This window comes from Schistocerca piceifrons, chromosome 11, assembly GCF_021461385.2.
Source record: "Schistocerca piceifrons isolate TAMUIC-IGC-003096 chromosome 11, iqSchPice1.1, whole genome shotgun sequence".
Lineage (NCBI taxonomy): Eukaryota > Metazoa > Arthropoda > Insecta > Orthoptera > Acrididae > Schistocerca > Schistocerca piceifrons.
In genome coordinates this window covers 51388471-51457936 of record NC_060148.1, presented here as the reverse complement: position 1 = coordinate 51457936, position 69466 = coordinate 51388471, and the positions used below count along the sequence as shown (strand labels likewise).

Here is a 69466-nt window from a genome sequence, read left to right as displayed (position 1 = left end):
ATCAGAATTTCTAAAATCATTGCGGAAAGCGGCAACAAAACGACTATTCACGTTGGTGTGTAGAATATATGAGTATGGCGATATACCATCTGACTTTCGGAAAAGCATCATCCACACAATTCCGAAGACGGCAAGAGCTGACAAGTGCGAGAATTACCGCACAATCAGCTTAACAGCTCATGCATCGAAGCTGCTTACAAGAATAATATACAGAAGAATGGAAAAGAAAATTGAGAATGCGCTAGGTGACGATAAGTTTGGCTTTAGGAAAAGTAAAGGGACGAGAGAGGCAATACTGACGTTACGCCTAACAATGGAAGCAAGGCTAAAGAAAAATCAAGACACTTTCATAGGATTTGTCGTCCTGGAAAAAGCGTTCGACAATATAAAATGGTGCAAGCTGTTCGAGATTCTGAAAAAAGTAGGGGTAAGCTATAGGGAGAGACGGGTCATATACAATATGTACAACAACGAAGAGGGAATAATAAGAGTGGACGATCAAGAACGAAGTGCTCGTATTAAGAAGGGTGTAAGATAAGGCTGTAGCCTTTCGCCCCTACTCTTCAATCTGTACATCGAGGAAGCAATGATGGAAATAAAAGAAAGGTTCAGGAGTGGAATTAAAATACAAGGTGAAAGGATATCAGTGATACGATTCTCTGATGACATTGCTATCCTGAGTGAAAGAGAAGAAGAATTAAATGATGTGCTGAACAGAATGAACAGTCTAATGAGTACACAGTATGGTTTGAGAGTAAATCGGAGAAAGACGAAGGTAATGAGAAGTAGTAGAAATGAGAACAGCGAGATACTTAACATCAGGATTGATGGTCCCGAAGTCAATGAAGTTAAGGAATTCTGCTACCTAGGCAGTAAAATAACCAATGACGGACGGAGCAAGGAGGACATCAAAAGCAGACTCGCTTATGCAAAAAAGGCATTTCTGGCCAAGAGGAGTCTACTAATATCAAATACCGGCCTTAATTTAAGGAAGAAATTTCTGAGGATGTACGTCTGGAGTACAGCATTGTGGTGAAACATGGACTGTGGGAAAACCGGAACAGAAGAGAATCGAAGCATTTGAGATGTGGTGCTATAGACGAATGTTGAAAATTAGGTGGACTGATAAGGTAAGGAATGAGGAGGTTCTACGCAGAATCGGAGAGGAAAGGAATATGTGGAAAGCACTGATAAGGAGAAGGGACAGGATGATAGGACATCTGCTAAGACGTGAGGGAATGACTTCCATGGTACTAGAGGGAGCTGTAGAGGGCAAAAACTGTAGAGGAAGACAGAGATTGGAACACGTCAAGCAAATAATCGAGGACGTAGGTTGCAAGTGCTACTCTGAGATGAAGAGGTCAGCACAGGAAAGGAATTCGTGGCGGGCCGCATCAGACCAGTCAGTAGGCTGATGAAAAAAAAAAAAGTTCGAGATGGGATAACAGAGAACTAATGTCAAGGTGGTTCGATGAGCCCTGTGCCGAGCACTTAAGCGTGGTTTGCAGAGTAGCCGTGTAGACGTGGATGTAGGCGTGGTGTGCCAAAATCAGTTTCATCAAACGTATTTGGACGTTATTGGAACCTGTTTTACAGGGAATGTGAATGAACTTATTGCTGCCACCCAAATTCAGAATCTCTTGGAGGAAATAGTTATTTTTGTACGATAGGAAGCATGTAGTCATAGAGCCGGAGATCTTCGCCCAATAACTCTCCTAAATTCCGATTACAAACATGTTGTGAAAATCCTAGTATCGAAATTAAAACCACCATGCGTGAATGTATTAGCCAATGACCGTAAACGCGGACCTGCACAGAGGAGCAGCTCCCAAGCCGCCTGTGCGTACACACGCGTGGTACCACGCACAGCAGGGGCGCGTGACCCAGCCGCTGTTCTTGCGCTAGACTTCCTTATGTTTACCGATTGTGTCAGATAAAAACAGCTACGTGAAACCTCGCGCACACACTGGGGTTTTGCGATCGATTTACTCGAGAGCAGCACAAGAGACAAGAGGCAGGGAACTGCTTCAGAAAATTAACAGTTGGTGCAAAGAAAACAAATTAAAAATAGCTCCCAGCAAAACTGTATGTTTGCTGCCCAGAGGGACGCTGCAGAGGAATCCAAATCTAAAATTACACAATACAAGCAAGCCACACGTTATCTCGAACTGCATCTAGACGAAAAACAGACTTTCAACCACCACACAAAATTGACAACTGACAAAGCCTGCAAAATTACGCAAGACTCAACATAACTCAGTACAAATTACCTATTAAGACGATGAGGACCAACCACATTGCGATATTTGAATCCATACCATGCTTCGCTGCAAGTGCTTGGGCTCACAGACTGACCATGCAGACTAACAACACAACTGCGAGACGAGGTCAGCGTAGTGTACTCCTGAGAATGAACGGAGCCTCCAACACTACGTCACTAGGGGCACTTTGCGATGTGATGGGGACTTGCCCTGTAGACATAACAATACGCCACAGACCTGCACTTTGTTGGCGTAAGAGGGACAGGGTCGATAAAGTTATCGAAATTACGGGAACCGATATTACGAACAAAACACAAATGAAACAATGGCGGATTCAGGCATGGAAGAGAGGGTGGGATGCATCCGATAAGGGTCGCTGAGTACACTCTTTTTTTCCTGATGTACGAGAAAGACTACAACTGAACCTCGTCGACCCAAGCTGGGGGATGGTCCATTTCCTGACACGCCACGGGCCGTATCCGGTACATTTAAGCCGTATGGGACCAACTAACGACGAAGAATGCGTATGCGGAGAAACTGGGACACCAGAGCATGTCGCACTGCTGTGCAACACGCTAGCACAAGCGAGACCCGTACAGAACGACAATGACATCGCCGGAATGATACGTAATCGCGACGGCTGGAACACAATAAATAGCGTAGCCTATATTGTATCGAAAACTCTGCACGAAGAATACAAGCGCCAAAACCCATACGAAAGGAGGCGTAGACAAGCACGAACAACACAACGAAACGTACTGGAGGACACGAACACGACCACAGATTCCGAAACCGACGAAGGAACACTAAGCGAACATGACTGAGAAGGGATCAACATGTGAGGGACCAAAGCCAATAGTCTATCGCACTGCGTGCCACAACACAGTCACAAGCAACACAAAAATCATGAAACAAATGAACACCAGCGCCACATACTAAGACCGTAGTAATGAGGTGATGTCGCTTGGGAGGAGAAGGATCGAAGAACTTTTATTCCGAGGCTCCTCCTCGCCAATCACATCCTGCATAGCGTTTAGAGTATACTGCAGACAAGCAGTAATGTACTGCTGGTCTTAATGTGTGCAGGCAGAAGTATATTCTCTTCTCTATTCAAAGCTATAATCAATGAATTTCATGTATCATAAATGTATTAAGTTATTTAAGGAATAATACATTCAAGTAGCAATGAACTATATTCTGTTTCAACTAACAAGCTACAAACATAAGTGTATTTCTCATGCGAATCTAAGATTCATGTATTCCACGTATGAAGTGCTCAGTCAGCATTTAATCTGTGTAAACATACATTAGCGCAAAATATTTCATACGAGAATAGCTCGGGGTTGTACTGAGACCTTCTCATATCAAATAGATAGAAATAGGCCGTAACTAACCAACATGCTACTTAGACTGTATTACTCATCTACATGCAGCATACAATTTCACTCTATATATTACAGCTGGCCAGAGTGGCCGAGCGGTTCTAGGCGCTACAGTCTGGAGCCGAGCGACCGCTACGGTCGCAGGTTCGAATCCTGCCTCGGGCATGGATGTGCGTGATGTCCTTAGGTTAGTTAGGTTTAAGTAGTTCTAAGTTCTAGCGGATTCATGACCTCAGTAGTTAAGTCCCATAGTGCTCAGAGCCATTTGAACCATTTTTTATACATTACAAATTATTCTTAACGACGCTCATTGTGTTACATTTTCTATTTTCTTTTTCTTTGACATTTGCATTGTATAAATGTCCGCCCCAGTAGCTGAGTGGTCAGCGTGACGGATTACCGTCCTCTGGGCCCGGGTTCGATTCCCGGCTGGGTCGGAGATTTTCTCCGCTCCGGGACTGGGTGTTGTGTTGTGTTCATCATCATTTCATCCCCATCCGGCGTGCGGGTCGCCCAATGTGGCGCCGAATGTAATAAGACCTGCGATATGGCGGCCGGACCTGCCCCGCGAGGGGCCTCCCGGCCAATGACGCCAAACGCTCACTTCCATTTCCATTGTATAAATTACATCCTCATCAACGTGGTAGTAACAAATTGTATGAAACCATTTTAACAATTGATTAGCATTCAATTCACTGTAACCTCAAAGAAATCTTTATATATTATGATCTTTATATTATTTAAGAAAAAAGCATTAACAACTGTATACCAATAAGACTGTTGTTGTTGTTGTTATTGTCCTATTCAGGCCTGAGACTGGTTTGATGCAGCTCTCCATGCTACTCTATCCTGTGCAAGCTGCTTCATCTCCCAGTACCTACTACAACCTACATCCTTCTGAATCTGCTTAGTGTATTCACCTCTTGGTCTCCCTCTGCGGTTTTTACCCTCCACGCTGCCCTTCAGTACTAAGTTGGTGATCCCTTGATGCTTCAGAACATGTCCTACCAACCGATCCCTTCTTCTGGTCAAGTTGTGCCACAAGCTCCTCCCCAGTTCTGTTCAATACCTCCTCATTAGTTATGTGATCTATCCATTTAATCTTCAGCATTCTTCTGTAGCACCACATTTCGAAAGCTTCTATTCTTTCTTGTCTAAACTATTTATCGTCCATGTTTCACTTCCATACATGGCTACACTCCATACAAATACTTTGAGAAACGAGTTCCTGACACTTAAATCAATACTCGATGTTAACAAATTTCTCTTCTCCAGAAACGCTCTCCTTGCCATTGCCAGTCTACATTTTATATCCTCTCTACTTCGACCATCATCAGTTATTTTGCTCCCCAAATAGCAAAACTCCTTCACTACTTTAAGTGTCTCATTTCCTAATCTAATTCCCTCAGCATCACCCGACTTAATTCGACTACATTCCATTATCCTCGTTTTGCTTTTGTTGATGTTCATCTTTTATCCTCCCTTCGAGACACTGTCCATTCCGTCCAACTGCTCTTCCAAGTCCTTTGCTGTCTCTGACAGAATTACAATGACATCGGCGAACCTCAAAGTTTATATTTCTTGTCCACGGATTTTAATGCCTATTCCGAACTTTTCTTTTGTTTCCTTTACTGCTTGCTCAATATACAGATTGAATAACATCGGGGAGAGGCTACAACCCTGTATCACTCCCTTCCCAACCACTGCTTCCCTTTCATGTCACTCGACTCTTATAACTGCCATCTGGTTTCTGTACAAATTGTAAATAGACTTTCGCTCCCTGTATTTTAACCCTGCCACCTTGAGAATTTGAAAGAGTGTATTCCAGACAACATTGTCAAAAGCTTTCTCTAAGTCTACAAATGCTAGAAACGTAGGTTTGCCTTTCCTTAATCTTTCTTCTAAGATAAGTCTGTAACAATATAAGACTGTAACAATGAAAAGACTTTGCTATTAGATTCAGACGCATCCGACCCACCTTACATTTCAAGGCGGTGGGTTACTCTGTACTGTTAATGAAATGAAATAGAATGAAATGATCGATTTACTAAGCAATGCGAGTAGTATAATGTATATCAACTGTTGAGGAACAGGTAATGTGACAGCTCGTAGGCCTGTCAGGCAGGGCTGTCTGCTTTGAGTGCTCGTGTATGTCTCAGCCTCGTTCGTCTTCTTCATATTGGTTGAAAAAACAATAAATGGAATTTCAGTAGAAACAAGGAAAGTAACGTGCACAGCATTCGCTGATGATGTGGGCCTCTCTCTAAAAGACGAATCTGACTTTCGCGCAGTGCAACCTTTATTCTCTACTGCAACAGGCGACAGGCGCGACGACAAACTACAGCCACGAGTCTCCGCTGGCCACTGTGTGCTGCACTCCGTACCGCCAGTCGCCTCGGGGCTGCGCCGCCAACACATTCAGACTGCTCGCTGTGCAGATGCCACACACGGTGGCCCTAAACTGGCTGTGAATTCTGACTACTGTCAGGGCTGTAACCAACAGACACGCAATACGCAAGCTGAACCTAATTCAGAAATCAGAGCTACCCAGCGTCTTTCTGGTGTCGAGGGCCTGGTACGTCGCCCACATGTTGAACGTGTCGAAACAAATGGACAGGGCGCTTAATCAGGCTGTAGTCTGAGTTTTGCGATGGCTGAATTTCGGTGCTGTTCGACCACTCAAGTCTGACTTTCGATTGCTTTCAGCAGCCTGCCATTTATCCAGCACTCGCTTTGACTTATTGCCTCCACAACAGTTCGTCCGTAAGCTCCAGGAGTTAGACATTAACTACAACTTTCGTTGTTTATATCGAAGCACTGGTCTGAAGGAAACAGTCGATCCACAGACCTGCCGTCGTGTGTCGCTAAGCAACTGGGGGCCACTTATTTAGCCGGGTGTCTGTCTTAACCTGTGTCGAAGTTTTCTCGCATAGTGGAAACGGGGAACGTGCGGTACCGGTGTCTCCGTCTGTACCGAAACTGACAGCGCCACGTCTCGTATCGTCTCGCCTCAGAAACGTCCAGACACGGAGGTAGAAAATGCGTTGAGCACTTCGTACCGTTTCACGTGCAATCTCACACACCGTCGCCGTGATAAGACAGCGCCATCTTACACGCTGTCGCCGTAGATTCGACACGCTCCTCACACCCTTGTTCTGTTGTTGTCTGCCGTTGCGGCGCTTTGGGACGATACAGCGGTCATCAGCAGAGCGAAAACATCCCAGTTCCGCATCTCCGTTACTGCCATCGTCAAACACGCTGATGTTCACCGTAGACACTTCCTCACGAAGGAGACGTCACATACTCCCTGCATTTCAATTGTGGACACCGAATATTTCTGCATTATCGGCATCTAACAGCGCGTGTATGGCATTTGGCGACAATATCCTGAATCCAATCGAAGTAGTAAGAGAGCAGCGTACAATACAAACAAAGCCACATTTCATCGTCTCTCACACACGTAATTTCGTTTTCGCATTGGAAACGGTGGAGGAAGGCCATAATTGCATCAGTTATGGTCCGATTTCGGCCGAAACTTGTGACTGTATGTGTCTGGAGATATGCCGAAGGCTACTGGTGTTGTCCGATCTGTTTACACCGGCGCCACAGACCGCGCGCTGGCTCACTTCGACCACTGAAGTGAAGGAATGCTCCGCCTCTCCAGTACTTGCTCCAGTGGGCAGCAGAAACGTATTGGTTACTCTTGTCCCTTTTACCTGTTGAGTCAGAAACATTAGAGGCCAGACTAGATTAAGGTCAGATTCGTCTTTTAGAGAGACGCCCACATCTCGGGCATATGCTGTTACATTACGTTTGGTTTTTTCGATTGAAACGTCATTTAGTGTTTCGTGGACAGTACTGAGAAAATGATCCAAGGCTAAGACATACGGAGGCACTGACAGCGGATGGCCTTGCCTGACAGGCATAGGAATTGTCACAGGATGGGTTTTCGAGTCACTGACGGGTATTATACAACTGTACTGATTAATAGTTTCCGCATGGAGTTTGTAAAACGTTCACTAAAAGCGAGTTTGTGCAAAGTTGTGCCATATGTCTTCATGGTTGACACAATCGTAAGCCTTAAGGAAGTCGACCGGAAGAACTGCTGACGTCACACGTGTTCTTTACTGCGTGTGCTGCCACACACCTGTACGCACAAGCGACTCGGCAAATGTTCTCTTGTGCATCTCCGCAATTTCGGTAAAGACTAATGCATTTGTGGTTTTTAGTTGTGACACGAAGCGTTTCATAAAGAGTTTGTAGTCTACAGTTAGGTGAGAGCTTCGGTGAACATCTCCCACCGTGTGACCACAAGTTTTCTTTGGTGGAAGCGCAATGATCCCTCCGAGGAGTACGGCAGGAATTTGGAAGGCAGCGGAAACTTCAATCCAGTCTCTGTAACAGTGGGTCCAGTTATGTCCAGATATGTGTGAAAAAATCCGATGGGCATGTCATCGAGACCTGTTGATTCATTTTTGGCACATTGGGAATCTGCCTCAGGTCATCCCTGACAACTGTGTCTCGTGGGCATTGGCTGTGCTCCGAGGTGACTGGGGTTCGAACCTGCAGCAACAGGGACGACATCGCAGGCTGCCTGTGTGTGAAGCGGTCTGCGAAGTATGGGTGCACGTGTTCAGTTACGGCGGTTTCAATTGTTAAACGATCGCCATTGTCATGTTGACTACAAGCAAGGAACTACTACTGGTACCTGTGCTTGTCACGTCGAAAGTGGTACGATGCGAGTCTTTCATCTGCAAAATTCGCTGCCGGCGTTTCCCGAATAACTGGCCCTCTAATTTGCTGTTCTTTCGTGCACATTAATTCTGCTTTAACCGATTTTACCTGAAAGTGTGAGTTCCCATTATGACTATCAGAAGGACTGGACGCCTCATTGAAACACTGAGTGTCATATTCGAGTTTCCAATAAGCTGCCCCGGGACAGTGGCGGATGGGGGCCTTTCTTTCACGTACCGAGCCCTGTGTGACTCGCCCGCCCGTCGACAACTGAACTGAAATGTCGCCGTTTCTGTTGGCACATTTCGCTCTCGGAACTGAGGTGATGAACACGAGGATAACTTGTACCGAATTTTCAAAAGAGATGGATGTCTATTTGTGACGATATTCGGTAACTTGTTGCCCACTCGAAGCCGCGGGCCGCGCGGAGTTGCCTCGCGGTTAGAGGAGCTATGTCTGGGATTGCGCGGCCGCTCCGGCCGGAGGTTCGAGTCCTCCCTCAGGCTCGGTGTGTGTGTTGCTCTTAGAATAAGATAGTTGAGTAGTTCTGTAAGTCTAGGGAGCGATGACCTCAGCAGTTCGGTCCCTTAGGAATTTGGACATTTCAGCATATGAAGCCCCTATGCTCCGTAAAATAAACAGGCGGATATTTGTTTTGTAAATAAAAACGCCTTCCCTTGCTGCACTGTATTTAATTCTCAGAAACTCGTTTCGGTTTTTTCCAGTTTAAGGCATCATCAGAATCGATAATGGAGTTACGTTACACTTTTGGTTTGATATGTATTATTCATAAACAACAAAATTAAAAGTAAAATAAAATCAGAAAAACCACTGAAAACATCAGAAAACAACCAAACACAATCAGTACCACAACAACTGCAGACTACACTGGACAATCAAGAAAGTATATGAGAGAACACAAATTGGCTTACAGACACAAATTCACACATAAAATCACCAACATTATAAAAAGTCAGGGAATAAACATCACATATATAACAGATAATTCTACCAAAAAATACACTTCCAAACTGACAAAAAAAAAAGATATATATATACCAGAAAGCAGTGCAGTGATTCTAGAATTTCTGTGTAAATTCTAGAACCACTCAGTCTTCTACCGTCTCGAACACACGATATTCTGGATATGAGTGTGGGATGGTAGAATACTATCTACTGCACGTCACATGTTTGTGTGTGCAGGTTTAAAATCAGTCGCGGGAAGAAAGTAGACGTGGCGGTCGGACGGAACTGAAAAGTGCCTGTCGAGCAATCCATAGATGTTTAAGTGTGTGTGTAAGGAAGAACCATGTGCCATTGACTATTGTTATTAAAACAAGAACATTTGAAAAAGTACTCTTGCATACTCTTGACGCAACCTTGTTAGAGGCAAGACTCATTTTTATAAGTTCAGAAAGGTCATGGTATCCAAGCCAACTTTCTTTTAACTGCAACTCTATGTGTTTCTAACGTCCGACTGTACGAGAGACTTGCAGGAAGTTACATATTCATGCGGAAAGTGAGATTTTTATTGTATACGGAAGTCAAATACATCGTTAGTTGACGAAAAGTAAAGTTTGTATGTCTACTAATTTGATAAGTAGAAAGAGTCTAAAAATTCCTGTAGGTAGCGTTATTCTACGGAGAAGAAGTCTAGAGGGTTTCCAGCAGCCGGCTATTCAGTAAAGAACGGTGGCTGCAAATTCCGAGTAAGCCACCTCGTAAAGAAGTGGAAGGTGGTTTGGGGGATATAACCCACATCCACACTCAGACTTTAAGTCTTCACAACGTTAGAGCAGGTATACATCAATCACAGTGAAACACTTGTGCTGGGAGATACAGAGAATAAACAGGCAGAACAGTTGGCGTCAGATACAAAGAAGACATGAGATTCTGGAAGTATGGGACACGTCACTCCACATTTGCAGTATACATAAGAGAACACAATCATAGACCAACCAATGGAAAAGAATACGTGAAAATAATTAGAATCAACAACAAGAGCAGACATCCTAACCTTGCAAGAAAATTACGACAGACAGAAAATCAAAGAGGAAAAGAAAGCCCTGTTGATCGATCAAGTACATATGCCAAACATTGTTTACACTTACAAATAAAATAATAGAGTAACACCACAACATTGGACTATAATAACAACGATAATAGTAATAACAATGCAATACATTGACGCAAAACTCAGTCCAGCTGAACACAAAAACTTTAAACTACTATTTGACAGGTATTACATTCATATTAAAAATTCCACAGAAAGAAAAATCATAGCATGTATTCTCTCTCTCTCTCTCTCTCGCACACACACACATACCAGAAATGAAATGAGCGTGCGGCATTGTGGGCCGGGAGTCCCCCATTCGGGGAAGTTCGGCCGCCGAGGGCAAGTACTTACTGCATTCGACGCCACACTGGGCGACTTGCGCGTCGGAAATGGAGACGAAATGATGATGAAGACAACACAGCACCCAGTCCCTGAGTGGAGAAAATCCCCTGCCCCAGCCGGGAATCGAACCCGGGGCCCTTGGCGTGGCATTGCGACGCGCTGACCACTCAGCTAACGGGGGCGGACACATACCAGAAATCGATACACGATAGTTTTCAGTATACACTTCGTTAGGTTGGCAACATGTACGTAAACAAACCAAACTCCGAGATGCGCAATGAATTCAAAGTACTTACGTCTTGAAGTCAAAGTTTGGCATCAAATGTCTATATTAGTAACTGAGGACTGACACTACATGACAACAACAAGGGCAAACAAAATGAAAAGTCTGAAGAGAAATGATCGAAACATAAAAACATGTTCCTCTTTCGCAAAACAGAGTAGTAGTGCGACCTCCAGCTTGTGAGCAGATGAGAGGAGACGCTGATGCCAACTAAAAATACTCAGAACTGCACTTATTACATTAAAAACCAGAAGTAAGTCTGTTTTATAATCTACCAATAGTAAAGAGCAAAACAAACATGTATGGTAACTTCATCATTATAGATTCCACTGACGATGCCTCTGGTCTGGGAGAATAAAAGACAGTGCAGCAAGAGAAGTCGTTTTTTACTTACAAATCAAATATATCTGTGCTTGCTGAGAAGGATGGCCTTGCAAACAAACTCGTTGAACAGGCAGTATTTTGACACGAATAATATAGCCGTTCAGACAAAACGTAGATGCAGTGTATTCTGCCCTCCGGCTTAAACTGGAACGCTCACACAGATAGCGTTGTGGGGACAGCAAAGCAAAGCCCGCGCTGTGCCGGCACAGCACTTGCGAGGCGCAGCAGGCCGGCCGCACAGACTGCCCACGCTGCGCCCGCCTGCGCTCTGGCCGAGTGTGGCTGCCCGGTGTGCCGTCCTCACCAGGCGGCGCTGGCAGAGGACACTGGAAAGCTCCAGGGGGCGGCGGCTCGTTCTGTGTTACCGGGAAACAGGGGAGGGGGCGCCGCAGGTGCGCTGCGAGAGCTGCAGTCACTGAAACAAAGACGTTTTCGTTGCGGCGAGATCTTTTCTTGAAATTTCAATTACCAACCGTTTCCTCAGAATGTCAAAAGGTTTAACTGTCGCCAACGTACACAGGGAGAAATAATAAAATAAGGGGAATCAGAGGACGTTGAAGTATTCACCTTTCCCGTGCGCCGTTAGAGTATGGGACGGCAGAGAAATAGTTTGTAGGTGCTTTGAAGCACCCTCTGCCGTGCAATTAACTGTGAATTGCAGAGCAGTCATGCAGATATAGATGAAAAATCTACGAGATCTTCAATTGACACATTCTGACTAAATAAGTACAATAACAAGGAACAGATACACGAGAAGAACTCTACACATCGTTTGCAAAAGCAAAACAACAAAGTATAAACAGTCAATAAAACACAGGAACAAAGATATATCGGAAATGATAATTTTAAGGCAGCCTGGTAAATGATTTGTTTTGTTGCTTCTTATACGTAAACAAGAAGCTGTGTGTTATGAAACTGATATGCCTCGTTGAAAATAGTACATAATAGAACGGAACAAGGAAACGGGGGAACAAATTTCACACAGTAGATGCAGTCACTATTTGCCGCAGGCATGACACACGTGTGGGGTGTCGCGGTCTTTTAAACTGCAGCACTTTTCCGCTCTTGACAATGCGCTGGCAGCTGCTTCCAGTTGTTTGTGGGTAGCGTGTTTGGCTGGTTATCAAAACGTCCTCCGACGCGGTCTGGTCGATGGCGAATCATGCAACAGTACCACGTAAACTTTTATTTGTGAATCTGGAAAAGTCATACTCCTGCAAAATTATGGTATTTCACAAAGTAGCTGCCCATACGTACGGTTTTCTTAATTACAAAGTCTTTTTCCAACGTTTCGCTCACACATTTTTCCTCGCATTCAATTTATTAATGCTGTTTTTGATGATTGCTACAGTAATTGAAACTGCTTACGGAGGCGTCGTTACCACGTCAGCACAGTACCATGAAGATGGGGGAGGGACAGTGACAGGAAAAATGAAGGGAGCCAAAAGCACCTCCATTTTTAAGCAATACATATATTTATTACTTAAAATTCATAAAGATATCTCAGTTCTGAAGTGTAATTGGCAAAAGATCGAATTTTTTACCGCAATGTTTTTTTAATACGACTTCGTATGTCAACTTTCGCATTATTTAGTATTTCGTACCGTTCATATTATACAGTTCCGTGCCCGTAGCCAGTTTCCTCGTGTTGTAAAACAGTCAACACGTGACAAGCAATGAATTCAGTTTCTAGTTTCTGTTTAAACGTAAGGAATACATTTACACACGAAATGCAGAAGATATTGTCGGCATAGAGGAGAACGAGTAGGTATACAATTAATGAAACTCCACTTAATTATAAAAGGGCAGTTCTAAAATGCAGGTAGAGGCATGATTTCAGTTGCTTTTCATTATACAGAAAGATAAAGCTGCTTGGAGTATTAGTGGAATCTACACTAAAAGCTGAGCAGGATAAAAAATCAAACCAAGAGACGAGTAAACTACACGGTGGTTGCAGTTAAGGTTTCTGCTGCTTGGGCGGGCCGCCACGGAAAAGGAAAGGAGTGACCGCAGGACAACGACACCATGCAGAAACACTTGTCAGGATAGACGGAAGAGAAATTCGACAGAAAGTGCAAGGGGATTCAGTCGCATGTGAAGTACACCAGCTGCAAGACACAATCCGTACCTACTCTGCACGATAACAACCGTAATGTTGCCGACAATGGTGACACAAAATCGGAGACATTAAAAACAGTTTCCCGAAATACCTCCAGCAAAGAAGACCAAGCAAATATTCCACCATTCGAGTCAAAAAAATTGGCACCCAGTGTAACTTAGAAGTACATACCTTCGGTGTAACAAAGCAGCTTAAATTCGTCAACAAAGGCAAGTCTTCTGGTCCAGATAGCATGTTGATCAGGTTCAAAAAATGTGTGTAAAATCTTATGGGACTTAACTGCTAAGGTCATCAGTCCCTAAGCTTATACACTACTTAACCTAAATTGTCCCAAGGAAAAACACACACACACACACACACACACACACACACACACTGCATGGGGGCTTAATTAAATATTTAATGCAAATAATTTTAATTTTCAGTAGCTGTATGTCCGATTACGAAGTCTCGTAAACGGCTGGCCCTGACTAGTATTATTACGCAATCTGACTGCATAGAACAACAACAAACAATGAAGGAAAATTTCCTTTAACACACTTAATTAATTAAGTCCCCAGCAACTATAAAACCTACGAAATAACAAAGCACAAGTATAACTGTTCTGTGTGTGGAAGTATGACTCAACGTAGACATCTGGCACGGTTCTTCTTGAAAAAGACAAGAAATTTTAAGTACCATTATATTGACGTAATTAAAAAAAATAGAAATACCATAATTGCGCAAGGAAACTAGAATTACACTCTAATACAAGAACACAAGCCAGATGCTTTGTTGACTGAACCTGTGATGACGCATTATTTAAGACACTGAAATAATGAAAACAAAGCAAAATTTTTTTACCTCCATATATATTGACGAAAATCACTCTGATCATTACAATATCTCCATTAGAACAACATCTGGTGTCTCTCCCATCAAACAACTGCATAAAACATGGAACAGGCACTCACTACTACGACATCTCAACAACTCTCCACTCCGATTTCACGACAAGCACTCCCTACCACTTCTCGGCAAGAACTCCCACTACGAGCTCTCAATAATCACTGCCAGTGGAGGCGGCGGAACAAAACTCTCTGGCGCGATCTCTGGCGCTGTGGCTCAGTGTAGCCACCTTGCATATTCCCTTCCTCCACGGGCTAGAATTTGATGGTATTTTTGCCAGCATTGGTGGTGAAAATACCACCAAATTCGTCCAAAAAAACAAAAAAAATACAGACAAAAATAAAAGATAATATTAATACGTAAATATCACATAACTAGATAAATTTTTGGCTTTGCACTGACCTTTCAATAACCTAATATATAAAATACAGTAAGGAATACATATTCTTTCATACATGTGACTTTACATAATAATTTACACAAATATCATGTGGTTAAACAATTCAATCGAATAGGTACAGGTAAGAGTCTCATAACATTTCATAAACAGTAAATACACAAAAAAAATCAGTTTATACAATATTCACATAAAATGCTTTCACAACAAGTAGTTGACAGTTACAGCAGTAGCACCCAACAATGGTCAACAGGTGCAAATACCAACAAGTGACATTATTTCAATAGATGCAGTCCATCAATTGCACCCAGCAGTGTTGAACAGGTGCTACAGCAACAAGTGACACCATTTCAGTAGAAACAGTCCATCAGTGGCACCCAGCAATGTTGAACAGGTGCAGACACCAAGAAGTGACTTCATTTCAGTAGAAGCAGTTCCATCAGTGGCACCCAGTAATGTTGAGCAGGTGCAGACGGCATAAAGTGACATCATCTCAGTAGAAACAGTTCCATTAGTGGCACCCAGCAATGTTGAACAGGTGCAGACGGCATAAAGTGACATCATCTCAGTAGAAACACTTCATCAGTTGCACCGAGCAATGTTGAGCAGGTGCAGACAGCATAAAGTGACATCATCTCAGTAGAAACAGTTCATCAGTTGCACCCAGCAATGTTGAGCAGGTGCAGACAGCACAAAGTGACATCATCTCAGTAGAAACAGTTCCATTAGTGGCACCCAGCAATGTTGAACAGGTGCAGACACCAACAAGTGACATCATTTCAGCAGAAGCAGTCCATCAGTGGCACCCAGCAATGTTGAACAGGTGCAGACACTAAGAAGTGACTTCATTTCAGTAGAAGCAGTTCCATCAGTGGCACCCAGTAATGTTGAGCAGGTTCAGACGGCATAAAGTGACATCATCTCAGTAGAAGCAGTCCATCAGTGGCACCCAGTAATGTTGAACAGGTGCAGACACCAACAAGTAACATCATTTCAGCAGAAGCAGTTCCATCAGTGGCACCTAGCGATGTTGAACTGGTGCAGACATCAACACGTGACATCATCTCAGTAGAAGCAGTCCATCAGTGGCACCCAGCAATGTTGAACAGGTGCAGACACCAACAAGTAACATCATTCAGCAGAAACAGTTCCATTAGTGGCACCCAGCAATATTCAGCAGGTACAGACACCAACAAGTGACATTATTTCAGTAAAAGCAGTTCCATTAGTGGCACCCAGCAATGTTGAGCAGGTGCAGACAGCAACAAGTGACATCATTTCAGTAAAAGCAGTCCATCAGTGGCACCCAGTAATGTTAAGCAGGTGCAGACACCAACAAGTGACAACATTTCAGTAGAAGCAATCCATCAGTGGCACCCAGCAATGTTGAGCAGGTGCAGACACCAACAAGTGACATTATTTCAATATTTCAATAGATGCAGTCCATCAGTGGCACCCAGTAATGTTGAACAGGTGCAGACAGCAACAAGTGACATCATCTCAGTAGAAGCAGTGCCATCAGTGGCACCCAGTAATGTTGAACAGGTGCAGACACCAACAAGTGACATCATTTCAGTAGAAGCAGTCCATCAGTGGCACCCAGTAATGTTAAGCAGGTGCAGACACCAACAAGTGACATCTTTTCAGTAGAAGCAGTTCATCAGTGGCACCCAGCCATGTTGAGCAGGTGCAGACAGCAACAAGTGACATCATTTCAGTAAAAGCAGTTCCATGAATGGCACCCAGCAATGTTGAACAGGTGCTACAGCAACAAGTGACACCATTTCAGCAGAAGCAGTCCATCAGTGGCACCCAGTAATGTTGAACAAGTGCAGGTAACAGTCCATAATATTCACTATCACTAATCACACTATTAATCAGAGTTTATCAGCAGAAATTAAACATGTCCTAGTGGCACCAGTCATGTAGAAAAAGTGCAAGTAACAGTCCATAATATTCACTATCACTAATCACACAGTTCATCAGCAGTAATTAAACATTTCTAAGTGTCCCACATCAATGTTGAACAGGTGCAGGTGTGAACAACAGTTTGAATGCACATTATTATCAATGCTCTTACACTAAACATACAAATTATAATAAACACACAAATGATATCAGATAATTGTCATATTAACTATTACAATACACCAATGTCAGTAAACCTATAATATTTATGGGTGTCAGTGCAAGCCACAACAAACAAGTAAAATAATATTTAGGAGATAGGAAAAGAAAACACACAAAACACACTCACTCATCTTTCATCCACATTAGTGCTACTGTGTAATTGAATAGTGTTAACTGTGTAAATGCAATTCTGTCAATATTTGATGTTCATCATGTGTATCAAGTAGTAGTGACAGCAATGTATAACAGTCAATAATAGTTAGTCAACGTCATAGTCACCATGTCAGGACCAATGTTTGCCAAGCCAGATCAAATGTACGGTTGCTGAACAACTGTCAGTGTGCCAAGATATGCAATTACTTCATCTCTCCAAAAAAAAGGTGTATACTGCTTAGTGATTTTAACAAAGTGTGTGTGTAGACAATCTTCCTTCTACTTGAGTGTTCTAGTCTGCCATCTTCATCCTCCTTGTTCCATATAAACCAACAAAAAAAAAATATGCTCCTCACTTACTTTACCTCTTATCCACCAAAACTCCAATAATCATCAGCATCACCTAATCTCAATACTTCAATAATACCTCTTACGTCGATACATATAAACCTTATCATCAATATCATTTACCTTACCTCTTGTCCACTAAAGCTCCAATAATCATCAACTTCACACAATCTCAATACCTCAACAATACCTCAATAATACCTCTTCAATACGTCGATACATATAAACCTCAGCACCAATATCATTTCACTTCCATAACAACTCTTCCTTCTAGTCAGTCTCCTCGAACAAGTACAGATAAAATCCTAGTGCAAACTTCAATTCATCATCGCATGCAATCCGAAGACACAATGTCCACACACAACCTCTGTGTAATCCATCTGACCCAAATCTTCTACTCATTATGAATTATAAAATACATGTTGGTTACCTTGTCCATCATAAAATAAAAGAAATGCATACATGACCTCTAACAGCCTTTAGTTCGAAGAACTCTCAGTAATTAAGTACGATTACGGAGTGTGAATGATCATAATATTTCACAGTGTGTACACCACTTCAAAAATTATGGCAGAAGCAAACATATGGAGTATTTCTTGTGTCAAGTGTCACTTGCAATTTCAATTGCTCACGAAAAATGCAGTGTAATAGCTGTCAATGGTCTAAACCTAGTGTTGGTATGTCATGTCGTTAGCTTCCTTCCTATCAGCATAAATTTATACAGCTTCCATAAAACCTCCAGCTCATGTGACTTCTATGAAGTTTCTTGTACCAATGTCGTTCGTCGAATTACTGCAGTTCATTTTCTTATGTTAAAATATAAAGCACTGAGCGTAAGCAAAACATGCATTAGCGAGTAAATATACCGGTGGAGAACAGAATGTCAACAAGTGGATGCAGAACAGTTCCTACAACGAGGCTCTGCCAAGCGAACAATCTGTAATTAATACCATAGTGTGACCTAAACTCCATGTTCGTACACAGTATATCAGCATTTCTATACACTAAATTAAAGAGTAGTTATGACAACAAACAGAAATGTGTAAATATGCAATCCATACGCAAAGCAGCAAATATATACCTTACACAATAAACAGGTCATTATCATCACATCGACATAAGCAAATAAATGTTCATATGTAATCTTAATAAGTAAACATGAAGGCGCAAGCAGATAAATCACAAAGTATAACCTACATACATAACCACAGTCAGCACAATTAATCAGGTGACAATTATAATTTAAATAAATAAGCACAGCAGGCACATAATTAAAAAAATAACATCAGTGAAAAAGCAGTGCAGCCAAGCGATGCATATATATACAAATAACAACCCTGTTCATTAATCAATCATTGTCAAAATCAGTAAATGTGCGCAAGCACGTCGATTCACAAGTACATTCATAGAACATGAAATTTAGCACAAAGTATGAATCACGTAATCGCGAGCAGCAAATTACGTCTAAAGTACGTACCTAAGTGGAAATATGTTGCCTGAAAAATAAACTCAATTAATCGTTACCTTTTTACTTTATTAGTTTCATCTTCGAAATTACATTCTTCCTGAAATTTTCTCCATAGCAAGTCGTCTAAACGTCGGACACACGCAGAATCTACCTGAAGGTCTTAAACATTTTATACAACTGTATCCTGAAAAATACTGAACGTTAATAACATAATTTATAAAGTCACCATAGCTTTATACAGAATTTATTCGGAGAAATTAGATTGTGTATTTGTTTACGGCTGTCAGTGTACTCGCACTGAGCGCTCGATCAGCTGTAGGAACGCGTGACGTAGGAAGTAATTGTTTGCGGTCAACGACTGCCCTGTACGGTGCGCAGACTTCACTGTTGCTTTGAGTATGTGCCGCCGCCGAAACACAGCGCGGTATCCTTGTACTCTCCGCATGTTTACATATAGCTGTTCGTTTCTCAAAAGTATGTCATTCCACAAAAATTTTAACGTTGGATATGTGATGTATTCCTTTAGAGCGCCGAGATTTAAGAGTTTCTACTTCAACAGTGTTATCATGAATAATTTTGCGAATCCTATATGGACCGTTATAAAGCAGAAAAAATTTGCGACACAAGCCTTTTCCTTTGTGAGACAAACGATGAGATTTAATTAACACCTTTTGACCAACTGAAAAAGTTTTTAAACGACCAGGATGCTTAGCTGATTTCTCTCTTCTAGCAGCCGCAGATGCAATATTTTGCAGAGCCAGATTCACAACTTCACAATGCCGCAGTTTTCGTGAAGGCGGAAAAGGAACGATTTCAGAGATGCGATTTGTTGGTACTTTATTTTTTAATATCAGTATAGGCGGTAAAGAAGTTGAATCATTAGGGAGTTCATTCAGAATGTTTTGAAAAATATGAAGATACTTATCCCAAGTTCAGTGATTTTGATGACAATAAAGACGGCACAATTTATTGATTTCCTTCATCCATCTCTCTGAAGCATTAGATTGAGGGTGAAAAAGTGAAATGAAAATTGGTTTAATCTTACGACGCCGTAGAGTACAAAGCCAAATTTTAGAGCGAAACTGTGATCCATTATCTGATATAACCTTATCAACATGACCCACTTCTTTAAGAAAATGTTTGGTGAAGGTATTAGATACTGAACGAGCTGTTGCTTTGCGTAAAAGTGTAAAACACACATATTTTGATGTCAACTCCACTGCTACGAAAATGTACGCAAAACCATTAGTAGAACGAACCACTGGACCGAACAAATCGACTGCAGCCATGTCCTTTAATTTCGCTGGAATGACAGGAAACAACGGTGCTCTGTGAGAAACAGTTGGCGGCTTAGCCTTTTGACATAATTTGCATTTCGCAAGAACAGATCGAATATGTTTTTCCATATTACTGAAGTAGCAATTTTCTCGTAATTTATGAAAGCATTTTCTGGGACCAAAGTGAGCATAACTGAAATGTGTGTACCAAATCAATTTATTGACCCACTCATCAGGAATACAAACTAACCAAACAGAGTCGTCGACCGATTTTAGTTTAAAAAGAATATCATTGCGAACTAAATAATGCTGTCTAATCGCTACGCTTTCCTTTCTCCTCCACTTCTCCTTAATGTCCTTCCAGATTGGGTCCTTATTTTGCTCCTTAGCGATGTCCTGGAGCGAAGAAGAAATAAAATTCTCAAACGCAACACCTTGAATATACATCAAACAATAATTGTTTCCTTTGCAGTCCTCTTCGGCACTTTGTTTCAAACCCATAGGTGCACGTGATAAAGCATCAGCAATAATATTTGAAGAACCTTGTATGTAAACAATACTAAAATCAAATTCCTGTAGGTACAGCGCCCATCGTGACAATCTACCATGAGTTAATTTTGTTGACATAAGAAATTCCAGAGCTCGATGATCGGTGTAAACCTTAGTATGTCTGCCAAACAAAAATGTGCGAAATTTTGTGAAAGCCCAAACAACAGCCAAAGCTTCAAGTTCCGTAATCGAATAATTCTTTTCTGATTTAGAGAGGACACTACTTCCAAATGCAATAGTCTTCTGTACTACAACGCCGTTTTCTTCTATCTCTTGAAATAAATGTGCACCTAGGCCTTTGTATGATGAGTCCGTTGCCAAACAAAAATCTTTGGATAAATCCGGATGTGAAAGAAGTGGAGCAGCAACTAAAGCATCACGGAGTTGTTCAAATTCTGACTGAGCGTCCTCATCCCAACACAAATTAGATTTCTTTCCAGATAGTTCACATAAACGAGGTGTGGCCAAATCATCTAATTTAACAAAGCGTCTAAGAAAATTACAGACACCAAGGAAACTACGAACATCACGTTTTGTAGTAGGAACAGCATAATTATGAATAGCATCTAGTTTCTCTGGATCAGGAAGAATACCTTCTGTAGAAATAATGTGACCGAGAAATTTCACCTGAGAACGACCAAATTCAGATTTTTCCAAGTTCACTGTAATGCCAACTCTTGCAAAAATACGTAATAATGAATCCAAAATTTTGTTATGCTCACTCCAAGAACGTTTAGCAATAAGAATGTCGTCAACATATGAAGTAATATTGTCACGAAGATAAACAGGTAAAATTTCGTTTAAACTACGAATGAATGCTGCAGAAGATACAGTAAGTCCAAACGGTAATTTCCGAACACTGGTAACAATTACCAAAGGCTAAAAAGGCAGTGTATTTTCTACAATCAGGGTGGAGTTCTATTTGCCAAAAACTTGCGCGCATATCAATCGTGGATAAAACTTTAATTCCATGGAAATGTTGAGGAAGTTCATCTAAATTTTGTGGGCGGTCAGTTTCAGGAATAATAATATTATTTACCTGTCTGGAATCCAGAACCAAACGAATCGACCCATCCTTTTTACGAACGACATGCAATGGGCTGGTATAAGGACTGACTGCTGGCTCAATAATGCCCTGATCTAACATATATTGAAGTTCATTCTTAACCTTGTCTCTGTAAGCCAAAGGAATAGCGTACGTTTTCCCGCGAAATGGTGTGTGTTCTTTTACTTTAAATAAATATTGTAAGCCTTGTATAGTTCCTGTATGATGACTAAACACTGTAGCATGTGACGTCAAAATGTGGTGCAGCTCTTCTCTTGCAACGTCATCTGGCACTTCAGCTTTCTTAACCTTTTCATTAATTAATTCTTCGCTATTAATTATATCATCCATCGCGTCTCTGTATCTATTGTCATTGTCATGAATAAACACACTGTCGTCATAATGCTCAACGAAAACATCAGAAGTAAGAAACCTTAAACATTTTGTATCTGATTCAGATCTTGCTAAACACTCAAAAAATTTCAAACATTTCGGCATTCCGGCAACAGTCAAATTCACACTTCCTTCTTTAAAGTTCAAAATCGCTTTATGTGCGTTAAGAAACTCCATTCCTAATATAATTTGTGTACTGAGTAATGGAACAATAATAAAATTAACAGAAAATTCGTATCCTTGACAAATGAAATTTAGGTTAGTCTGTTGTTTAACTTCCACACTTTTTCCAGAAATAGCGCCTCGAATTGTAGTTTTAGAAACAGGTAACACAGGACAAGCAATAGTTCTTACACATATACGAAAAACTGATTCACTAATGACATTCAGTGGGCTCCCAGAATCTAAAACTGCAGTGAACTTATTCTTACCCACACATACTTCAATAACAGGATGTAAAAATGCGTCTACATTATTTTCCTTTTCGTCTAGCAAAATGTCTCTCATGTCTTCCAGGCGTACGTAGTGTAAAGTCGTAGTGTCATTACTTTCTGAACCGTCTATATTGCTGCCAGAAGCCGAAGCTACAAGTCATTGTCGATTGTTTGCGTCACGTCTTTGATTATTCCCGTCATTTAGCGGATCAATTTCTACGATTTGCACTTGTCTCTCTGAAGTTCTGTCACGTGGAGGATGCCAATTAGGTCCTTCCTGTCTGTTAGATGCAAATTCTTGGTTGTGTCTGTTATTAAAATTTCTGTTTTCCTGTCTGTCTGCATAACTACTTCTTGTGTAATTTCGACTATCACTTCTGAAATTATTGTTGTATCTACTACCCTGGTTATTTCTGTAGAAAGAATTTCTATTGCTGTATGAATAATTTCTGTCTTGATGATACCGATTACTGTTTCCGTATGATTGATCATTCCGGTAGGAATTACCGTTATTATAATTGTTTGTGTAACTTCTGTTAGAACGTCTGTTATTGTCATAAGGCTGGTATCTATTGTCCTGTCTGTTACGTCTGTCATTCTCAACATTACCCATATAACGCCCGTTCCGATCACTATCCCTTTTCTCTGAAAATCTATTGTAATTACTGTTACTGAAAAAATTACAAGAAGTCCCGTCGTCGTTGTCATACTCAAGTTCTTGTAGCAAAGTCTTAAAAGTCTCAATGTCGTCTTTACATCTTCCGGCTAAAGCAATTTGTCTTATAGATTGTGGCAGCTTAGTTAAACAAATGCGAATTATTTCAGTCGGGCTATAAGGGTTGGAAAGGAACTGATTCTTTCGAATCATGTCTTCAAAATATTCCGCTGGCGTGCGGAACTCAGACTGTTTGAAATTACGCTGCGCTGCATGATAAGCCTGTGTTTGACTCTGTCTTGCGTGTTTTCGGACCAATATGCCGATAGAAATGCATGATAAAAATCATTCAGATTATTACAATCTCTAATGAGTGCGCGCATCCGCGTCGCCGGTTCGTTTTCTAAATATCCACACATAAATTCCAATTTGTGACTTAGTGGCTAATTTGGTGGAAGTGCGTACATAAATTGATCTAACCATGAACATGGATGTATGTCATTCTTAGAATTGCGGAAGATCTTAAATTTCCGAACAGTCAAAAAGTGTTTATAGTCAAAGTTTTCGCCTCGTGGCGACAAAGACCTACCGCGTCTGTCCCAGTCCGAATGTCGATTATTGTCAAGGTCGCGCGCCTGGCGCTCTCTTGTTGCATCCCGTAAATGAAACAAATTACTTTCTTCAAACCCTTCTGCTATCTGTGATTCTAAATTTCTCCTGCTATCTTTTCCCATGATCTCGCCTTCAATTTGTTTGACTTGCTTTCGTAATGCCTCCACTTCCCTTTTAACGCGTTCATTAAATTTTCCCTGAATTTCAACATGTTTATTTATGCTCTGGTACTCTTCAGTTTCTGCGAATGGTAATGGAGCTGTATCATCTGAATCTCTATCCCCATTTAAGCTAAGACTTGTCAATTTATCTGAAATCTCCTCAACTCTTTCCGATAAATCACCTATTTGTTCTTTCTGTTTATTTACGTCTTCTGTAAGTGTCGCGACTCACGTTTCAGTATTGACGCATTTAGTAGTTAACTGTTCATATTGTTGTGTTAGATTATTTATTCTGTCATTTGGTACGGATTCCTCGATTCTCTCAAATATTTGTTCCTTATCGTGTGCACGTTGTAAATTTAAATCTGAAAATTTTTGTACTATCACGCGATCTCTTTCTTCCTGTTCTCTATCCTGTTCCTTTTGTCTAATTTCTACTGCAAATAATCTATTATTGTGAGAATTCAAAATCGGTTGTACTTCTTCTCTAATTTCTTTCTTTAATTCATCTTTCATGTTTTTGAAACATGTCCCTATTCGTGAATCTAACCGTGTTTCCATTGTTTCCATCTCTGTTTTAATTGTTCCTATTTGTGATCCCACTGTTTTTAATTCAGATCCCAACAGTGATCCCAGTGAGTCTAACCGTGTTTCCATTGTTCCCCTATCTGTTTTTAATTCAGATCTAGACTGTGTTTCCATTATTCCCATATCAGTTTTTAATTCAGATCTCAAAGTTCCCATCTCGGTTTTAATTGTTTCCATCTGTGTTTTTAATTCAGATCTAAACTGTGTTTCCATGCATGCTCCCAAATTTAATATAGCACCCATCAACTGCTGCATATCTTCTGTCGTTAATCTCTTATTCTGTGAATTTTCTGATTGAGAAAAATTTTGAAATGGTTCCGGACTATTTTACCGACTTATTAAATTGTTTTCCACTTCATTATTCATCATACCGTTCTCCTGTGTTCGCGAATTCGCCATGTCAACAATTTCGTCATTCTGACTATCCATCATTTTTGCCTTCTTCATCGATCGCGTAATCATTTACAAAACATACAAAACTCGTCACTATATGAAAATTACACACAATGACACTTTAGCACCAACAATATCATTCACACGGAATGCTTCCCTCAAATACGATTAACGAACAATAGAAGAATGACAATTACCAATCTACACATGCAATATAGACTACTATTACTAAACTACAAATTACTACAACAATACAACTGTCTGCTATTTGTACAATCAGAAGAATTCCAAGGGACGATCCTGGCAGCGGTCGCCACGTGCATGGGGGCTTAATTAAAAAAAATGAAAATGATTTTTAATTTTCGTCACTGTAGCTGTATGTCCGATTACGAAGTCTCGTAAACGGCTGGCCCTGACTAGTATTATTACGCAATCTGACTGCATAGAACAACAACAAAGAATGAAGGAAAATTTCCTTTAACACACTTAATTAATTAAGTCCCCAGCAACTATAAAACCTACGAAATAACAAAGCACAAGTATAACTGTTCTGTGTGTGGAAGTATGACTCAACGTACACATCTGGCACGGTTCTTCTTGAAAAAGACAAGAAATTTTAAGTACCATTATATTGAAGTAATTAAAAAAATAGAAATACCATAATTGCGTAAGGAAACTAGAATTACACTCTAATACAAGAACACAAGCCAGATGCTTTGTTGACTGAACCTGTGATGACGCATTATTTAAGACACTGAAATAATGAAAACAAAGCAAAATTTTTTTACCTCCATATATATTGACGAAAATCACTCTGATCATTACAATATCTCCATTAGAACAACATCTGGTGTCTCTCCCATCAAACAACTGCATAAAACATGGAACAGGCACTCACTACTACGACATCTCAACAACTCTCCACTCCGATTTCACGACAAGCACTCCCTACCACTTCTCGGCAAGAACTCCCACTACGAGCTCTCAATAATCACTGCCAGTGGAGGCGGCGGAACAAAACTCTCTGGCGCGATCTCTGGCGCTGTGGCTCAGTGTAGCCACCTTTCAACACATGCCCCCTGGCAGGACTCGAACCTCCGCCGGGATCAGCAGCAGTCCATGACTGCAGCGCCTGAGACCGCTTGGCCAGTCAGGTTCCTTTCGAGAGGTTGCTCATACAATAGCTCCGCACGTAACAGTCATATAAAACCGCTCGCTCGACGAATGACCCGTACCAAAAACTCTTTACAAACGCTCTATGCCTCTACACATCCAGAAATACTTCAAACTGATGGATACGTCCATCGTTAACTCGCACACTGATTTCTGCTGTTACTTCACGCAGTATTGCCTGTCTGTCAGCACTGACAACTCTACACAAGTACTGCTGCTCTCGGTCGTTAAGTGAAGGCCGGCGGCTCCTGCGCTGTCCGTGGTTGAGAGGGAGGCGACGCCTGGAACGTGGCACCCTCGGCACACTGTTGACACCGTGGGTCCTGGCACATTGAATTCCCTGACGACTTCGAGAACGGAATGTCGCACGTGTCAGGCTCCAACTACCAACCCGCGTTCGAAGCCTATTAATCCCCGCCGTGCAGCCACAATCACGTCGGAAACCTTTCCACACGATTCACCTGGGTATAGGGGTGCGATGTGTAGACAACCTCCGAGATGGCGCACCCTGGGCAACGGACTGCGATAGCAGCACGGCAGAAAGTCTACACAAATGGCGGGCGAACTAGATCATTGATCTCTCACGGCCGCACACAGCGACAAAACAAGAAAAAGAAGAATGCTACCATCGAGAAAGGCTCTTCTAAGAGCCAACAGACTAAAGATATTGGACCCATCGTCCATGTTCTGCAAATTAATGTAGAAAGCCTGACAAGGGATAAATGTGACTACATAAGCAAGCTGGCTAACGATCATAAAATCGAGATCATAGCACTCCAAGAAACTCATCAAGTGCAGGAGCGCATAACAGCATGCACCATTCCAGGCTACAGGATGGTCGCAGCACTGCCATCGAACATTCATGGATCCGCTCTGTATCTTGGTAACAACATTTCTGGGTACAAAGAGGTGATATGCCAAGAAATTAATGACATAGAAATAATTCCTATTGAACTTAATGGAATGACCATAGCAGCCGTTTATAAGCACCCACAAAGTAACTGGCCAACACCAGCTTCACCAGTACTGCCCAACCCCTGCGTGTATGTGGGGGATTTTAATAGCCGTCACACTCTCTGGGGGTATGGCAACGTCGACGAAAACGGAGAAACTCTGTCTGAGTGGATTGAAGCACAAGACATGTACGTCATATACGATGCCAAGGACCCTAAGACATTCCAATCGGCCTGATGGCAAACAGATATCAATCCTGATCTCTGCATTGTGTCCACTGATCAGGATAGAGTCCCACTACACCGTACAAAAAGAGTCCTGAAACATTTTCCAAAGAGCCAACATCGTCCCACCCTGGATTCCAGCGCCTATCTGATTTGGTGAAGGTTGCCGGTCTTCCTTACGCGATGAAGGCAGAGCTCACCACCTGCAGCATCGTTAACAGAACCGACTGCGGACCTTTGGTGCAGAGCCGGGTGGAGGGTCTGAATCAGAGGCTCAGCAATTTGCGACCATGTTGGCTGCAGATTCCTCGACTTGCGCCATAGCGTGGTGGGGTTTCGGGTTCCGCTGAATAGGTCAGAAGTTCACTACACTCAGCTGGCGGCTACACGGGTAGCGGAGGCTGTGTGGCGTGGACTGGGCGGTTTTTTAGGTTAGAAGGCCTCGGGAAAGTACGGGGTGGGCTGCAATCTCAAAGGGTGCATGGCAAATACAGGACGTGCTTGGATCAACAGTCGGAATTGTAGTTGTAAATTGTTGTACTTGTGCTGGGAAACCCCCTGAGCTTCAAGCACTAATAGAAAGCACAGAAGCTGAAATCGTTATAGGTACAGAAAGCTGGCTAAATCCTGAAATAAGTTCTGCAGAAATTTTTACGAAGTCTCAGACGGTGTACAGGAAAGATAGATTAGGCAGAATTGGTGGTGGAGTGTTTGTGCTGTCAGTAGTGGTTTATCTTGTAGTGAAGTCGAAGTAGATACTCCGTGCGAATTGGTATGGGGGAGGTTATACTTAACAGTCGAACTAAGTTAATGATAGGCTCCTTCTTCCGATCCCCAGACTCCGATGATACAGTTGCTGAACAGTTCAGAGAAAATTTGAGTCACGTAACAAATAAATACCCCACTCATTCGGTTATAGTTGGTGGGGACTTCAACCTTCCCTCGATATGTTGGCAAAAATACTTGTTCAAAACCGGTGGTAGGCATAAAACATCTTCCGAGATTGTCCTAAATGCTTTCTCCGAAAATTATTTCGAGCAGTTAGTCCACGAACCCACGCGAATTGTAAACGGTTGCGAAAACACACTTGACCTCTTACCCACAAACAATCCAGAGCTAATAGAGAGCGTCATGACTGATACAGGGATTAGTGATCACAAGGTCGTTGTAGCTAGGCTCAATACCGTTTCTTCCAAATCCACCAGAAACAAACGCAAAATAATTTTATTTAAAAAAGCGGATAAAGTGTCACTAGAAGCCCTCCTAAGAGACAATCTCCATTCCTTCCGAACTGACTATGCAAATGTAGACGAGATGTGGCTCAAATTCAAAGATATAGTAGCAACAGCAATTGAGAGATTCATACCTCATAAATTGGTAATAGATGGAATTGATCCCCCATGGTACACAAAACAGGTCCGAACGCTGTTGCAGAGGCAACGGAAGAAGCATGCAAAGTTCAGAAGAACGCGAAATCCCGAAGATTGGCTAAAATTTACAGACGCGCGAAATTTGGCACGGACTTCAATGCGAGATGCCTTTAATAGGTTCCACAACGAAACATTGTCTCGAAATTTGGTAGAATATCCGAAGAAATTCTGGTCGTATGTAAAGTACACAAGCGGAAAGACGCAGTCAATATCTTCGCTGCGCAGTGCCGATGGTACTGTTACCGACGACTGTGCCGCTAAAGCGGAGTTATTGAACGCAGTTTTCCGAAATTCCTTCACGAGGGAAGACGAATGGAATATTCCAGAATTTGAAACACGAACAGCTGCTAGCATGAGTTTCTTAGAAGTAGATACCTTAGGGGATGCGAAGCAACTCAAATCGCTTGATACGGGCAAGTCTTCAGGTCCAGATTGTATACCAATTAGGTTCCTTTCAGATTACGCTGATACAATAGCTCCCTACTTAGCAATCATATACAACCGCTCGCTCACCGATAGATCTGTACCTGCAGATTGGAAAATTGCGCAGGTCGCACCAGTGTTTAAGAAGGGTAGTAGGAGTAATCCATCGAACTACAGACCTATATCATTGACGTCGGTTTGCAGTGGGGTTCTGGAGCATATACTGTATTCAGCCATTATGAATTACCTCGAAGGGAACGATCTATTGATACGTAATCAGCACGGTTTCAGAAAATATCGTTCTTGTGCAACGCAGCTAGCTCTTTATTCGCACGAAGTAATGGCCGCTATCGACAGGGGATCTCAAGTTGATTCCGTGTTTCTAAATTTCCGGAAAGCTTTTGATACCGTTCCTCACAAGCGACTTCTAATCAAGCTGCGGGCCTATGGGGTATCGTCTCAGTTGTGCGACTGGATTCATGATTCGGAGACCAGTACCAGTTGCAAAGCGATTTAGAAAAGATTGCTGTATGGTGTGGCAGGTGGCAGTTGACGCTAAATAACGAAAAGTGTGAGGTGATCCACACGAGTTCCAAAAGAAATCCGTTGGAATTCGATTACTCGATAAATAGTACAATTCTCAAGGCTGTCAATTCAGCTAAGTACCTGGGTGTTAAAATTACGAACAACTTCAGTTGGAAAGACCACATAGATAACATTGTGGGGAAGGCGAGCCAAAGGCTGCGTTTCATTGGCAGGACACTTAGAAGATGCAACAAGTCCACTAAAGAGACAGCTTACACTACACTCGTTCGTCCTCTGTTAGAATATTGCTGCTCGGTGTGGGATGCCTACCAGGTAGGATTGACGGAGGACATCAAAAGAGTGCAAAAAAGGGCAGCTCGTTTTGTATTATCACGTAGTAGGGGAGAGAGTGTGGCAGATATGATACGCGAGTTGGGATGGAAGTCATTAAAGGAAAGACGTTTTTCGTCGCGGCGAGATCTATTTACGAAATTTCGATCACCAACTTTCTCTTCTGAATGCGAAAATATTTTGTTGAGCCCAACCTACATAGGTAGGAATGATCATCAAAATAAAATAAGAAAAATCAGAGCTCGAACAGAAAGGTTTAGGTTTTCGTTTTTCCCGCGCGCTGTTCGGGAGTGGAATGGTAGGGAGGTAGTATGATTGTGGTTCGATGAACCCTCTGCCAAGCACTTAAATGTGCAGAGTAATCATGTAGATGTAGATGTACTTAACATAGGCCTCCAAATCCCAGTAGTAAAATGTATCAATAAACCGCGATGGAACTTTAAGAAAGCTAATTGGGCAAAATATGCTCAAGAAGTTGATCAAAATTTGCGCTGGATTACCCCACAGCAAGAAAACTATAAACGATTTACTGGAGTCGTCATCGCTGCAGCCAAAAGGAACATACCACACGGAGTTAGACAACAGTATATTCCTTGCTGGGACAATAATATTTATAAACTTTATGATAAATACCAATAAACAGTAAACCCTGAAATCGGTGGACAAATATTAGAGGGACTAAACACACACAGAAAACACAAGTGGCAGGAACTCACGTCCCAGTTGAATTTTACACATTCCAGCAGAAAAGCCTAGTCATTATTGAGGAAACTTTGTAACTCCTCTTCAGCACGCCACTAGGAACCTAAAATGAAACCAAGGAGATGGCATTGCACATAAAGGCGCGTGCTGAGAAAAACCCTCTTGATCCAACAACTGAAGCAGAAACTAAAGAAGAACTACAAGAACCTGATAAAACTCCGAATGACGATACATCGCTTTCGTCACCATTTAACGAAGAGGAAATCAAGGGTGCGATAAAGACCTTAAAAGCGGCGGGATTGGACGGTATATTCCCAGAATTTATAAAACACCTAGGACCTAATGGAAAAGTGTGGTTAAGAAACTTTTACGGCAACATTTTAAACACTGGAATAGTCCCACCACAATTTAAAATAGCCCGCACGCTAGCAATCATTAAACCTGGAAAGCTACCAGAAGATCCAACTAGCTACCGCCCCATCACCCTCTTGAGTGTATGCTTTAAGTTGTTGGAACGCCTGATACTTAGTAGAAATCAGGACATCGTGGATGGAATAACCCCTCCATATCAGGCAGGTTTCAGAAACAAGCGCAGCTGCTGCGAACTGGTTTTAGCCCTAACATCATATATAGAAAGCGGATTCATGAACAGGATGAAGTCAAGGGTAGCTTTTGTTGATCTGTCGTCGGCATACGACACTGTGTGGCTGCAGGGTCTTATGCTTAAGTTCAAGAGACTCATACCTAGTTTAAAACTGGCAACCTTAATGAACAACATGCTGACGAACAGGTCTTTCGAAGTGAGCATCGGCCACAACACCAGCAGATCGTATAAAATAAAAAATGGCATTCCTTAAGGATCTGTGTTGGCTCCAACCCTTTTTAATTTGTATATTAGCGACTTGCCAAATACAGCCAGCAGGAAATTTTGCTACGCCGATGATTTGGCACTAGTTGTACAAACTAAAACACTTGAGGAACGAGCGAACGTACTCACAGAAGATCTGGAGTCCTTGAATTCCTATTATAAAAAATGGCGACTCTGCCCTAATCCAACTGAGGTGTGTGCTTTCCTCTTGAACAATAAAATGGCCCACCAGGAAGTGAATGTGAACTCCTGTCAACAAAGAGTCAAACACAACTTCAACCTCAAATACCTTGACATAACATTAGACCACTCCCTGACTTACAAAAAACATCTAGAAAACGTAAGCCAAAAGCTAAAGAGTCGCAACAACATCATGAGAAAATTGGCTGGCTCGACTTGGGGAGCTCAAGCATCCACCTCACGTACTGCCGCAATGGCCCTGGTATATCATGTTGCCGAATATTGCTCTGCTGTCTGACATTCGAGCACTCATACTGAGAAAATCGACGTCCAGTTGAACGAGTGTATGAGGATAATAACGGGTACTATTAAATCCACTCCAATCCCTTGGCTGCATACTCTAAGCAATATCCCACCTCCACAATTGAGAAGGCAAGAAGCAGCAGCAAGAGAGTGGTCAAAAATTCATGACTCAGATTACCCACAGAATCTACCAATCCATGATGTTTTGAACGAAATACCATGGACCCGCTTGAAGTCACGGAAGCCTATATGGATTAATACACAAGAACATCAACCTGACATCAAGGATCAATGGCGGCACTTTTGGAATGATTCTGGAATTAATAAACAACAAGATCCTACTCTGGAATTACTGGGCTTTGACCCGAAGAGATGTACCTGGACTAAATTAAACCGTATCAGAACGGGCCATGCAAGATGCAATGCATATAAGTACAAGTGGGGTCTATGCGGCTCACCAGCCTGTGACTGTGGAGCACCAGAACCGAACGTCCGCCGTATTACTGAGGAATGTCTCTTAAGAAGATACGCCGGACCTGTCTCTGAGGTTATATATGCGGAACCCTCTGCTTTGGATTGGCTGAGCAATCTAGATATTGAGCTTTAAATATATGAATGAGTTTCTAGTCAGGCTTGCCAAGCTTTTAACGTGTAGTTATTTTGTCTTGAGTGTTTGTACTTTATCCTTTTGTACTATTGCTTGTTTTTTACACATGTACTATTTACACATTGTTTTGTTTTATACATTTCGTTTACATATTGTTGTACTTATATAAAATATTGTCGCTGTATTGTCATACGCAAAATAATAATTTAATAAATAAACCTGGGTATAAACGACAGCTCCGACAACGCATCGCCCTTTTGCACCTTGCGTACGCGATACTACCGCTATGCGTGTAACTGGATGTCGCTATCGCATGACTTTGGCCCTGAGCACTATGGGACTTAACATCTACGGTCATCAGTCCCCTAGAACTTAGAACTACTTAAACCTAACTAACCTAAGGACAGCACACAACACCCAGTCATCACGAGGCAGAGAAAATCCCTGACCCCGCCGGGAATCGAATCCGGGAACTCGCATGACTTTCCTCACCTTTGTGTAACTCCGGCTTACTCCAGTAAAAACAACATAACACAGTTAGTTCATCATGCATGAGAACCATACATTTGTGCTGCTGTTTTATCTTATTATGGCAGCCATTCTTCTTGGAGTCTATCGTAACAATTTACTGTGGTGTCTAGGGATTAACACTTTCTTACACTGCGACAGACATGTTAATACGCGAATATTACTCGAATGAAATTACTTTTTCTCCAGTAGGCAGCTGTGTTGAAAAGTCTTGCTATCCGTGGCTCAGAGGAGGTAACAACTGCAGCCCTGGTTTCTTCCATGGCGGAAAACTCTTTTGTTCTTTTGACGTTTTCTTGTCACGTCTGTGTGGTTTTCTCTTCAGTCAGAGTTGTGGTGGCTTATTTGGTGCGTTAAAAAATGTAGATATTGCATTTCACACACGTTTCCTATGTTCCCCATTGACTGATTTGTCTGGAAGTTGATCCGTAGCGCTTCATATCGCGCCTATATTTTACGTACTATAAGACGCTATGCACTATAAGACGCACCTGCGGTTTTAAGCAGTTTTTAAGAAAAAGTACAGTTTTAACATTTTGTTATCAGACTGCTAACCCAGACTAAAAATATGTCTTAGTGTATAAAACCGAACTGACCATTAAAGTCCCTGAAAATCGAAATCTGAGCTTCCTTCTTCTTCACATTCTTCTTCGTCTTCTTTTTCTTCTCCTTTGTCATCCTCTTCATATAAGATGGTCTTCACTGTCATCGAGAGTGTTACTCACGCCGCACTTCTTGAAAGATTTAAGAGTAATGTCTTCTCTCACTATTTTATCCACTGACACTCGTTTGATTGTAGGTCGTTTCCAAGATCCCTTCGCCGTGAATGTATGTTGGGTTTCATCCATCATTGATTTGTTTCATTCCTCTCTCACATACACTTTAAATGGTTTACTTATCGAGACGCCAAGAGGTTGCAATTTTTAAGTACATCCTCCCAGAATAACAGTAAACTCTGTATTTTCCCATCTCTGTTTCTGTTTTACAGAATTTTTCGAATGGCTGCTAATCTGATATGGCATTATTTTGCGCTTGCAAATGGTCACTGGATTAAGTTTAGTACCGCCAGCACAACTTGAAAGTGCAGTGCATTTTTTCATGTCCACTCGTTTTTATACTTCGCTGACTTAATTCCTCACTGGGTTTCGTTCGATGTTGAATAATAAAGCGATGGAAAGATAATGATTTCTCTTCATACTCTTGTGCTATTTTCTGACATATTTTGCTTTTATTTCGCATTCAGAGCCCACGATGCTTCATAAACCTGCAGCGACGCCCAGTTCCACCCTGAAAGTCTGTCAAGCCCCACTCAAGAGCTAGCTTACGACCGTGTATTTAATTCCAGTGCCATTTTGACGGGGTCCTGGAATCGATATCAAGAAGTCATCTTACAGTTTTGGCCATATTGCATTCAGTCCTCTATTTGCGCATTTAGTCTTCCTTCATTTTTTTCAGTTCTTCTCTACTAGCCCACCAATCGCGAATAGCTTTTTCTCTGTTGGTGGAGGGCCGAAATGCCATTCGGCTGCTCTGTTTCCATGTTCTTCTGCATGTGCTGTTACTTTCAATTTACAGCCCACGTAACGTGAATATCTTTTACTATTTTTTTCCATTACCAAACTAGCTACTAACAAAAATATTGTGCTGATGTCGATAGCAAAAGTCGTCTCCACTTAAAGTTCACTGGCACCGTAGACTGCAGTGACGCGCCACAGGTCAGATGGAGGGCCGGCAGGGAGGCGGTGTTAGCGAGTTCGAGAATCCCCGCAGCTCGTGTTGGTCGCACCGGTGCACCGCTGCTGCTAGTTGAATCTGGTGTTGCCACATAGAGATAGCTTTCCCGCCATGTCGAATATATGGCCATTTTTAAGACTGGCGGGAACTTTAAATCAAACACCAGACTGTCTATATTAATTTCGTGTACAAGACGCACCCGAATCTTGGAGAAAAAAGTGCGTCTTCTAGCCCGTAAAGTAAGGTAAGGAAGACACGGTGATGTGCATAGAGTTTCAGACAGTAAGCCGTGATTATCGCATGACAAGTGCACTCTGATCGAGTAACTGGTTGCAAGTAGTTACAGCTGCGGCCGAAAGGTGTTAGAGCTTCTTACGGACGATGAAATCATCAATTAGTGAGAACATATTTTCAGAACAAAACTGCAGTTATTGTGATTATTGAGACTGTTATTAATTATTGTTAATTCGTTTATTAATGTGAATGGTACTGCGAACGGAAAGTAAGATAGTAAATGAATGTTGTTATATCCATTACGTAAGTACACATTAGCGTGACAACTCTGGTTCTACACTGGAAGTGAATTATACTCTCAGATGAATTTTGTACTGTAGAATAAGGTCACTCTATGGGACTGGGAAACAAGAAACAATTTACGACAATTCCGTTATTTAAAGGGGGAGTTATTTTGATACTTGTGGAGTTTGTAAAATTGTTCATTTATTAAATTGTTCATAAAAGCTTTCAACTTTTTACTGGTCATATATGAAATACGCGTGCCTGCGCAGTTCGATACCAGTACCAAAGTGGCTACGATGTGTATCATCCAATTAGAGGATAGTACGTTCACGGTTATTTTGTGAGCTAAATAAAGGCTCTGTGAAGTCAAGAGAATTCAGTTGGGAGCTTAGCTATCATCATTTTCGGATGCCGATATAAGGAGGTCTGAATACCTCTGGTAATTTTGTAGAATAACGATTTAAACTTCACCGAGGAGTGCCGCAAAGTGCATGCGAACTTGTCACAAAAACGAGAACGCGAAATTTCGATTTTAATATGTAAACAGCGACTTTTTTACAACCAAGATCCGCCTGGCATGTTACACAAGCAGTGACCGCAAACCAAACATTCGTAATGGCCAAATTGTGCGATATTTGGAGGAGCGTTCCGTCACAGATAATCCGTTTGGTAATCCTGTTGGTAAGGGGTTCGGTTAGCTACCATAAGCCGGCTATTACGAGTGACTGCGGTTGCGTGCGAGCGTTGAAGGAAGAAGTTACGATTAGCCCGGGATGGGCAGTGTTTCTGTATGAGACACGCGCCAGTACATCGGAGTTTTCGCTCACAAACTACGTTCCAATCGGTCGCTCAGTTAACCGGAAACTGAAAAACATTTGTTCTGGCCGTTGGATTCGTGTATCGCTACTGGTTGTATTACAGCTTTTCCAGCAGAGGAACACCCTTGGGTTCTAAAAGGGAAGGCGTGTGGGGCTGACTGTAGAGGAAGAAATCATCGCTGGCTGAGTGAACGTTACTCCTGTAGAACGGGCACACAGTAACCGCGACCGTGCAAAGTGCAGCGAGCAAAACCTCACCTTTAAGGGATACTTGTAAGAGGCCGTTCTGCAAAAGGTAAAGTCTCGTGCTGATTACTAGTCAGTGGGAAACGACATTCACCGGTAAATTCCTGTAAGTTACACAACACAATGAAATGCGCGTGGAGCATTAATGGCCTCGTGCAAGTCTCTTCAGCTGACGTGTCGCTGATGCTCACACCCAGTCCCGAGAGGGGAAAATCCGCCACACGGCCGGGAATCGAACCAGGGACCCCGTGATGGAGAATAAGTAACTCTGCCATCAGATCGTGAGCTGGTGACTGCAGGCTGCGAGAGAGTCGGTAACAAACTGCCCTGTGTGGCGGCGTTTGCTCGTGCGTTTACGTGCGCCTGTAACCTCGCACACGAGTGTCGGAATTTTCAGTCCAAGCAAGTACAGCTTAGGTTTTCAACGTGGCGCCAACTGAATTAATACGAGCGAAGTTATAGACCGCTCGAACAGGGAAAGAGAAGGCGCAGATGTTGGGTTCGAAAGTGGATTGCGAGGAGACATGAGTTAGGAGTGTCTAGAAGCTAATGAGCAAGTTGGGAAAGCATTGTCGAGTGAACCGATGTAGTTTCATATTTATTGAGAGTCTTAGGAGGCACGTCTATTCAGAGAAAACATTCTCTAATGTGAGATGCGATTCCTGCTCCTCTAAAGTTGAATGCTGTCTGGCTTTATCTTGTTTCGGACGATTCATTTACCTCATTCCAAAATACTTCCAATATAGACTGAATGAGAAGAGAAAAGTGGAACTCTGTGCATAAAAAGGTCAAACCACTGTATATTAGATGTCCTGCTTAAAATGAGTAATCTAAATTTGCAACAAACTGCGTCATATTGTATGGCATTATGCAATTAAAATTTGGAAGGACTGCTGCTGTACATACAACGCTTTTTTGCTGTATCAGATCTGTTAAAACATATAAAGTCACACATTGTGGGGGACTGTAGTAACATGCAGCACTTAAATTTGCATAAATAGTATGCATTATTATTTTAACAAAGATGAGGCCACATGCCCAGTATATCTTATCCTAAAATATATACTACTTACACATGCCGAAATTATCAATGAAAATGGTTGAATGGTTCTCTTGTAATGTTTGCAGTAGTGACCCATGGTATACCAACAAACGTCGTTCGAACAGGCTTTGAACGCCCAATGGTACCGACCGGTCGCCGTGTCATCCTCAGCCAGTAGGCGTCACCAGATGTGGGTGGATACGGAGGGCCACGTGGTCGGCACACCGCTCTCCCGGCCGTTCTCAGTCTTCGTGACCGGGGCCGCTACTTCTCACTCAAGCAGCTCCTCAATTCGTCTCACAAGCGCTGAGTGCAGCCCGCTTGCCGACAGCACTAGGCAGAAGTGGACAGTCATCGACGGAAGTGCTTGCCAAGCCCGACAGCGCTTAACTTAGGTGATCTGATGGGAATGCACAGCGAGGGCAGCGCCCCAAGCGGACAGTGAGCTTCACTTCTAAATGCGATAAGGTTCGAGAGCGGGTAGTATCGTGTATGTTGACTTACAACACAGTGTTCACAAGAGGGACAGAATGTAGTGCAGTAAAAATCAACGTTAACTAAAAAACTACGCCGTATTTGTCTTTCTTTAGTTTCCTAAGGATGCTGGGAGGTATTGAATCGTACATTAAGGAGGGCTTACACGGGCACGCATCGGTCGCGCACGTTTACACACGTAAAAATGCGCGTGTGAACACCCAAAACGACACGTCGTCGCAACTGGCGCACGTAGAAATGAAAGCTGAAACCGGGTGTACCTACTTGCGCACGTCGGTTTGGTTCGGTCCTCCTACCCCCCCCCCCCCCCCATCCCCACCATCTTCTTCACGAGATGGCGTTTCTTGCCGAATGGCACACGGTCTGTTTTTGATCCTTCGAGACTTGACATAGTGCCAACAATTTTGTTTCCGAGGCCTGATATGCAGTGACAGTGACAGAGACGTGGCCATTACAGTACCATACTGTGTGATTTCTGGGACTCCACGAGGATCATCCGTCGTAAGCAAGCTGTTTAGGCTTTTATGTTGGTAACGCCACGTAGCGCCCTGTATCAAAATCACTGACTGTGTTGTGTGCAGTCTGTGCCTGGTTTGCATTGTTGGAATATTCTCTATTGTAGTGTTGGGCAGATGGATGTGAGCGAACAGCGCGTAGCGTTGCGCAGTTGGAGGTGAGCCGCCAGCAGTGGTAGATGTGGGGAGAGAGATGGCGGAGTTTTGAGAGCGGACGATCTGGATGTATGTCCGCCAGAAAAAGGAAAATTGTAAGACTTGATGTCATGAACTGATATACACTCCTGGAAATGGAAAAAAGAACACATTGACACCGGTGTGTCAGACCCACCATACTTGCTCCGGACACTGCGAGAGGGCTGTACAAGCGATGATCACACGCACGGCACAGCGGACACACCAGGAACCGCGGTGTTGGCCGTCGAATGGCGCTAGCTGCGCAGCATTTGTGCACCGCCGCCGTCAGTGTCAGCCAGTTTGCCGTGGCATACGGAGCTCCATCGCAGTCTTTAACACTGGTAGCATGCCGCGACAGCGTGGACGTGAACCGTATGTGCAGTTGACGGACTTTGAGCGAGGGCGTATAGTGGGCATGCGGGAGGCCGGGTGGACGTACCGCCGAATTGCTCAACACGTGGGGCGTGAGGTCTCCACAGTACATCGATGTTGTCGCCAGTGGTCGGCGGAAGGTGCACGTGCCCGTCGACCTGGGACCGGACCGCAGCGACGCACGGATGCACGCCAAGACCGTAGGATCTTACGCAGTGCCGTAGGGGACCGCACCGCCACTTCCCAGCAAATTAGGGACACTGTTGCTCCTGGGGTATCGGCGAGGACCATTCGCAACCGTCTCCATGAAGCTGGGCTACGGTCCCGCACACCATTAGGCCGTCTTCCGCTCACGCCCCAACATCGTGCAGCCCGCCTCCAGTGGTGTCGCGACAGGCGTGAATGGAGGGACGAATGGAGACGTGTCGTCTTCAGCGATGAGAGTCGCTTCTGCCTTGGTGCCAATGATGGTCGTATGCGTGTTTGGCGCCGTGCAGGTGAGCGCCACAATCAGGACTGCATACGACCGAGCCACACAGGGTCAACACCCGGCATCATGGTGTGGGGAGCGATCTCCTACACTGGCCGTACACCACTGGTGATCGTCGAGGGGACACTGAATAGTGAACGGTACATCCAAACCGTCATCGAACCCATCGTTCTGCCATTCCTAGACCGGCAAGGGAACTTGCTGTTCCAACAGGACAATGCACGTCCGCATGTATCCCGTGCCACCCAACGTGCTCTAGAAGGTGTAAGTCAACTACCCTGGCCAGTAAGATCTCCGGATCTGTCCCCATTGAGCATGTTTGGGACTGGATGAAGCGTCGTCTCACGCGGTCTGCACGTCCAGCACGAACGCTGGTCCAACTGAGGCGCCAGGTGGAAATGGCATGGCAAGCCGTTCCACAGGACTACATCCAGCATCTCTACGATCGTCTCCATGGGAGAATAGCAGCCTGCATTGCTGTGAAAGGTGGATATACACTGTACTAGTGCCGACATTGTGCATGCTCTGTTGCCTGTGTCTATGTGCCTGTGGTTCTGTCAGTGTGATCATGTGATGTATCTGACCCCAGGAATGTGTCAATAAAGTTTCCCCTTCCTGGGACAATGAATTCACGGTGTTCTTATTTCAATTTCCAGGAGTGTATATATATATATATATATATATATATATATATATATATATATATATATATATATATATATCAGTTCATGACATCTTACAATTTTCCTTATATATATATATATATATATATATATATGATGAGTTTTGGACATTATTAAGGGCCAGCCGCGGTGGCCGAGCGGTTCTAGGCGCTACAGTCTGGAACTGCGCGACCGCTACGGTCGCAGGTTCGAATCCTACCTCGGGCATGGATGTGCGTGTTGTCCTTAGGTTAGTTAGGTTTATGTAGTTCAACGTTCTAGGGGACTGATGATCTCAGCAGTTAAGACACATAGTTAAAAAAAAAATCACTATTAAGGTAAATATGTTGTTTGTTCTCTATCAAAATCTTTCATTTGCTAACTATGGCTATCAGTAGTTAGTGCCTTCAGTAGTTAGAATCTTCTATTTAGCTGGCAATATTGGCGCTCACCGTATTGCAGTAGCCGGCCGCGGTGGTCTAGCGGTTCTAGGCGCTCAGTCAGGAACCGCGCGACTGCTACGGCCGCAGGTTCGAATCCTGCCTCGGGCATGGATGTGTGTGATGTCCTTAGGTTAATTAGGTTTAAGTAGTACTAAGTTCTAGGGGACTTATGACCACAGATGTTGGGTCCCATAGTGCTCAGAGCCATTTGAACCATTTGTATTGCAGTAGTTCGAGTAACGAAGATTTTTGTCAGGTAAGTGATTCATGAAAGGTATAGGTTATTGTTAGTCAGGGCCATTCTTATGTGGGTATTATTGAAAGACAGACTGCGTTGCGCTAACAATATTGTGTGTTAGTTCAGTGATGATCAGAATAAGTAAAGAGAGAAATATTGATCACGTTCAGGTTTTACGTAGAGGTTTTCCAGCACTGTCATTTATAAATTTTTTCGAAGGGGATGTTTCACCGTGTGTGTGGAACATTAATCTTGGTACTTGTAAATACAGAAATATGTCGGAGGAAGCAATAAGTAACACCGTAAACGGAATGAGGGGAAATGTAGCAGACAGTGATGAAATTGTATAGTGGTGTATACCATGCCGACGACCTCGCCGCAGTGGTAGCACCGGTTCCCGTCAGATCATCTAAGTTAAGCGCTGTCGGGATTGGTTAGCACTTGGATGGGCCACTGTCCTGGCTGCCGAGTTCTGTTGGCAAACTGGGTGCACTCAGCCCTTGTGAGGACAAGTGAGGAGCTACTTGAGTGAGAAGCAGCGGCTCCTCTCACCAAAACTGACAACGGCTGGGAGAGCGGCCCTCTGTACCCGCATCCGGTGACGGCTAAGAGCTGAGTGTGACACGGCGGCCGGTCGGTGAATCTGGGCCTGTCGGCTGCCTGGTGTGCCCCAGAGACGAAAAGGTCGACAAAAGTGACTCTGACGCATAGTAAACCTAACTACTCCTTTTCGGCACTTGTTATGCTTGTTGTGTAATAGACACCTTCATAAAAAGAGAATTCGATGTTACTAGTTCTCTCTTAAAGAGATCGGCAACAGGAGATTTGAATTTCAGTTTTCAGTGTGGACAAGGAAGTTTTCTCGGCGCAAAGACAAGAATAATTCACTAATCACTAAGAGAGTGTAGACAGTTGTGATGGTGAACAGTCGCAGTTGCGAATTTTTGCGGTGTCAGTTACTTGCCTCCGGATCAGCTGAGAAATGTGTGGAAATGTTCGTATGTAATTCGTGACATTTGTATTATGCCAGCTAGCATGTATGAATCACCTACGTGGTTGAAACCCAGATATCTTTTAGTGTTCTGTCTCTCTCTCTCTCTCTCTCTTCCTCTTCCAGAAGGGTTGTTATCCATTACAATCAGTCATAGGCAGAACCAATACAGCAACCACTGATTGCGTATCGCAACGAGTAGAAAAGTCAGTTGTGTTCTCGTCAATGCCATAACAGCATGCCTTTCTAGTCATTTCGAATATCTTTTCTGTCTCGGGTTTTTCCGATGTGCGGATCAGAAAATACGTGGTACGAATTTAATGACATCTACTTTGACGCTGGCGACAGTTTTATATTAATCTCATACTGAATACGAAAACGCTATACTGAAAGAAACTATATCTGCGGTGCCGTGGTGTCGGGTTCGTGCCAACCAGTTGGTGCAACGGTACCGCGAACTGCATTCTAAAGCCTGGAATGACTCCGCCAGGTTGCTGTTTGCGTTGGGTCTTTGCGCTACAATATATAACTGAGAGACGCAACCGCACAGGGCGTATCAGAAGGAATGTTCGATATTCACGGATATTACACCAACGATCATTCGAAGCAGAGAAGCCTTAGTAAACGCGTGCTCTAAAACGCATACCTTAAGAACTTTCACGGCTTCATCATCTTTGATACTGTGGAGCAAATCGCTTCTACTGCCAGCTCTTTGCTTTCCATATTTTTAGACGAGGTGTAACTAGCGATCAAAAAGTTTCAGTATGAGGTTGTTGCTGCAGCATGTATGCAACACAGCATAACTCCGATGCTTGTATATAATCACCGACGTGCAGGCGGGGGTGTAGTATGTTAATACAAACAAATATAAGTGATCAGTGGATGTTTCGTTACGTTTCCTTTCCAACTGTTAGCTAATAACTGTACTGCGTCACGCCTAATTCAGTTCCTCAAGCAGAAGTGGGTGAGTTAAAACAGCTGTACTGAAACCGTCGTAGAACGGAAAGGGAACGTTCCCGGACATGGGTTCCTATTCAAAATATCATGTACGCGGTCCCCTCTACAAACCCTAAAAGTTTTTAACGCGCAACTTCCAAACACCCTATAGCCCAGCGCAATTAGGAATCAGCGATCACAATTATTCCGGTAGTTCCAGTTTTTTTAGTATGATGCATGAACTTACCCCCCGCCCTCCCCCCTCCACCACCGATGTAAAATTAAAGGTCTCGACATTGCAGCGCTCGTGTGCAGGCGCCCACATTCAAAAAACCTGCCGAAATTGCGACAAAATCTTTTTCCCCATCTGTAAACGTTCCAGCGGAAATTTCGTTTAAAGTAGCCTGAATAAATTTTGTAGAGCATAAAATTTTCTACAAAGTTGCATCTACGATTTTTTTCTCTCCCTTATGGGTTTCTAGATATTAAGCTATAAATATGCGTATGAGTTAGCAAAAACACACATTTGGCCCGAATAGCTCTGATTTGTAGTGAGTAGTTCTTTCCCACGGAAATTTTGAGAAAAATTAACTGACAACAATGTCGTACAGTATAAAATAGCTGCAATGACGTAATCCTGAGCCCTTGTTAGAAATGCCGAAACTGCCTTCGCCCCCCAGCACTCACTCCAAAAGAATTAGGGGTGGCTGATGGGATGGCAATAGGAAGGAGCATCCCGCAGCCCTATACCACTGACAGATTAACGTACTGATCCCGAGACAACGGAAAAGGAGGAAGAGCAGATATTTTAAATCTGAACACTATTTTAGTTGACATGTTACAATTTTCTGTCTGTAACATCCCAAAACAACTTTAATACATTTCAACTCTTGTTTTTCAGCGAGTGTTAGTCGACATACGAGGTTTTAATAATCACTGCAGATAATTTTCGATAGCAGGTGTTCCAGACGTAGTAGCGTTGGAATAACTGATTAAAATTGCTACATAAAACTCGCGTGTGTTCTGCGAACAATTGCTAGCAATAATTGCTCGCGATATTCCCAGTGATATATCGCTCGTGCAGGAGGTCACATGTAAGTGATGCTCACTGCTGTAAGTAAAGTCTCACCGAAATGAAACACAGCAATAAACTATGACGAGCATAGCTTTTGAATGATATTTGCGCCTTATAACTGTATAACTTATACTGTATAAAACTTCCTTATTCTATATTAATATCATGATTTTGGCCTTAAGTCACTGTCACATTCGAAATGTTGGGTATAACTAGATATCGTTAAGTGAAGTCATCTTAAGGATCTATTGAAATTAATGTCCTAACGTGTACACAAGAGGAAAATCGTCTCAGTGTATGACAGACAGGCAGCAAATATAAAATATATTTTCCAGTCAGTAAACAATCGAGCCACGGAATGAACATCAGTACTGTAGTAAATGTGTGGTGGATTTGGGAGAGATGAATAGCATAGGTTGTAAGTCCATCTTCGATAATCCATGTTCACAGCAAGATCATGGGTACATAAAATGATAGATCTAGGGAAGAACTATGTTATCTGTGAATAAATTTACAAATACATCTTTGGAAGAACAGCGTTACCTGTGACCTCAAGATGTAAACAGCATGTTTATAGCACAAAAATATGACATCATGCCGACAGGAATACTCACGACATATGCAGGTATAAACGAGAAACATGTCCGTGTGCCATACATAACCATGGTACAAAAAATTGCGAAAGTTTGCCATTAAATTATTTTACATTGCAACCAGTATGTTGCAGACCACTATAGTGTCAGACCTACGGCCTGAATGCCAAAGTTGACAGCGAAATGAATCAACACATCAGCAGCTCGAAATCGCGCAGTCTCTACAATTCAGTTCTATGGAGATGAGAAGCCAAGATAATGTTACAGTAGTGCATTGGTGTTAAGGATGCGAATTACGTTGGCACAAGCACGATAGAGACGCCTTATTTAACGATACAGAAACAGTGTAAGACGTCGTGGTCTCCTGACCGCCATTTCTTACATATTCCGCCCTCACAATTATATTCCACACATCAAGACGCTTCATTCGAACCCAAACTAGTCAATGTTGTATGAATTCATGCAAACGATATGCAAATAGCAAGTAAGTGCACCGTGGTTGAAATACTCGAGGCTGGCGTACACACATACATTCCAGAGACGACGGTCACTGGAGCTTTTAGTTCGAGAGAGGTAGACCACACACCGGGAGGCCGGTCCCTTCAGAGGACGACCCAGCCTATGTCGGCCGGTGACCGCCCATGGAGCGGACAGCGTGGGCCCGAGTACAAGGGTGAACGACCCCGTGTTCGGCTTAAAAGCAAATTCCGCTACATTGTGTGGGAGCGGCCAGCCTACACAACTGTGTATAATCGCGTGAGACATGCAGCCAGCAGTGGAAATATACGGCAATTTTCCAGAGTATGCTTTCACGTCTCCGTAGTCGTTTTAGAAGCAGACGACATTTCGCAAATTCATTCCCCTGTCTGCCGTGGTAGAGTTACACTCCGAATCTCTGTGTGTGGATGTGTGACTAAAGTGGCATTCTGAACAAGTCCTTTGTAGCCCTCGTGTCATAGCATTACAGTTGGAAGATCTTTAAGACTGTCTCTAAGGAAGCAGCGACGCCAGAAGGCAGTGCCGATTTGCTGAGTGACCTGCAGAGGGTCGGTGAACGCTGCAGGCTCTGCCAGTTGAACCTGAACGTAAAGAAAGTAAGACGTTGCACATACATTGGAAAGGAGATCCACTACTGTACAACTACTCTACTGATGACAAATTGCTGGTAACAGTATCTACTGGAAACTATCTAGGAGTAACTTTCGAGTGGGACCTTGTATAGAACGATCAAATAAACCAATTAGTAGGAAAAGCGGATGTCATAGAGAGTCACAGGAAGAATTTCAAGGAAATGTAATCAGCCACGAAACATGAGGTTTATAAGGCGTTTGTGTCGCCCAATCTTCACTATTGTTCATCTTTCTGGGACAATTACCAGGTAGGACTGATTGAACAGGCGGAGAAGATCCAAAGGAGAGCGGCGCATTTCGTGACTGGACCGGTCGGTCGGCACGACAGCGTTACAGAGATGATCAACAAACTACAGACGCGGGCGCTGCAAGAGAGGCGCTGTGCATCGCGGGGGGGGAGGGTTCCTACTTGAATTTGGAGAGGGTACTTTCCGAAAGAATCGGTCGACACGTTACTTCCTCCCACATAGGTGTCCACAACGAGGAAATTCGAGAGGTTAGGGCCAATATTACCGACAATCATTTTTCCCAAGCGCCTTTCGCGACAACAACGGGGAAGGCTGGGATCAGTTAGCGGTACCACAGACAGCCTCCGCTTACGGTGTGTGACGTAGACGCAGATTAATTTTATGTGGTCGTTCCACTTCAGATCACTGTGTACACCTACACCCAGATATTTTACGTAAGCAACTGCCTTCAGTGACTGTTCTGTAGTTTAGTAATCACACACTAAGGGATCTCTTCGTGTGGTTACGTTGCGTTTGTTTGTGCTGAGGGTCCATCGCGACTCCCTGCACAAAGCGTCCATCCTCCGCACGCGTTCCTGCGTTTCGCCGCAGTTTTCTGCCGTCGCGACCTGCCTGTGTGCAACACTATCGTCCGCGAAAAGCCTCGTCCAACTTCCGACGACATCTGTTAGGTCCTTGGTGCGCAGTGTGACAAGTAACGGTCCTGTAACGCCGCCCTGCGGCACACCCGATGTTACTTTTACGTCTGAAGGCTTCTCTCCGTTCAGAACGACATGCTGTGTTTTGTTTGCTAGACACTTTTCAGTCCAGTCACACAGCTGGCCTGATATTCCGTACGATCGTTATTTTATTGATTAGGCAGTCGGGGGAAAACGTATCGAATACCTTTCTTACGTCAAGGAATAATTTTGAGTGGAAAGCAGGTGCTTTTGTTCCATACTGGGCAACGACTTTGAAAGAAGAGGTAGACATACGAATCGCGTCGTTTCGTGGAACAACTTCGTCATGGGCAGCATTTAAACACGACGGATGACAACTTTTTATTCGCTTCACATAGTCGTCAAGAAAACTAAGTGATTGTTTGAATACACAGCTGGAATATGAGGCAGACTAGAGCAGAATTTCGAGGCGGAAGATGCTACGGCGATGGTGACATGTAGCCAGCACAGGTCACGCGGTCCGCATGTCGAGGCAACAATAAAGTGGTGCAAAAAGTATACGTTTGGTGCTTTTAGCCCGGAGCGTAAGAAACGGCCTGACAGATGTCCATCATTGTGTAGCAGAACTATATTGTAACGATAGGTAGACACAGAAAAATCGAAAAAAGATTTGGCTTCGTCTTAAGAGAGTGAATCTTTCAGAGTACTAAATGTATTACCTCCGTGCAAAGAATAGGTGGCCAAGATTAGTAGAGTATACGTGGCACTGCACTATCGCTCCTCATAAACTGTTCGCGGTCGTCGGTGTTGTGACCTCACCATAGTCTATCCTGTCGGTGTTATGACGTCACCAAAGTCTATCATCGTCAGAGGACTTTGGCGATCTGTAGCTACTGATATACTATCACAAAAAACTCCAGAAGTACTCAAAAAGGTCGCGAAAAGATTACGAAGTGGTACAAAGATTGTCACTTCGCTTAAAATGTACAGGAATGTAAAACTGTGCACTTATCAAGTACAGTATGACTGCCGTACCAGCGACTAACAGCTGGAGTGAGTGGGCCAGCTCGCGCAGACAGCCGCGCGCAGCTGTTTGTAGGCGCGTGGAGTGGGGCGACCGCAGAAGCCCGGTCCGGTAGACTCGCGCCGCACGCGGGGGATCGCAGGCAGGACTCTGGGGAGCCGCGGTCGGCCACACAGGGGACTGCCCCCAGGACACTGGGGAGCCGCGGTCGGCCACACAGGGGACTGCCCCCAGGACTCTGGAGGGCCGCGGACGGCCACACAGGGGACTTCCCCTAGGACTCTGGGGAGCCGCGGTTGGCCACACAGGGGACTGCCCCCAGGACTCTGGGGAGCCGCGGTTGGCGACACAGGGGACTGCCCCCAGGACTCTGGGGAGCCGCGGTCGGCCACACAGGGGACTGCCCCCAGGACTCTGGAGGGCCGCGGTCGGCCACACAGGGGACTGCCCCCAGGACTCTGGGGAGCCGCGGTCGGCCACACAGGGGACTGCCCCCAGGACTCTGGGGAGCCGCGGACGGCCACACAGGGGACTGCCCCCAGGACTCTGGAGGGCCGCGGACGGCCACACAGGGGACTTCCCCTAGGACTCTGGGGAGCCGCGGTTGGCCACACAGGGGACTGCCCCCAGGACTCTGGGGAGCCGCGGTTGGCGACACAGGGGACTGCCCCCAGGACTCTGGGGAGCCACAGTCGGCCACACAGGGGACTGCCCCCAGGACTCTGGAGAGCCGCGGTCGGCCACACAGGGGACTGCCCCCAGGACTCTGGGGAGCCGCGGTCGGCCACACAGGGGACTGCCCCCACGACTCTGGGGAGCCGCGGACGGCCACACAGGGGACTGCCCCCAGGACTCTGGGGAGCCGCGGTTGGCCACACAGGGGACTTCCCCCAGGACTCTGGGGAGCCGCGGTCGGCCACACAGGGGACTGCCCCCAGGACTCTGGGGAGCCGCAGTCGGCCACACAGGTGACTGCCCCCAGGACTCTGGAGGGCCGCGGACGGCCACACAGGGGACTGCCCCCAGGACTCTGGGGAGCCGCGGTCGGCCACACAGGGGACTGCCCCCAGGACTCTGGGGAGCCGCGGTCGGCCACACAGGGGACTGCCCCCAGGACTCTGGAGGGCCGCGGTCGGCCACACAGGGGACTGCCCCCAGGACTCTGGGGAGCCGCGGTCGGCCACACAGGGGACTGCCCCCAGGACTCTGGGGAGCCGCAGTCGGCCACACAGGGGACTGCCCCCAGGACTCTGGAGGGCCGCGGACGGCCACACAGGGGACTTCCCCTAGGACTCTGGGGAGCCGCGGTTGGCCACACAGGGGACTGCCCCCAGGACTCTGGGGAGCCGCGGTTGGCGACACAGGGGACTGCCCCCAGGACTCTGGGGAGCCGCGGTCGGCCACACAGGGGACTGCCCCCAGGACTCTGGAGGGCCGCGGTCGGCCACACAGGGGACTGCCCCCAGGACTCTGGGGAGCCGCGGTCGGCCACACAGGGGACTGCCCCCAGGACTCTGGGGAGCCGCAGTCGGCCACACAGGTGACTGCCCCCAGGACTCTGGAGGGCTGCGGACGGTCACACAGGGGACTGCCCCCAGGACTCTGGGGAGCCGCGGTCGGCCACACAGGGGACTGCCCCCAGGACTCTGGGGAGCCGCGGTCGGCCACACAGGGGACTGCCCCCAGGACTCTGGGGAGCCACAGTCGGCCACACAGGGGACTGCCCCCAGGACTCTGGAGAGCCGCGGTCGGCCACACAGGGGACTGCCCCCAGGACTCTGGGGAGCCGCGGACGGCCACACAGGGGACTGCCCCCAGGACTGGGGAGCCGCGGTCGGCCACACAGGGGACTGCCCACAGGACTCTGGGGAGCCGCGGTCGGCCACACAGGGGACTGCCCCCAGGACTCTGGGGAGCCGCGGTCGGCCACACAGGGGACTGCCCCCACGACTCTGGGGAGCCGCGGTTGGCCACACAGGGGACTGCCCCCAGGACTCTGGGGAGCCGCAGTCGGCCACACAGGGGACTGCCCCCAGGACTCTGGGGAGCCGCGGTCGGCCACACAGGGGACTGCCCCCAGGACTCTGGGGAGCCGCGGTCGGCCACACAGGGGACTGCCCCCAGGACTCTGGGGAGCCGCGGTCGGCCACACAGGGGACTGCCCCCAGGACTCTGGGGAGCCGCGGACGGCCACACAGGGGACTGCCCCCAGGACTCTGGAGGGCCGCGGTCGGCCACACAGGGGACTGCTCCCAGGACTCTGGGGAGCCGCGGTCGGCCACACAGGGGACTGCCCCCAGGACTCTGGGGAGCCGCGGTCGGCCACACAGGGGACTGCCCCCAGGACTCTGGAGGGCCGCGGTCGGCCACACAGGGGACTGCCCCAGGACTCTGGGGAGCCGCGGTCGGCCACACTGGGGACTGCCCCCAGGACTCTGGGGAGCCGCGGTCGGCCACACAGGGGACTGCCCCCAGGACTCTGGGGAGCCGCGGTTGGCCACACAGGGTACTGCCCCCAGGACTCTGGGGAGCCGCGGTCGGCCACACAGGGGACTGCCCCCAGGACTCTGGGGAGCCGCGGTCGGCCACACAGGGGACTGCCCCCAGGACTCTGGGGAGCCGCGGTCGGCCACACAGGGGACTGCCCCCAGGACTCTGGAGGGCCGCGGACGGCCACACAGGGGACTGCCCCCAGGACTCTGGGGAGCCGCGGTTGGCCACACAGGGGACTGCCCCCAGGACTCTGGGGAGCCGCGGTTGGTCACACAGGGGACTGCCCCCAGGATTCTGGGGAGCCGCGGTCGGCCACACAGGGGACTGCCCCCAGGACTCTGGGGAGCCGCGGACGGCTACACAGGGTACTGCCCCCAGGACTCTGGGGAGCCGCGGTCGGCCACACAGGGGACTGCCCCCAGGACTCTGGAGTGCCGCGGACGGCCACACAGTGGACTTCCCCTAGGACTCTGGGGAGCCGCGGTTGGCCACACAGGGGACTGCCCCCAGGACTCTGGGGAGCCGCGGTCGGCCACACAGGGGACTGCCCCCAGGACTCTGGGGAGCCGCGGTCGGCCACACAGGGGACTGCCCCTAGGACTCTGGAGGGCCGCGGTCGGCCACACAGGGGACTGCCCCCAGGACTCTGGGGAGCCGCAGTCGGCCACACAGGGGACTGCCCCCAGGACTCTGGGGAGCCGCGGTCGGCCACACAGGGGACTGCCCCCAGGACTCTGGAGGGCCACGGACGGCCACACAGGGGACTGCCCCCAGGACTCTGGGGAGCCGCGGTTGGCCACACAGGGGACTGCCCCCAGGACTCTGGGGAGCCGCTGTCGGCCACACAGGGGACTGCCCCCAGGACGCTGGGGAGCCGCGGTCGGCCACACAGGGGACTGCCCCCAGGACTCTGGAGGGCCGCGGTCGGCCACACAGGGGACTGCCCCCAGGACTCTGGGGAGCCGCGGACGGCCACACAGGGGACTGCCCCCAGGACTGGGGAGCCGCGGTCGGCCACACAGGGGACTGCCCACAGGACTCTGGGGAGCCGCGGTCGGCCACACAGGGGACTGCCCCCAGGACTCTGGGGAGCCGCGGTCGGCCACACAGGGGACTGCCCCCACGACTCTGGGGAGCCGCGGTTGGCCACACAGGGGACTGCCCCCAGGACTGGGGAGCTGCGGTCGGCCACACAGGGGCTGCCCCCAGGACTCTGGGGAGCCGCAGTCGGCCACACAGGGGACTGCCCCCAGGACTCTGGGGAGCCGCGGTCGGCCACACAGGGGACTGCCCCCAGGACTCTGGGGAGCCGCGGTCGGCCACACAGGGGACTGCCCCCAGGACTCTGGGGAGCCGCAGACGGCCACACAGGGGACTGCCCTCAGGACTGGGGAGCCGCGGTCGGCCACACAGGGGACTGCCCCCAGGACTCTGGGGAGCCGCGGTCGGCCACACAGGGACTGCCCCCAGGACTCTGGGGAGCCGCGGTTGGCCACACAGGGGACTGCCCCCAGGACTCTGGGGAGCCGCGGTCGGTCACACAGAGGACTGCCCCCAGGACTCTGGGGAGCCGCGGTCGGCCACACAGGGGACGTAACTAATTACAACAATTCGTACTAGTATCATGCACAAAACCATTTACAGTTCTGTTACGGCAAACAGAAGCACACTCTGGGGATCCGTGGTCGGCCACACAGCGGACAGCCCCCAGGCCGCTCGCGCGTCCCGTTCTCGAATACCGTTCGAGTGTGCAGCAGCCGCACCAGTCAGGACAAACAGGGGGCTCTGAAAGCTCATAAGGACGGCTTCTGTCACTCGCGACAGATCGCGTGGGGCAACGTTGTAAAACCTGAGTGTGCAGACTCTCGAAGACAGACGCAAACTGTCCTGTGAAAGCCCGGTTACAGAATTTCACAGACGACCGTCAGGTGATAACTACAGACACGTTATTCGTCCTTGACGTGTCGCTACCGAACTCATCTATTATATGCGACTGGAACGGGAAAAAATTCTGGCAGGTGCTACGGTGCCAAGTTACCCTCTCCAATGCACTTCACAGTGGTTTGCAGGGTTTGTACGTCGATACGGTGAATACTCGGTGTTAATCTCAGGTATGTCGACGTTGTGACGTCACAGTTGTCTATAATGGCGTGAGGCATGCACCGATCGGCAGAATACCCTACATAGGGCTTTTGTGGAGTAGATGTCATTCGTCTGCGTGTCATTTCATGTGCTGATTTAGGCGGTCAGGAGTTTCCGGCACAGCGTACGATGTAACTCCTGCACGACCCACATAAACACATTGAAAATACGAAGGAATGTTACGAGACGTGAATACGTGTATCACAATTAAAGCGTAGGGAACAGTTAATTCTCGGAAGCGCGACATATTTCTAACATTTCCTTCATTTTCTACTTGACTTAACTAATTACAACAATTCGTACTAGTATCATGCACAAAACCATTTACAGTTCTGTTACGGCAAACAGAAGCACACGTAATAAAACGGCTTTACATTTTCTGTCATCTGACACGCCGCAGCTACACTGTCAGCCTGGGCAGCAGCCATTGTCTTAGCGTCGACTGAGTGCAGAGAAAATCGCCGAATTCATTACGTCTGCATGTGTGGAAACAGTGTCGCAGACATCGACACCTTCCCTGGCAGCACGATGGCAGTAATACGCTCCTGGAAAAAAAAAGCGGTGGAGTTTTTCGCCCTAATGTCGATCTGTTACTCAAGCTCAACTCGGCAAGAATACGGACAGCCCCTGACGCAACAATGTCGTCGCGAGCAATTCCGTTCCCAGTTACAACGCAATTCTCAGCGTAGAGATGTTTTCGCGACAACTTATACAGTCTGCGTGATATTAATTGCTCGTTTATCTGATACTGACGAATTACAGACCAGTAAAAGGCTTTCTCCTTTCTATTGTCAAATAGGAAGACAGGGTTTTCTGTGGATGAAGGGAGAGACGACAAAGCAGTTTCAGTCTATTCCCGAAGCACTGAAAGTTAAAAAACGGAACATTTAAATCAGTTTGTCAAATCGCTTCATCGCCTCGTTAGTAAAGGCGACCTGAGTTGATAGCGTGTCTTGATCTGGAAACGGAGATTCAGAACTTGGCAGAAGTTTGCTGCCGTTGCTGACTACCGATGCGTCCTTAGTTCCTGAATAAAGCACAGCACACAGACTACACAAAACCGAACGAGACGTCGCTAAATATGGTTTTTCTTTCAAGTTCCTGTATACACGTACGGCACAAGAGTAACGTAATCTGTGTGACGTTGTGGAGTACGTGCACGAGCGGTTAAGCAATAATCTGCCGGATCAAACAGGCGCTATCCGTTTCTTATGGCCAGAAGACAACGAAGCACCGTATGTCAGCAGTCTCAACTACGCGGGAAGCTGCTACATATTGCCTCCAGACTCATTATGCCGATAAACTCCAGAGCTTCAATAGTAAGTGAAAGTTTCGATGTTTACATCAAAACACTGGTTCGAATGAAACTAGAGAGTGGTATTATGCGTCATTCACAGAACTGTTCTGAATACGAGAGACGCTTTGCTACAAGAAGTCCGTATACTGAACAGAAACTAAAGATTTCAGTAGTACACAGTAGTTGTAGTATAGCAAACCTGACAAACTGCCTATTGCCTTCTCTCTTAGGTTCTTCGGCCGACGTTCATCTGATCATTTCACTGACGTTTCGCCAGCACGAGTGGCTGGCATTGTCAAAGCTTCACCCTGCATTGCTGGTGGTGAACTGGAGCCGAGCTCGCGGCCGCAGACTATATGTACCTGGCGCGCCAACGTCCGAGGGCTTCTCCGCGATCGTTTCGGAGCGGTTCTCCTCTTATAACCTGCGACGGTCGTTCGCGGCAGTACGTTAAGGCTTTCCTGTTTCTTGTTGAAACTGTTTGCGTGTGTTTGTATTTCTACAGCTTCTCTGAACAATCGGGTGTGATAGTGCTTCTCTACAGCCAGAACTTCCGTGTCGGCGAAATTTATGTGATCGGTCTTATCCAGTGCGTGCTCCGCCACGGCCGATTTCTTCAGCTGTCCCAACCTGCAATGTCCTTATGTTCTTTGATCCTGGTGTTGATTGATCGTCCAGTCATTCCGACGTAAACTTTTCCGCATGTGCATGGTAAGTGGTATATTCCCGATATTGCAAGTGGGTCCCTTTTCTCCTTACCCGATTTAAGACACTCTTTGACCTTCCTTGTCGGTTTGAAAATCGTCTTTACGCCGTGTTTGCGCAATATACGGACGATTCTGTCCGTCACTCTGGGAATGTATGGCAGAAAGGCCGTACCCGACATTTCTTTTTTCTGATTTCTTACTTCGCACAGTGTTTGGATCTCTTACACTTATAATCTGTAGAGTAACCATTGCTCCTCAGAACACTTTCCAGGTGTTGCATTTCGCGTCTGAGGTGCTGCTGCTCGCTTATTCGTCCTGCTCGCGTTAAAAACAACAACATTTAACTGGGAGACAAGTAATTCTATTCTGGCAATTGAACATCGGTAATGTTAAAACACACAATATTCCAGCCTGACCTGGTTCTTTGGCTATGCTAGAGGATAGACTGTTGTCACAACCGAAACTTGATGGTAGCAGGGGCAGACAGACAAATAAAACAGTCTGGCAACAATTTATCGGTAACTACACAATAAAATAATTTGTGTATAAGGCTGCTAAAACACGAAGATAACAGTATTATTTCTTACTCAAGTGTACATCACATTTCTTCATTAAAACTTTAAATTCACAAAATGACAACATCTAACTAGGAGACAAGTAATTCTATTCTGGCGATTGAACATCACTAATGTTAAAACACACAATATTCCAGCCTGACCTAGATCTTTGGCTGTGCTGCAGGATAGGTTTTCGTGACAAGCAAAACTTGAGTGTAGCATGGTCAGACAGACAAATAAAACACTCTGGCAACAATTTATCAGTAACTACACAATAAAAAAAATTGTGTATAAGGCAGCTAAAACACCAAGATAACAGTATTTTCATTACTTACTCACAGTGTACATCACATTTCTTCATTAAAACTTTAAATTCACAAAATGACAACATCTAACTCGGAGAAGAGAAATTTCTATTCTGGCAATTGAACATCAGTAATGTTAAAACACACAACATTCCAGCCTGATCTTGATCTTTGGCTGTGCTACAGGATAGTCTGTCGTGACAATCAAAACTTGAGTGTAGCATGGTCAGACAGAGCAATGAAACACTCTGGCAACAATTTATCAGTAACTACATAATAAAATAATTTGTGTATAAGGCAGCTAAAACAAGAAGAAAACAGAATTTTCATTACTTACCCACTGTGTATTTCACATTTATTAATAATCTCTTTCAAATTGACTAAATGACAGCATCTAACTGGGAGACCAGTGATTCCTATTCTGGCAATTGACCATCACTAATTTTAAAACACATAACATAACTGCTTGACCTAGATCTTTGGCTATGATACAGGATAGTCTGTCATCACAACCAAAACTTGATGGTAGCATGGCAGACAGACCAAAAAACACTCTGGCAACAATTTATCAATAACTACATAATAAACAAAATTGTGTATAAGGCAGCTAAAACAAGAAGAGAACAGAATTTTCATTACTTACACACAGTGTGCATCATATATCTTTATCATCACTTTTAAATTCACAAAACGACAACATCTAACTGGGAGAAGAGAAATTTCTATTCTGGCAATTGAATGTCAGTAATGTTAAGACACACAACATTCCAGCCTGACCTAGATCTTTGGCCTTGCTGCAGGATAGTCTGTCTTCACATCCAAAACTTGATGGTAGCGTGGGCAGACAGACCAAAAAAAACACTCGGCAACAATTTATCAGTAACTACCTAATAAAATAATTTGTGCATAAGGTTGCTAAAACACGAAGATAACAGAATTTTCATCTTACTCACAGTGTACATCACATTTCTTCATCACTTTTAAACTCACAAAATGACAACATCTAACTGGGACACAAGTAATTCTATTCTGGCAATTGAACATCACTAATGTTAAAAAACACAACATTCCAGCCTGACCTAGATCTTTCACTGTGCTACAGCTTAGTCTGCCATCACTATCAAATTTTCAGGGCAGCATGGGTAGACAAACCAATAAAACACTCTGGCAACAATTTATCAGTAACTACCTAATAAAATAATTTGTGTATAAGGCTGCTAAAACACGAAGATAACAGAATTTTCATTTCTTACTCATTGTGTACATCACATTTCTTCATCATCACTTTTAAATTCACAAAATGACAACATCTAACTGGGAGACAAGTAATTCTATTCTGGCAATTGAACATCACTTATGTTAAAACACACATCATTCCAGCCTGACCTAGATCTTTGGCTATGCTGCAGGATAGTCTGTCGTGACAACCAAACAGACCAATACAACACTCTGGCAACAATTTATCAGTAACAACATAATAAAATAATTTGTGTATAAAGAAGCAAAAAACAAGAAGAGAAGAGAATTTTCATTACTTACCCACAGTGTATTTCACATTTCTTCGTCTTGTTCTTCTTTTAAATTCTCTAAACGACAATATCTAACTGGGAGAAGATAAATTTCTATTCTGGCAATTGAATATCAGTAATGTTAAAACACACAACATTCCAGACTCACCTAGATCTTTGGCTATGCTACAGGATAGTCTGCTGTGACAACCAAAACGTCAGTGTAGCATGGTCAGACAGACCAATAAATCACTCAGGCAACAATTTATCAGTAACTATATAATAAAAAAAATTGTGTACAAGGCAGCTAAAACAAGAAGAGAGCAGAATTTTCATTCCTTACCCACAGTGTACATCACATTTCTTCATCATCACTTTTAAATTCACAAAACGACAACACATAACTGGGAGAAGGGAAATTTCTAATCTGGCAATTGAACATCACTAATGTTAAAACACACAATATTCCAGCCTGACCTTGATCTTTGGCTATGCTACAGGTAAGTCTGTCATCATGACCAAAATTTCAAGGCAGCATAGGCAGACAGACCATTAAAACAATCTGGCAACAATTTTACAGTAACTACATCATAAAAAAATTTGCGTGTATTACAGCTGAAACAAGCAGAGAACAGACCTATTTACTCACAGTACATTTAACATTTCTTTATCATCTCCATTAAATTCACAAAATGGCAACATCTAACTAAGAGACCAGTAATTTCTAATCTGGCAATTGAACATCACTAACGTTAAAACAACAAAGCATTCCAGCCTCCCCCAGATCTTTAGCTATGCTACAGGATAGTCTGTCAGCACAACCAAAACTTGCATGCAGCATGGACAGACAGATCAAAAAAAACACACTGGCAACAATTTATCAGTAACTACATAAAGAAAAATTGTGAATAAGGCAGCTGAAACAAGAGGAGAACCGAATTTTCATTATTTAGTCACAGTGTGTTTCCCATTTCTTTAACATCCCTTTCAAATGCTCAAGACGACCTCATGTAACAAGGAGCCCAGTCATTTCTATTCTGGCAGTTGAACATCAGTTATGTTAAGACACACAACAATCCAGCCTGACCTAGATCTTTGCCTATGCTACAAGTTAGTCAGCCATCACAACCAAAATTTCCTCGCAGCGTGAGCACACAGACGAATATAACACTGTGTGATACTATTATCAGTAAATACATAATAAAAAAATTTGCGTATACGGCAGCTGGAACAAGAGGAGAAGAAAATTTTCATTATTAACTCACAGTGTATTTCACATTTCTTTATCGTCTGTTTTAAATTCACAAAACGACAACATCTAACTGGTAGACCAGTAACTTCTATACTGGCATTTGAACATCACTAGCGTTAAAACACACAGCATTTCAGCCTAACTTAGATCATTGGCTATGCTTCAGGATAGTCCATTATTACAACCAAAAGTTCAGGGCGGCATCAACACACAGACCAATAAAACACCGTGAAAATATGATCAGTAACTACATAAAAAAATTGTCTTATAAGGCAGCTGAAACAATAATAGAAACGAATTATAATTATTAAATCACAGTGTATTTCCCGCTTGTTTATCGTGTCTTTTAAATTCACAAATAGACAACATCTAACTGGGACATTAGTAGTTTCTATTCTACCAATTGAACATCACTAATGTTAAAAGAAACAACATTCCAGCCTGACTTAGATCTTTGGCTATGCTACAAGTTAGTCCATCATCACAACCAAAACTTCAGGGCTGCATGGGGAGATTGACCAATAAAACATTGTGAAAGTAATATCAGTAACTACATAAAAATAATTTGGGTTTAAGGCAGCTTAAACAAGATGAAAACAGAATTTTCATCATTCACTAACAGTATATTTCCACATTTCTTTACCATCCCCTTTAAATTCACAAAACAATAATATTTAACTGGAAGAACAGTAATCTCTATTCGGGCAATTGGACGTCACTAATGATAAACATACAACATTCCAGCCTAACCTAGAGATTTGGCTACACTATAAGTTAGTCTGTCATCACAATCAAAATCTCAGGGCAGAATGGGAAACAGACCAATAAAACAATCTGGTAACAGTTCATCAGTAACTACATAATAAAAAAATAAGTGTATGCAGCTGCTAAAACAAGAAGACAACAGAGTTCTCATTATTCACTCACAGTGAATTCCACATTCCTTTAACATCCCTTTTTAATTCAAAAAACAACAATATTTAACTTGAAGAGCAGTAATTTCTATTCTGGCAGTTGAACATCACTAATGTTAAAACACACAACATTCTGGGATGACACTGATCTTTGGCTATGCTACAGGTTAGTCCATCACTACAACCAAACCTTCAAGGCAGCATGGGCAGACAGACCAATAAAACACAGTGAAAGTATTATCAGTAACTACATAACAAAAAATTGGGTGTATGGCACCTAAAACAATAGGAGAACAGAATTTTCATTATTCTCCCACAGTGTACTTCACATTTCTTTGTTATCCCTTTTTAATTCACATAACAAAAATATTTAACTGGAAGACCAATAATTTCTATTCTTACGATTTCTTTGTATTTCACATTTCCTTAGCATCCCTTTTAAATTCAAAAACCAACCGTATTTAACTGGAAGATCAGTAATAGCATCCACTTTAAGCTCACAAAACAACAATATTTAACTGGAAGACCAGTAATTTCTATTCTGGCAATTGAACATCACTAATCATGAACCATTCACCTTGCCGTTGTTGTGGGGGCTTGCATGCCTCATCGGTACAGATAGCCGTATCGTAGGTGCAACCACAATGCGGGGGGGGGGGGGTATGTGTTGAGAGGCTAGACAAACGTGTGGTTCCTGAAGAGGGGCAGCAGCCTTTCCAGTAGTTGCAGGGGCAAGAGTGTGGATGATTGACTGATCTGGTCCTGTAACCCTAACCAAAACAGCCTTGCTGTGCTGGTACTGCGAATGGCTGGAAGCAAGGGAAACTACAGTCATAATTTTTCCCAAGGGCATGCAGCTTTACTGTATGGTTAAATGATGATTGCATCCTCTTGGGTAAAATATTCCAGAGGTAAAATAGTCCCCCCTTTGGATCACCGGGTGGGGACTACTCAAGAGGACGTCGTTATCAGGACGAAGAAAACTGGCGTTCTGGGGGGCAGAGTGTGGAATGTCAGATCCCTTAATCGGACAGGTAGGTTAGAAAAATTAAAAAGGGAAATGGATAGGTTAAAGTTAGATATTGTGGGAATTAGTGAAGTTCGGTGGCAGGAGGAACAAGACTTTTGGTCAGGTGAATACAGGGTTATAAATACAAAATCAAATAGGGGTAATGCAGGAGTAGGTTTAATAATGAATAAAAAATAGGAGTGCGAGGAAGCTACTACAAACAGCATTAGTGAACGCATTATTGTGGCCAAGAGAGATACAAAGCCCACACCCACTACAATAGTACAAGTTTGTATGCCAACTAGCTCTGCAATTGATGAAGAAATTGATGAAATGTATGATGAGATAAAAGAAATTATTCAAGTAGTGAAGGGAGAGAAAATTTAATAGTCGTGGGTGACTGGAATTCGAGAGTAGGAAAGGGGAGAGAAGGAAAAATAGTAGATGAATATCGATTGGGGGAAAGAAATGAAAGACGAAGACGTCTGGTAGAATTTTGCACAGAGCATAACTTAATCATAGCCAACACTTGGTTCAAGAATCATAAAGAAGGTTGTACACATGGAAGAATCCTGGAAATACTAGAAGGTATCAGATAGATTATATAATGGCAAGACAGAGATTTGGGAACCAGGTATTAAATTGTAAGATATTTCCAGGGGCAGATGTGGACACTGACCTCAATCTATTGGTTATGAGCTGTAGATTTAAACTGAAGAAACTGCAAAAAGGTGGGAATTTAAGGATATGGGATCTGGACAAACTGATTAAACCAGAGGTTGTACAGAGTTTCAGGGAGAGCATAAGGGAACAATTGTCACAAATGGGGGAAAGAAATACAGTAGAAGAAGAATGGGTAGCTCTGAGGAATGAAGTAGTGAAGGTAGCAGAGGATAAAGTAGGTAAAAAGACGAGGGCTAGTAGAAATCCTTGGGTAACAGAAGAAATATTGAATTTAATTGATGAAAGGAGAAAATATAAAAATCCAGTAAATGAAGCAGGCAAAAAGGAATACAAACGTCTCAAAAATGAGATCGACAGGAAGTGCAAAATGGCTAAGCAGGGATGGCTAGAGGACAAATGTATGGATGTAGAGGCTTATCTCACTAGGGGTAAGATAGATACTGCCTACAGGAAAATTAAAGAGACCTTTGGAGAAAAGAGAGCCACTTGTATGAATATCAAGAGCTCAGATGGAAACCCAGTTCTAAGCAAAGAAGGGAAATCAGAAAGGTGGAAGGAGTATATAGAGGGTCTATACAAGGGCGATGTACTTGAGGACAATATTCTGGAAATGGAAGAGAATGTAGATGAAGACGAAATGGGAGATACAATAGTGCATGAAGAGTTTGACAGGGCACTGAAAGACCTGAGTCGAAACGAGACCCAGGAGTAGACAACATTCCATTACAACTACTGACGGCCTTGGGAGAGGCAGTCCTGACAAAACTCTACCATCTGATGAGCAAGATGTATGAGACAGGCGAAATACCCTCGGACCTCAAGAAGAATATAATAATTCCAATCCCAAAGAAAGCAGGTGTTGAGAGAAATGAAAATTACCGAACTAACAGTTTAATAAGCCACAGCGACAAAATACTAACGTGAATTCTTTACAGACGAATGGAAAAACTAGTAGAAGCCAACCTTGGGGAAGATCAGTTTGGATTCCATAGATATATTGGAACACTTGAGGCAATACTGACCTTACAACTTATCGTAGAAGAAAGATTAAGGAAAGGCAAACATACGTTACTAGCATTTTTAGACTTAGCGAAAGCTTTTGACAATGTTGACTGTAATACTCTTTCAAATTCTAAAGGTGGCAGGTGTAAAATACAGGGAGCGAAAGGCTATTTACAATTTGTACAGAAACCAGATGGCAAGATGGCAGTTATAAGAGTCGAGGGACATGAAAGGGAAGCAGAAGTTGGGAAGGGAGTGAGACAGGGTTGTAGCCTCACCCTGATGTTATTCAATCTGTATATTGAGCAAGCAGTAAAGGAAACAAAAGAAAAATTAGGAGTAGGTATTAAAATCCATGGAGAAGAAATAAAAACTTTGAGCTTCGCCGATGACATTGTTATTCTCTCAGAGACAGCAAAGGACTTGGAAGATCAGTTGAATGGAATGAACAGTGTCTTGAAAGGAGGATAGATGATGAACATCAACAAAAGCAAAACGAGGATAATGGAATGTAGTCGAATTAAGTCGGGCGATGTTGAGGGAATTAGATTAGGGAATGAGACACTTAAAGCAGTAAAGGAGTTTTGCTATTTGGGGAGTAAAATAGCTGATGATGGTCAAAGTAGAGAGGATATAAAATGTAGACTGGAAATGGCAAGAAACGTGTTTCTGAAGAAGAGAAATTTGTTAACATTGAGTATAGATTTAAGTGTCAGGAAGTCGTATCTGAAAGTATTTGTATGGAGTATAGCCATGTATGGAAGTGAAACATGGACGATTAACACTTTGAAGAAGAAGAGAATAGAAGTTTTCGAAATGTGGTGCTACAGAAGAATGCTGAAGATTAGATGTGTAGATCACATAACTAATGAGGAGGTATTGAATAGAATTGGGGAGAAGAGGTGTTTGTGGCACAACTTGACATGACGAAGGGACCGGTTGGTAGGACATGTTCTGAGACATGAAGGGATCACCAATTTAGTATTGGAGGGCAGTGAGGAGGTTAAAAATCATTGAGGGAGACCAAGAGATGAATAAACTAAGCAGATTCAGAAGGATGTAAGTTGCAGTAAGTACTGGGAGATGAAGAAGCTTGCACAGGATAGAGTATCATGGAGAGCTGCATCAAACCAGTCTCAGGACTGAAGACCACAATATAAACAATGTCAAAACACACAACATTCCAGCCTGACCTAGACCTTTGCCTATGCTACAGGTTAGTCTGTCTTCACAACCAAAACGTCAGGGCAGCATGGGCAGACATACAAATAAAACACTGTGAAAGTATTATCAGTAACTACAGAAAAAAATTTGTTATATGGCAACTAAAACAGGCGGACAACAGATTTTTCATTTTTCACTCACAGTGTATTTCACATATCCTATGCACTGCTTTCAAATTCATAAAACAGCAATATTTAAGTGGAAGACCAGTAATTTCTATTCTAGCAATTGAACATCACTAATATTAAAACACACATCAATCCAGCCTGAAATAGACCTTGTCTCTGTCATCACAACCTAAACTTCAGGGGAGCTCTAACAGACAGACCAATAAAACACTCTGGCAACATTTTATCAGTAACTACAAAGTAAAAAAAAATTGTACATAATGCAGCTAAAACAGAAGGGGAACAGAGTTTTCATTATTCACTCACAGTGTATGTCAAATTTCTTTAACACCCGTTTTGAATTCACAAAACAACAGTAGTTAACTGGAAGACCAGTCATTTATATACTGGGAATTCAACATCACTCTTGTTAAGGCACACAACATTCCAGCCTGACCTAGATCTTTGCCTACGCTACAGGTTAGTATGTCATCAAAACCAAAATTTCAGGGCAGCATGGACAACAGACCAATAAAACACTCTGGTAACAAATTCTCAGTAACCACATAATAAAACAATAATTTTATAAAGCAGATAAAACAAGAAGACAACAGAGTTGTCATTATTCACTCACAGTGTATTGCACATTTCCTTAGCATCCCTTTTAAATTCACAAAACAACAATATTTAACTGGAAGAGCAGTAATTTCTATTCTGGCAGTTGAACATCACTAATTTTAAAACACACAACATTCCGGGATGACATTGATCTTGGCTATGCTACAGGTTAGTCTGTTATCACAACCAAAACTTCAGGACCACATTGGCTGACAGACCAAAAAAACACTGTGAAAGAATTATCAGAAAGTACATAACAAAAAGATTTGTGTATAAGGCAGGTAAAACAAGAGGAGTACAGAATTTTCCTTATTACTTCACAGTGTATTTCACATTTCCTTATCATCTCTTTTAAATTTACAGAACACAACATCTAACTAGAGGACCACTAATTTCTACTCCGGCAACTGAACATCAGTAATGTGTTATTGTATTGTTTTGTATGTTAACCCGGGACTTAGAAACGACAGATAGGCTCTGTCCCCACCGCAGCTTCAGTGGTCCACCACCACACGATAACTACCACAGTCCACTTCACCCTTGCGGCACCCCACACCGAACCCAGGGTTATTGTGTGCTTCGGCCCTCTGTGGACCCCCCAGGGAACTTCCCACACCAGATGAGTCTAACCCCTGTGTTTGCATGGTAGAGTATTTGTGGTGTACACGTATGTGCAGAACTTGTTGGCGCAGCAAACGCCAATATAGTGTAACTGAGGCGGAGTAAGGGGAACCAGAACGCATTCGCCGAGGCAGATCGAAAACGTCCTAAAACCCATCCAAATACTCCCCAGGTCACCGGCCCTCGACACGCCAGGCGGATTCGTTCCGGGGACAAGCGCTCCTTCCAGCATGTAAAGCTGTGCGTTAGACAGCACAGCCAACCAGACGGGCCATCACTAATGTTAAAACATACAACATTCCAGCCTACCCTTGAACTTTGTCTATGCTACTGGGTAGTCCACCATCACAACCAAAACTTCAGAGCAGGATGGACAGACAGACCAATAAAATAAATGGACAAGTTTTCATCAGCAACTACGTTACACACAAGTTTGCTGCATGAGCCACTATACTCACAGTGTATTTCACTGTGCAATAGACTGTGAGTAAATAATTTAAATTCCAAATAGCCCCGGTGTATGTGGGGTTGGAAAGTTGAGTGATTTTGCGTTGACGATGTGAAATTGACAACAGTCAAAATTTCTGATCTCCCAGTTAAATATTGTCGTTACGTGAATTTAAAATGGATGATAAATAAATGTGAAATAGACTGTGAGTAGATAATGAAACTTCTCTTCTCCTCTTGTTTAGCCTAGTCATACCCCAAGTTTGCCTGTCCAGTAGTTATTGATAAAAACTTCTCCGAGTGTTTTATTGTTCTGTCTATCCTTCCTGGACTGAAGTTTTGGTTGTGGTGACAGAATAACCTGTTGCGTAGCCCAAGCTAAAGGTCAGGCTGGAAAGTAGTGGTTTTTAACTTTGATGATGTGCAACTGCCAACAGTAGAAATTACTTACCTCCCATATAAATATTGTCAATTTGTGAATTTAAAAGATATGGTAATTAAATATGAGATACACTGTGAGTAAATAATAAAAAATCTGTTCTCCTTTTGTTTTACCCATCTGATACAGAAATTTTTCGGATGTGTATTTACTGGCAAATACCAATTAGAGTGTTTTATTTGTCTGTCTGTCCATTCTGTTTTGAAATGTTTACAGCCTGTCCAGATGTGTAGCACAAAGTCTAGGTGGGGTTGGCCAGTTGTGTGTTTTAACGTTAATGTTGTGCAAATGAAAACAGAAGAATATACTGATTTTCTAGGTACAAACTGTCATTACGCAAATTTAAAGGGGATGATAACTAAATGTGAAATACACTTTGAGTTGATATTGAGAATTCTATTTTCCTCTTGTTTTTGCTGGCTCATACCCAAAATTCTTCTGTTCTATAGTTACTGATAAAAACTTCTCCGAATGTTTTGTGGGTCTGTCTGTCCATGTTGCCCTGAAGTTTTGGCTATGATGACAGACTAACTTGTACTGTAGCCCAAGGTCTAGGTCATGCTGGAAGGTTGTGTGTTTTAATGTTGATGATATGTAATTGCCAACAGTAGAAATAACTGATCTTGTATGTAACTACATAAAAAAATGAATGTATGTAACTACATAACAAAAAATTTGCATATCAGGCAGCTAAAACTTCAGGAGGACAGAAATTTTATTATTTACTCACAATGTGATTCACATTTATTGACCATCCCATTTAGTTTTACGACACGACAATATTTATTTGCAACATCAATAATTTCTAGTGTTGGAAATTGCACTTCATCAACGTTAAAACACACAACCTTCCAGCCTGACCTAGACCTTGGGTTACGCTACAGGTTAATTTGTCATCACATCCAAAACTTCAGGGCAGAATGGACAGAAAGACTAATAAAACACTTGGACAAGTTTTTATAAATAACTACAGGACACACAGTTTTGATGTGAGAGCCGGCCAAAACAAGAGGATAACAGAATTTTCATTATTCACTCACAGTGTATTTCACATTCCTTACCATCCCTTTTAAATTCACAAAACAACAATATTTAACTGGAAGAGCAGTAATTTCTATTCTGACAGTTGAGCATCACTTACGTTAAAACACAAAACATTCCAGCCTGACCTAGATCTTTCGCTGTGCTACAGGTTAGTCTGTCATCACAACCAAAACTTCAAGGTGGCATGGGCAGACAGACCAACAAAACACTCTGGCAACAATTTATCAGCAAAATTTGTGTATAAGACAGCTAAAACAAAAGGAAGACAAAAATTTTTTATTCACACGCAGTGTAAATCACATTTCTTTAATATCTCTTTCAAATTCACAAAAGGACAACATCTAACTGGGTCACCAGTAATTCCTTCTGTGGCAATTGAACATCGCTAATGTTAAAACATACAACATTCCAGCCTGACCTAGAACTTTGGCTATGCTACAGGTTAGTGTGTCATCACAACCTAAACTTCAGGGCAGCATCTGGAGACAGCCCAATAAAACACTCTGGCAACAAATGATCAGTAACTACATACTAAATAAATTTGTGAATAAGGCAGCTACAACCAGAGGAGAACAGAATATTCATTATTCACTCACAGTGTATTTAACATTTCTTTATCATCCCTTTTAAATTCTCAAAATATCAATATTTAACTGGAAGAACAGTAATTTCTATTCTGGCAATTGAACATCCCTAATGTTAAAACACACAACATTGTAGCCTGACCTAGATCTTTGGCTATGCTACAGGTCAGTCTGTTATCAAAACCAAAACTTCAGTGTAGCATGTACTGACAGACCAATAAAACACTGTGGCAAGTGTTTTTCAGTAACTGCATAAGAAAAAAATTGGCAAATAAGACAGCTAATACAAGAGGAGAACAGAATTTTCATTATTAGCTAACAGTGTATTTCACGTTACTTTATTCACAAATAGACAATATTTAGCTGGGAGACCAGAATTTTCTACTTTGGCAATTGAACATCACTAATGTTAAAACACACAATATTCCTGATTGACCTAGTTCTTGGGCTACGCTAGAGGTTAGTCTTTCATCGCAATGAAAACTTCAGGGCAACATGGACAGACAGTCCAATAAAACACTCTGATAAGTATTTTTCAGTAACTGCATAGCAAAAAAATTGGCAAATAAGACAGCTAATACAAGAGGAGAATAGAATTTTCATTATTTACTTACAGTGCAATACACATTTCTTTTTCTTCAGTTTTAAATTCACAAAACGCCAATATTTAACTAAGAGACCAGTAATTTCTATTCTGGTAATAGAACATTACTGATGTTAATACACACAACATTCCAGACTGACATAGAGCCTTGGCAATGCTACATGTTAGTCTGTCAACACAACCAAAATTTCAGAACAGGATGGGCAGACAGACCAATAAAACAAACCGACAAGTTTTCATCAATATCTACGGGGCAGCCTATTTTCTTGTATGAATCAGCTAAAAGATGAGCAGAATGTAATGTTCTATATCTACGCATAGTGTATTCCACATTTTTTATCATTCCTTTAAAATTCACAAATCAAATATATATATATATATATATATATATATATATATATATATATATATATATAACTGGGAGATAATTAATCTCTATTCTTGACATTTGCACATCCAACACATTAAATCAGACGACCTTCCAACCTAGACCTTGGACTATGCTACAGATCAGGTTGTCATCACATTGAACATTTCGGGGGCAAGATGGACAGACACACTAATAAAACACTATGACAAGTATTTATCACTAACTACATAACAAAAACCTTGTGTATGAAACAACTAAAACATTGGGAGAAAAGTAAATTTCCCATTTCTTTATCATCACTTTTAAATTCAAAAAACGATAATATATAACTGGGAGACCAGTAATTTTTACTCTGGCAATTGAACATCAGTAATGTTAAAACACACAATTTTCCAGCCTGACGTAGATCTTGGGCTGCCTTACACATTAGTCTGTCATCACAACGAAAACTTCAGAGTAGCGTGGACAGAAAGGCCAATAAAACACTCTGACAATTATTTATCAGTAAATACATAACCAAAAAATAAGACAGTTAAAACAAGAGGAGAACAGGATTTTCATTATTTACTCACAGTGTATTACACATTTCATTATCATCCCTTTTAAATTCACAAAATGACAATATTTAACTGGGAGACCAGTAATTTATACTCTTGCTAATAAACATCACTAATGTTGAAACACACAACATTCCAACCTGTCCTTGATCTTGGCTACGCTACAGGTTAGTGTGCCATCACAACAGACATTTTAGGTCAGGATGGGCAGACTGACCAGTAAAATAAACGGACCAGTTTTTATCAATAACTACGGGACAGACAATTTTTTTGTATAAGCCGGGTAACAAAGGGTAGAATTGAATTTTCAACATCTACTCACAGTGTATTTCACGTATTTTATCAATATTTTTAAATTCACAAAACAACAATTGTTAACTGCGAGACCAGTAGTTTCTATTCCGGAAATAGAACATCACTAATGTTAAAACACACAAAATTCCAGCCTGACCTAGACCTTGGGCTATGCTACAGGTTAGTCTGTCATCACACCGTAAACTTCAGGACAGCATGGACGGACAGACCAATAAAAAACATTCTGATATGTATTTATTGGTAAATACATAACCAAAAAATTTGCATATAAGACAGCTAAAACAAGACGAGAAAAGGATTTTCATTATTTATTCACAATGTATTTCATATTTCTGTATCATCCCTTTTAAATTCACAAAATGACAATAGTAAACTGGGAGACCAGTAATTTATACTCTTGCTAATGAACATCACTAATGTTAAAAAACACAACCTTCCAGCCTGACCTAGATCTTGTGCTACGCTACAGGTTAGTCTGCCATCACAACCAAACTTTCAGACCAGGATGGAAGGACAGACCATTAAAATAAATGGACAAGTTTTCATCAGCAACTACATGACACACAAGTTTGTTGTCTGAGCCACTATACTCACAGTGTATTCCACTGTGCAATAGACTGTGAGTAAATAATTTAAATTCCAAATAGCCCCGGTGTATGTGGGGTTGGAAAGTTGAGTGATTTTGCGTTGATGATGTGAAATTGACAACAGTCAAAATTTCTGATCTCCCAGTTAAATATTGTCGTTACGTGAATTTAAAATGGATGATAAATAAATGTGAAATAGACTGTGAGTAGATAATGAAACTTCTCTTCTCCTCTTGTTTAGCCTGCTCATACCCCAAGTTTGCCTGTCCAGTAGTTATTGATAAAAACTTCTCTGAGTGTTTTATTGTTCTGTCTATCCTTCCTGGACTGAAGTTTTGGTTGTGGTGACAGA

At 43.7% G+C, this 69466-nt stretch overlaps 1 protein-coding gene across 1 annotated transcript; it reads left to right on the top strand.

Annotated features, from left to right (window-relative positions):
• The first annotated feature begins 26723 nt into the window (after window positions 1-26723).
• LOC124719668 (collagen alpha-1(VII) chain-like) lies at window positions 26724-51821 on the top strand. Its single transcript, XM_047244880.1, has 3 exons — window positions 26724-27222; window positions 48094-49254; window positions 49312-51821. The coding sequence occupies exons 1-3, from the start codon at window positions 26724-26726 to the stop codon at window positions 51819-51821; spliced, it is 4170 nt and encodes a 1389-aa protein (XP_047100836.1).
• Window positions 51822-69466: the final 17645 nt, after the last annotated feature.

What these genes read in the sequence shown, in the direction of transcription:
- LOC124719668 (XM_047244880.1), top strand. Translation starts at nt 26,724, where the DNA reads ATGGCGCACCCTGGGCAACGGACTGCGATAGCAGCACGGCAGAAAGTC. An exon ending in CGTTTATAAGCACCCACAAA is followed by an intron (nt 27,223 to 48,093) that starts GTAACTGGCCAA and finishes GACTGCCCCCAG; the next exon opens with GACTCTGGGGAGCCGCGGTC. An exon ending in CAGGACTCTGGGGAGCCGCA is followed by an intron (nt 49,255 to 49,311) that starts GTCGGCCACACA and finishes ACGGTCACACAG; the next exon opens with GGGACTGCCCCCAGGACTCT.